We start from the raw sequence: 72,089 nt of genomic DNA, 5'->3' as shown, positions 1-72,089 counted from the left end.
TTAATGAAACCATGAAAAGCATTTTGCATTTGCATATGCATTTTTGAACTTAGAGATGTTAAGTTCCGATCACTATTTTAAAAGTGTCACGATCCCATCAAAGTGTTTAAATTAGGGGTCTCCAACGTGGTGCCAATGCACATATTCTGAAAGTATCGCACCAGTGCTGTGTCATTGTGATTTTCTAGTTAAATTACTATTTTGTGGATAACACAGTCTATTTAACCCTAATTCCAACAATCAACCTGCTAATAACATAGTAGCAACATACTAATAACATTATAACTTGTCATTTTATGAATGCATATCAAACTGGGTGCCATATATGCTCGTCCTGGCAAAAAAAAACTCACAAGAATTGACTGAATTGTTTCATTTATTTTGCCTTAAGAAGTAAGAGAAAATATTTTTATACCTTATTGAATATGAAGGGCCCCTTGATATCTTTTGTAAGACAAGGCTGTATAAACAGATACAAAAAAGAACAGTGATGGGTGGATGATTAAAACAGAAAAGTCAGCGAGAGAGAAGCTCAGCCCGACCCGAACATAATGATTGACATTTTAGTCCCAACCCAGCCTACTTCTAGGCTGAAAATGGCGGACAAAACATTTTCCCACTCATGAAAAGGCTTGCTTACTTATTAGTTGTCCGACCTTTCGATATTAATCAACATTACATGATATTTCCTTGTGCATCTTGGTCTCTGCATGTTTATTAGCTGTTGGCAAGATCGCTCTCGTGGATTATCACCCCCCTAGCCAATCAGAGTTTGTGAAACCGGAGACCGTAACTAACCCTAGCTAGCAGGCGCTCTGAGGCCAACTTAAAATCTGATTGGCTAACCCAGGAGTCGGGAAGCTTTTTGACTCAAAGAGCCATAAAAGCAAAATAATTCAATGTTTTAGAGAAAGCCACACCATATATTTTGAGACAAAATTCAACAAAACCGCCAGACAAAAACATATTCTTCAGCGCATTTCATTTCGCCGTATGAAATTTGACGGTTTGATATATGAAATAACAATAATGATGCCAGAGCCTGTTTCCCATATAAAAACACCACTTAAGAGTGTTAAGGCTCATTTTGACCGTCATCTTTGTCATAAATAATGGTTTTAAGGTGCGAGCAAAGTTATTTTGTAAAAATGTCACAAAATTATGCAAAAAAAAGATCTTTTACCTTGGGTGCAGATAGCGCAGTGCAAGAGACAGGAGGAAGTGATTGTGCTCTTTGCATAGCTCCTACCATCCTTACTGCTAAGGAACAATTGCTCTAGGTGCATTGCCTTAGGGTAATTAATAATAGCTATGTGGCCTTTCATCAAAAAGTGTTTCAATGATCAACCTAGAATGTTTAATGAGATTCCAAATAAAGGATTCTTTCGCGATGTACAGCCATAATCATTTTTTTCTGGTGTGGCACCTTGACTGTAAACTGTAGTTAAGAAGGTGTCCTACATAAACTGGACAGTACCGCACTTCGACCCAGCGTTGTTTTGGTTTGACCTCTGCACTCTAATTCCCTTACACGAGTGTGGAACGTCATGGAGCAAATTTGCATGGAATCAATTTTGTCTCCAAGCCATAAATACTCATATAGCTTGCAAGAGACAAGAATCCCTGGGCTAAACCAACAGCTCTCTCAAGAACTGATATTACGGGTAACAGCCTTGTGAGGGCCTCTGCGTAGATTTCTGAGCCTAGCAACAACTAATGGGTGAAACGTGATAGGTTAGATGCTTGAAAATGAAAGCAATGAAGGGAAGCTGACAATTTGGAGTTATTGATGGACAAGTCAAGTCGTGTTTATTTGTACAGCCCTTTATCACAAGGAGTCTCAAAGGGCTGTACAGAACACAAATTATTGCAAACTACAGAATATTATGACACCATCCCCTGATCTAAAACCCACATGAGGTCAAAGAAAAACTCAAAACCTCAACATGAGGTGTATGAAGATAACCTTGAAAAGGGACCGCACATGAGCTAATGCCTCTTCCAGGATGACAAAATAAAATAAACGTCGAAAATGTTTTAGCCAAGCAGAGAAGGCCTATCAAGCCCTGATCACTGCATCTAATTACAATAAGAAGTTGTTGCACAGTATTTCCAGATATTTGGTATTATTATGTGGTGCTAATATACAGTATGTGTTTGAATATATGTGACGATAAGCACCTTTTGAGACAAAATTGTCATCAAGAAGAGACTAAGCCTAGGTTCACACTGCTGGGAATTTCGATTTTCTTGCATGGAGCTGTTAAAGTCACAAATCGGACCCAGGCCACCTCGATATGTGAACCTAAATCCGATACATATCCGATCTTTTGGAAATCGTCGAGTGTGCAAACAGTTGAGACGCATTCATGCAAACTGCACGTCATCAATAGTCTGTAAACACCACTACTCTGCCTTCAACCAGGCGGAAGAAAGCGATAAATCAACAACCACGGCGGAATTAAAATCACACATTCATGGAAGATGACCACTTTTTTACTCCGTAACTCACGAAAATGCAAGTCAAGTCATGTTTATTTGTATAGCCCTTCATCACAAGGAGTCTTAAAGGACTGCACAGACCTCAGATTAAGCCAACATTGCATCGCATACAACTGGATTATATACATGTTGCTCGACGTCACTGCTGGTAACAACAATGGCACTCATTGATAAGCGATAGTGTCTTCTAGTGGTAGTTCACATTATTCACATTCAAATCACACCACAAAGATAGCATCAATTGGGGGAAAGTGAGGTTTCAATTCAATCAATATTTGGGGGGACTTTGCTGTTAACATCCATGACTACTTCTGCAAACATGAGCGCTTTGTCCTCTTCTGGGCATAAGGACCAGTAGTGGCGTTCACACAGGAAATGAAAAGGCATAAAATTCGTATTCAGTTGGAAATATGAATAATCTCACATTAAATCAGAATTGAGCATTGACCTCTGAAGTGCGAATTTAGCCTATGTCATGTCCTGCACGGTTGTCATGGCGCCCAGCTGGCCCCGCCCTCCTGACACCGGCTGACCTGCGTTTCCTGATTACTCCTATGGGTACTTAAACCGCCTTTTGGAACTGCCCTTGGCCAGATCGTTGTTTACACTTGTTGAAAACCTGTTCATGCCTGTTTGATACCCGTTTATTCTTGTTGCGCTTGTTGGACTTTGTTGCACTTCGGTGTAACATTCTGAGAGATTCCTGCAAGTTCTGTTTAACCCCGTTAAATGCCTAGTCTGTAGTTTTGCCTGCATTTGAGCCTGCTTTGTTTTGTTTTTGGTCCGTTTGTGTGTCGGCCAACTTGTCTTTCTCAATTAAAGTGACAGATCGTCTACGGAAATGAGTTCCACCTTCCTGCTTCCCGACCCGTTTCATGACAGTCCCGTTCCGCTTCGTGACAGCCTAAAAGAGATTCTTTGTGAAAATGTAGTTTGGGTATTGGAGTTTAAACAAAAAGGTTAATTTTAGGGGGTAGTTTAATTGATAGATAGTTCGGAGAGGGACCATTTGCACCGGATGGACACAGAGTTGCAAGACATTTGGAAAGTTCACAATGTTGTTTTCAAATCAGGTTTAGTTTGTGTATTGTGTATTAGCTTTTGAGCGTCCCGCGGTGAGGAAAAAAAAAATAACGTCGCTGTCAGCGCAGTGTGTCACCTGGACAAAAGCGTCTGTTTTGATTTCATTTAATGGGATAAAAACCTGACGAAATGGAACAGTCGTGTTGAGCGTGCACAAAAGGACAGCGAGTGCGAGGGGAGAAAGACAAGAACGATTTTGCTGTTTTCCATTCAGGGAGCGGGATGAGCGTGGGACTCGTGCTGCGATGAAAGGAGGGAAAGCAGACATCAAACTATGCTGTCCACCTGATGTCTTTCCTCCCATTCATCATGACATGAACCTGTCAAACGGGCTTAGCGCCGATCGCATCGTACCATTCCAAACTTCAGACAAAAAAATGGCAATCCGCTTCTTGCCCTGTGAGGGAGATCTGCCCAGCGAATCTGAACACTCAGGGTGTGACGCTGCTATGCATGGAAGTGACCAATATGAGTGTGCATCAGTGTATGCCCTGATTTACCTGAGGCGGTCGAAGACAGTGATGTCTGTACAGTAAAACTGGCTGATACGGTGTTCCCTTTAAGCTGCGCGCGTGCGCAATTGCGCACTGCTTGCGGGAGACGTGATGGCCGTCAGACGGCAGCAGCGGCGCCGGGGAGAACACTTCGGAACGAGTCCGGAATCGAAGTGCGGAAATCAGGCAGGTCGTGTTTACCGGGGCTGGAGAGGAGATCGAAGTGTGGGACAGAAACAGGTCGGATGGGAGGCAGGCAGAAACGGGTGAGCAGAGTTCTTAAATAAACGGGATGTCAGGAGAAACACACAGAGTTACCAAATGTACACTCTGACACTGAACTCTGGGCACAGCGCGCTTAAGAAAGAAGTGCCAGCCAATCAGAAGGCGCCCACATGATTGCTCCAGGTGATCAGAGTTAGTAATCATGACAGGAACAATGTTTTATATTTCAGCGATGTAGCAGCCATCTTTGAGTCCGTGCTTAATTAGGAGTTTGATCGCCTCCTTTATTTTCGCACTCCTTTTTGGGAGAGTTTTAGGACTGACATTCACTTCAGTTTGTTCCTTGTAATACTGTATACAATTTTTGTGTCCTTTTTTTTTCATCAGTTCCGTGTTACGCTTTCTATCAGGCACAAAGTCTCAAGTCAAAGCTGCGGGTAAACTGAAAATTGAAATTAATTGTAGTGGCGTGCTCTTGTTAACTGGCGGCTCGGTGGCCAGCGCACAGGAGTAGTTTGCATGTTCTCCCCCTGCCTGCGTAGGTTTCGTCCAGGAACTCCTTTTCCTCCCACATTCCAAAAACATTCGTGTCATGTTAATTGGCTGGTCCAAATTGTCCCTAGGTGTGAATGAGCGAGCGAGTTGTATGTCTGTATGCCCTGCGATGGATAGCAGCCATTTTAGGGTGTCCCATGCCCGCTGCCCGAAGATAACCTGGATGGGCTCTTGGACCCCACGACTCTAGTGAGGATAAGCGGCGCAGAAAATGGATGGATGGATTGATTGCTCCTGTTAACTGAAAGTGGTTGGAATGTACCCTATTTTCCTGACTAAGGCACACAAAAGAACCTCAAAGTAGCTAAATCTATTGGCCCCTTCTCAAAGTTTCTTTTTTTCTTCGTGCTAAGGTTTTCAGTTTTTCCATGCCCGCATGTTGTTTTAAGATCAGGGATTTGTGTCATTGTAACCTGTAATCCTTTGAGACATTTTGTGATTAAGGGCTATACCAATATATGTGACTGGACTTGACTTGAAATTGGCCCGAATATTGAAAGTGTGAGTCACAACCCGGCACCTCCCTGGATAAAATTGGAATTGCAGAGTTACATTCAAAACATATGGCATACAGTACCTGTTCTGCCATTGAGAAACATATAGAGTGCCCTCTTGTGGTTAACACAGCAGTCAGCAAGCCAAAATTCTGAAAGAGCCAGAACGGACCCAAAAAACAAAAACAAATATCATTGGAGCCGCAAAAAAAATAAAAGCCGGAGTCTTTAGACATTTATTGCTTTAAATCTTTATAAGAATCCTTAGGATCAAGCACACAAACGTCCCCCAGAGGGCGCTAAAAGGCAGACAAACTGGAGGACCCCACAAACTATGCTGCATTCTGTATACACAGAGCTTTCAGTACAGTTTTTTTTTAATCATTCTAACCCTGCTCACTAGTACCACCTGGTGGTTGTTTGGGTCACTGGTCAAATCTAAATAAAAGAAACAAGGTCTCTGACAAAAAAAAGAACAATAGCAGAGACAGACAGATGCGTACTTACGTAGAAGGGATTTAAGTAACAGGTTCATTGTAGCCTAATTTAGCGGGGTTCAACTTCATTTTCACAAACCTACACAAGTAAAAGTAAAATTTATAGTGACTTAAGAATACTCATAGAAGTCCAGAATGTCCGAAAACATACTCAAGTAAATGTAACGGAGTAACTATAACTCTGTACTATCCCACTGTGCTATCAACCAAACAATATTGTTTTTTAATTAATTAACGCAAAACACATAATATTTTCCTGTGATTCAACATTTTAATAACGTACTTTGTCTATGCGAGACATTATGAATTCTTATCTTCTTCTCCAATTGATCACACCGACCACGAGTAGCCTTGAAAGTTTCCTGTTCAGATGATGGATCGGATTTCTTTTCGCCGTGGGTCGACTTTTCACAAATTAACATTTCATTGATTTAAACCTTCGCTAGCTGCTTTTAATTCACCCAGATCAGTAGTGGCTTCTCAAAATCATCCAGTAATGTTGCGCCAAGGTTCTGGCTCCCCGACAAGACCTCCGTCCTTGTTGAATTCATCTTTCCTCTGAGTGGCTCAGGAGAAGATGTGTGACCATATTCAGATGCAAGTGTGACGACCCTTCAATCATGCGCGACACAAAGTTTCACAGTCACTCTGTTTATTGCCTGCATTCAGTAGACAAAACAATACAAAAGTCAGGGCATCTGTTCACGACTGCAATTATCTTCAGCGCGATACAAATTAGCTTAAGCTACGGCAAGCAGACAACATGCAAGCACATTAATAGTGAAACTTCAATAATAACAATGAACAGAACTTTCCCACGTACCTGCATTCAGTAAACAAAACAATACAAAAGTCAGGGCATCTGTTCACGACTGCAATTATCTAAAACATTAAAGATACAAAAAACGGGTCATCACTCAACAGGCCGCACCTCGTGGCGTGTTTGCATCAAAACACGTTGCATCATCGTTTCAAGCTGTATTGCTTTACTTCTTATTTAGTGCTTTTTTAATACACATCATTTAGCACAACTTATATATCTTTATATAAAAAAATAATTTGTGAAAGCAGCTCATATATGTAGCAAAATATGCATTTTCTATCCAACTGATATTGGGCACATCTTACCTTCAGCGCGATACAAATTAGCTGAAGCTACGGCAAGCACTGAAGCCCATAAAGTGCCAAACGAAAAAGACAGTCGCAGGCGCCCATGACTTAACAATTGAATGAGGTACCGGAATATTAACAGTAATACAACAAAAACACAGATTTTGTGAGAATTAAATTTGTGAGAACATTAAAAACAATCAAATTTCAACTCTGTTACACAAGGGCTGGTGCCACATTAATACACTGTAACTCAGGGTCTCCAACTCATCTTAGTTGGGGCCTGCTAAGCAAGGGTCTGGTTGAGGTTAGGCCAAATTGAGTTTCACATAATAAAAAAAGCTCTGTTAGAATATTGCACTGTTCTCAAATCCATCCATCCATCCATTATCTGCACTGCTTATCCTCAGTAGGGTCACAGGGGTGCCGGAGCCCATCCTAGCTGTCTTCGGGCAGTGGGCAGGGGACACAATGAACTGGTTGCCAGCTAGTTACAGGGCACACAGAGACGGACAATTCACTCGCTCATTCACACCTGTATGACAATTTGGACCGGCCAATTACCCTCACATGCATGTTCTTGGAATGAGGGAGGAAACCCACACAGCACTGGGAGATCATGCAAACTCAGCACAGGAAGGCTGGAAGTTGGATTTGATCCAATGACCTCAGAACTGTGCCGTGGACGCGCTAACCACTCATCCGCCATGCCGCCCTGTTCTCAAATATCATTTTTGAAATGCTACACATAATAAGATGTTGAAAATGTATAAATCAGTAATAAATTAATCTTTATTATGTGTGGGCTGCATTTACATGAATGGGCAGGGTGTATTATTTGACCACTAGATGTTGCTGCATTGTGCAACTAAAAACAAGTGCTGGAAAGCATAAGGAAGAGTAAAAACTACCAAAAAGCTACATTTTATTCTCTCTTTTTTTTTTTTGAAGGGCTTTTGGCAAATAAAAAAGGAGGAAACAACAGGGAAAAGAGAAAAAGATTGAAAAGAATACATTAAATGGAAAATGGAAAATGAAAGGAAGAAGAAACAAGTAAAAAAAAAGCAAGAGAAATTTAATTGAATTAAATTGAATTGAATTGAGGTTCTGGGTACAAGTCCAGCTACCACAGCCACCCCATGTGGAGTTTGCATGTTCTCCCCGTGCCTGTGTGGGGTTTCATCCAGGCACTCCCATTTCCTCCCACATTCCAAAAACATGGTCGGTCCAAATTGTCCCTAGGTGTGAATGAGCGAGTGAGTTGTCTGTCTTTGTGTGCCCTGCGACTGACTGGCAACCAGTTCAGGGTGTCCCCTGCCCACTGCCTGAAAACAGCTGGGATGGGCTCCAGCACCCCCCGTGACCCTACTGAGAATAAGCGGTGCAGATCATGGACGGATGGATGAATTTAATTCAATTGTCTTTATTGTCATTGATATCAACAGTGTGAGATATTGTACACAACGACATTAGACATAGCATTAAAGAGTAAACATCCATAAAGACTTTATAACTGCCAGCTGTGTTTTAATTCCTGTCTTTTCTGTGCCTCTAAGGGACCAACATTTGGCATCACAAACAGGATCCAAACCTGTCTCGGGGAATCCGCCATTTCATGTATCTGGTCCTTGGCAGAGGTCCGCATGCAAGAACAAAAGCTGTTTCTCCTAAGACGAAGAAATCCTCCTACCTTAAAAGTCTGTAAGTATGTTTTTAAGCGACCAATAGTATCCATCCATTATCTGCACGGCTTATCCTCAGTAGGGTCGCGGGGGAACTGGATCCCATCCCAGCTATCTTCGGGCAGTGGGCAGGGGACACCCTGCCAGCCAGTCGCAGGGCGCGACCAATAGTATAAACCGAAAAACATACTGGGAATACTGTACATATTTTATGACCATTTCCAGTCCAGTGAACTTGGACTTTGAACAGTAGTTGGATCCTTTCTTTCTCTATACTTTGGCCTTTCCATCACTTAAGTATCAGTTAATTTTGGTCTGATTATCAGTCCTTTAAACTTTCTTCCAAACGTATGTGGTTTATATCTGTACTTCTTTTGTCTGACCTGTTGATCCTTTACTGATGAGTGGACTGTATATTTTATCTCTTAAAGTCTCCTAGGGGTTGTGGGTTATGTTTTTTTTCTTAAGCTCTCACAGTATATCTATCCTTCCTTTCTGTAGATACCCTTGGATGACCTCTTGGATGGCTGTTGCTTTGTAGAATGAAAAATTGCTAACTTTTTCAAGACTTTTCAAATTGTATCCGCTCGTCGGATTGATTTTTCCTCTTCTCTTGTCTTCGAGAAGGTTGCTTTTATCCTGTTAGACAGCCCTCTGATCTTGATGTTTCTTTAGTGGAAAACAGTTTTTGATTGGTGAGATCCAAAGCCAAAAACTAGAATCGATTACTTTTGAAACATTAACTGTAGCAAATTGAGGGGTTACAAACTTTGTTCTTGGCTTGTGTTAATTGAAGAGCACTAATATATTGGACAGCTAATGTATCGGTTCTTTAAGGTGGGGGGATAGGAAAACCAGCGGATCACTTTGAAATAAACCAATCCTCTCCAATCTAAAATTCCTTATTTGACTGAGAAGGTAAGACACAGTTTTAATTCACATGGAAAAAATCAATCGTTTGATTGCTTCACATATGTTCGACCACAAATACATTAATCATTTCGGGCGGCAGGAGCTCAGGAGGTAGAGCCTTCTTCTTGGAATCTAGAGGTCGCAAGGTTGATTTCCTACTCCTGGGGATGTCGAAGTGTTCTTAGGCAAGACACTGAACCCCTAATGCCCTCGATAAGCAGGTAATTTCCTTGCATGACTGACGCTGCTATTGGTGTGTGAGTGTATGTGTAAATGGGAAAGTGTGAAGCATTTTGTAAAGCGCTTTGGAGAGTCTTCATGGACTTGAAAAGTGCTGTATAAATGCAGACCATTTACCATCTACCATCCATTTGATTATGTGTAACCAGGTGGTTAAGTTGTGGGGGCAGAAGGCTACGCCTCTCCCTCTCCCCAGCTACTTCGTCCATCTCCTTTGAGAGGATCTTGAGGAGTCCCCGGACCAGCCTAGAAACGTAGTCTCTCCAGCATGTCCTGGGTTGTCTCCTTTAAGAACATGCCAGGAACCTGGAACACGTAATGAGGAAAGGGTTCAGGAGGCATTCTTACCAATTCCGGACTACAGAGCGCACCTGATTAAAAGCCGCATGCGCAAGTCTAAGCAAGAAATACAATTTTGTTTTCGTACAAGCTGCAGCGGAATTTAAGCCGCAGGCTTAAACAGCCTTGAAAATGAACTAATTCAGGTCCTTTTTATAAATGTTTTAAAAAACAGTGGGGAAATGTCTAGTACAGAAAAGTAACATATTGTTCAGCAATTAACACACTGTTTGTGGACTCTGTCCACAGCTGCCGATTTTAATCAAATAGCGCGGCAGTAAATATCTCGAAACTCAATGTACTGTATTGACTAAAATTCAAAAGCCCGTACAATCACAACAGCCTGAAAACTGGCTGAGCGATGCGACTGTTCTTAAGCTCCCCCATCCTTTGTGCTCAAGATAAAGTGATAGAGAAGCGACTAAGTATTGCTACTACTTCATAAAACAAAATCATAATGCATAAATATTTGGACTCTTTCTAACAAGTTTGATTGAATATATCAGCATGGTGAAGCTCTATACTATTTTATACACTGTTTTATCATACGTAAAGTCAAATATACTTGTTCTAAAATCTGACTTCAGTGTTTGAGGGCAAACTCTGAGAGAAGGGTGTTGTAAACCACCTTTGCTTTGGAATGTGTCTTTGGTTTCAGTCTTTGCAGATAACAATGACTTATCACCTCGCCTGGGGTGTTGGGGGTGTCTGCCTGCCACGTCCTATCACCCCTCCTCCCATTCTTTAAATCATGGTTAGGTAATTTGCATCAACGACCGCGGACCAATCAGCCAGAGGCTTGGTCATGGGGCGTGAACATTTCATCGGCATGGGTGATAAGATGAGGAGACCTCGGTACCTCGTTGTCTTTCTCCACACAATTGTAGTTGGCAAGGAAGAAAGACCTGATTTGTTCAACTCTTTGATTTGGCTCAATAAATTAATATGTGGACTACATTAGTCGTTCGGCTAGATTAAATTTCTCCGACTTCTGGACATGCTCCACCTTTGAGGGATTACACAAGACACGGGAAGTGTCTTCGGAGTCAGATTTCAGTATAATAAATGTTAAAACCGTACAATGGCAGCAGGTGATTAGTTATCGGGTGTATTTTTCCTATCGGGACAAAAATGTTGATGTCATATTGGGCTTCTATCAGTCAGCCTGTTCTTATATACCTCTCCTTAGTTAGTAACTAGTGTTAAAAATGTATATATTAGTAGCAATATTTGGTCTACTCTAATACGTTTTCATGTGTACAAGGGATGAGAGAGCTTAAGATATCCAAAATATGGTAGAAGGAGGATGGTGCACTCGCATGTGTATTTTGATGCATCTCATTGGCTAGGATACACTGAAAAACGATTTTTTTCTTACCAGCCCTAATAGAAGAAAAGTGCACACCTCCCTGTTTAAATGCATTAAGAAGTGAATTTAATTTCAGAACCAGATGTACTCATTAAAGGAGCCACCCCTCTCATACTTTCCTGACCCCTTCACTAGTGCGTTGATTCCATTATACCGCTAAAAATAATACTTTTGAAGTACAAAATTTCCCTGAGCAATCATCAGGATAACTCTTGTTTTGAACATGACCGCTTTTTGCAATCATGTGGTTGGTGCTATAAACTCATTTGGACTAGTTTACCTTCTGGCAACGCTCGACGTAAAAGATGTCTGTCAGCATGTGGAGGCAGCAAACCGAGCTGAGCATATTTTCATTTCATTTTTGAGCTCGTTCACGCCATCGATTTTGATGAATGTCGATGACATCAGAGAGCCAAGCATCTGCTGCTCTCTCAGTCCAAACACTTAAGGACAGTAAGGCTGGGCGGATCGATCCAAATATCGATATTATAAATACTGAGCGAGTACTTGGATGAGATCGATATTATTATCTGAAGATCCATACTGTCTTACCATTTTAACTAGCACTATAATAAAGTTGTTAGTGTGTTGTAAGATTATACACACCTTATCATTTTCAATTTCGGTCCAATTGTGGTTACAGTTTCTTTATTCTATTTTGAAATTGTGCAATTAAAGGTACCGGACTGTACGGTGCACCTGATTATAAGACGCACCCTAAATATAACGTCTTGTGAGAGATGTTCTTTCCTATATAAGGCACATCGAACTATAAGGCGCATAAGATTAAAACTGAAGATAAACAACGGATTTCATAGAATATAGACATAAAGAGTTCTGGTTCTGTCATTTATGTCCGGACATCCTCCAGCTCTTTTTTGTTTCCATCAGTTTGTTCAGCATTTTCTCCATTTTTCTCAGCATTTCTCTCAATTTTGTAATCCATCATGTCAAAACGATCTTGGCTCTTTTCAAATCCCTCTGTTATAGCTAATTTGATCGAGTCCATGTCGTCTGATTTCCTTGTTTTGGACATTTTTTTTATATTTGCAGGATATAACTCCATGAGAAAGAGAAGAAAACAGCAGCAGCAGAAAAACACAAAATGAATCCAAAGCTATAAGAGAGAGTCAAGTCGTGTTTATTTGTAGAGCCCTTAATCACAAAGAGTCTCAAAGGGCTGTACAGACCATAGATTATTGCAAATCACAGACTATTATTACACCATCCCCTGATCTAAAACCAACATGAGGGCAAGGAAAAACTTAAAAACCTCAACATGAGGAAAATTAAGAAACCTTGAGACGGGACGCACATGAGATAATCCCCCTTCCAGGATGACCACTACATTTGTATTCATTTTTTATACTGTTTGAGTTTGCATTGTAGTTATCTAGGAAAAATTGTCATTTTTTAGTCAGACCTTATCGTAATTGAACATTAACTCAAGGGATTAGGGTTTCAATTATTCAATAAGTATTCTAAGCAAACAGTATCGTATGTTTGACTGATTAATTTCACCTGTGCCCGCTTGTTTGGCGCCAGCCGCTGCTAGTTTCCTGATTGGTTCTCCGTCCTACTCAAGCTCAGTCCTTTCACTCGCCTGTTGTCAGTCCGTCAGCAAACCTCTGTTTTCACAAGGGAGCATTTTTTACTCCCGTCGGTCCCGTTTTTTACCTGTTTTCCACCCGTCCATTCCTGATTTCTCTGTTTGCCACGTTTTGATCTCCCGTCCCGGCTAACAACTCGTTTTTTTACCCCAACCACGTTCGGCTCGCCCGTCCCGGCTAACGACCTGTTTTTCCGTCTACTACACGGCCTTTCCTCTATATCTCAATAAACTTGTGATTAACGTTACGCATCTGGGTCCTACCGTTCTGGTCGTAACATTGTATCTCTATCGATCAACAGTACTGCTCAGCCCTAATGGACAGCAATTTGCTTTCCGAAATTCGTTTTGGTGATTTCGTCATGTTTTTTCTTCTTCTGGGGCGAAAACATAAAACTACTGAATGAATGATTTCGAGTGCGCTTGATGTTATTTCCTCTTTGAAGCCGTGTGAGAATCCTTGCATCATCTAGCAACATTCTTGCAGAGATAGTTTGGTCAAAACAATACTTAATTAGGCTTATTTGTTGTGATTGCGCTGCTTGTTTCTCTGGTCTGACCTCTTTCAGCATATTTTTCGGGGTACTGATTTGCTTACTAATGATGCAACAGACTCATGGAGAGGGGACTTGAAAGGAAAATGAATGTGCTATGCCTTTGAAGATTAAAACCAATTCATCTTTATTGAATTGATCCGTTTCCTATGAATACAATGCCTTTTTTTCCATGTTTCTCTTCACAATACTTTATAACGTGTCATGTTCATTCTTCCGGAAGCCTGATAAATGCGTTTCTTTCCCGCCTTTATTCACAGTTTCTTTGCACTGAAGTCAGGCTTGGCTTTTCGCTCTAAGCGGTGAAATTGTTGACGCCGCTATTCAGCCAAAAGTCTCTTGGAAGCTTTATGAATACCGAGCGGTAACGGAATGATCGAATGCCAGTAACAATGTGTTTTTTTGTGCAGCCAGAGGTGGGTAGAGTAGACAAAAATTGTACTCAAGGGTGGCCTGGGGAGGGATGGGCGCCAACAGGCTGTACTTGCCCAAGACAAACCACAAAAAATGGTGCACCTACGACCCGAGTGGTTAAGGGATCCCGACTCACCAAACAACCATAGGTACTGTTACTTTGGAGTGTTATATATATACATACATATATATGTATATATATATATATGTAACCGCGGTGTACCTGTCCCACCAAAGATCCGCATTCACGCTGGACTGGATGATGAGGTTTTTATTACATTTTCTGCAGATGAAATGAGTTACAACATTAGCTTCTCTGCTGGCTTTGATCTCTTCGATCTCTATAAGGGGAATTAACATTTTAGCACAACAAAAACAAAACGGAAATAAATCCAAACAACTTGACAACATCAATCACATCACTGTGCATGTTGAGAGATTTGTCCGCTGTGGTTATAATGTTTAAAATTAACTTTTTTGGTGGCGCACAAAAAGATGTGTCTTACCGTTGGCAGCTCGGTCTGTAGACTACCAACAAAACCCCGCCTTCTAGTCACATGTCAAAAGCTAGAACAAACCCTACCCCATACCAGCAGGTGGCACTGTTGGATGTATCATTGCAGGACACTTACTAAAAACTATACACATATTTAAAATAAATCATAAAATAAGAACAAATAATTTGGTCCATTGGCAGATAATTTTGATAATTACAAGTATTCATTGCTATTAGTGTATAAATTGTACTCAATATTTCATTCTTAAATCTATAATCAATAGGCCTAAATGATGAAACGAGAAAAAAAAAAATCAAATATCAAATTATGTTGAATATTTCAATGTAATAAATTATAGATGTCATAAAGTATATATGCAAAGCCATACCATCATATTTAGGTTTCTCATTATTTTTATTTTACCAAAATCTCTAATGAGAAAATGAGAAAAACAAGAATATATAACATCAAATTATTTAAACTATTTTAATGTAATAGATGTCAAACAATAACATCATATCTAAAAATAAAATAAATATATTAATTCAATTCTATTATATATTTAAAATGAGCAAAAATTCACTAAAAATATTCACTAAAAATAAAAAAATATATAATAAATTAATTTAATTTAATATTTAAAATTTGCAAAAATTAGATAAAAAATCATATGTAACATCAAATTATTTAAAATATTCAAACTTAATAGATGTAAAACAATAACATATTTAAAAATATAATACATTTATCTAATTTAATATTTAAAACGAGCAAAAATTAACTAAAAAGTTATATGTAACATCAAATTATTCAAAATATTCTAATGTAATAGATGTAAAACAATAACATAATATTTAAAAAATAAAATGAATATAGTAATTCTATTTAACTGAATATTTAAAAGGAGCAAAAAATCCATCAAAAATCATATATAACATAAAATTATTTCAAATATTGTAATACAATAGATGTGATACAATAACATAATATTTAAAAATAAAATAAATATAATAATTTAATTTCATTCAATATTTAAAATGAGCAAAAATTAGCTCAAAAATCATATGTAACATCAAATTATTTAAAATATTTTAATGCAACAGATGTAAAACAATAATATAATCTTTAAAAACAGGATAAATATATAAATTATATTTTAATATATATTTAAAAGGAGCAAAAGTTCACCCAAAAATCATATGTTATGCCAAATTATCAAAATATAAAATGTAATAGATGTAAAACAACAACATAATATTTAAAAAAATGAAATGAAAACTGTATAATAATGCAATTTTATAAAATATTTAAAATGGGCAAAAAATTATGTTTAAAAAATAAAAATAATATAGTAATTCAATTTAATTAAATATTTATGAGCAAAAATTGTTGGCATATTGGAATATTTGGCTGATTTTATTTTAGATTTTTGTTTCATAATATCAAATTTATTCTCCTTTCATCTGAAACATATTTTAAAATAAAAACAAGAAAAAAGGAACCCTTTCCTTTAAACAGCTTTGACACTTTCCACAGATGCAACATAATGTATCAAGAAGTGAAGTGCATAGCCAGTAAAATGAGCCAACCCCAAATTTAAGTTTCCAGTCGTGGAAAATATCTTAAACAAAGGAAACGTCCCTCACCTGTCCCTGTGCACAACCCTTGTTTATTTATGCCCATCGGCTTTGTTTTTGGCAAATGAGGCTTACGACCTTGACTTTCTGCACAGTCAAGCGCTTGCATCATTTCCTCAGATTTGAGAGGCCGACAGACTGGCACTCAGATGGAAAGGCCACTCAACAGAAGCTTTAGTAATTACACACTGGAAACCAAATCAGACTGAGCAGCGCTTCTTAATTAGCCAGGAGAAAAAAAAGAAGAAAACAATAGCGAATGGATTGAAGGACCTTAGAGGTCACATTCTCCCCTCAGGTGTCCCACCAAGGTGCACTTGAAAAGACTCAGTCCTCTTTTACTCAGTTTTCACGGATGGATCTTGGAAGGCTTCACAAGCTAACTTGACGCTGAGGCAGAGTTGTGTGTCCTGTGTTCTTCTTCTCTACTATTGTGTTCGGTGTGTTACAAAAAACAGTACCGTATTTTAAGGACCATAAGACGCTCGGAAAAGGCTCAGATTTTCTTCAAGTTGTGTGGTGCGCCCTATCCTGAGGTGCGCCCTGTGTGTTATGTAAAGCTGAGACCGGTTCGCTGGCCTAAAGGTTGGTCGCCCGCAGGTTTGAGTTAAGACTTACAACATTTTGGGGTGAAATCCGATGTTTTGGGGAGATTGTTCACATTTCTAACTAAATGCAATCTCGTGTGACTTACTGCACAAAAGAGGACACGTGACGTCACACACAATGCATTGCTGGCGGAAGCACTCATGGATGGTAATGATGTAGCATATCTAACAATATGAAAGTTATTGTTATCGTCTTGGTGCTTTCGTTGATTGAAACTGTGTCATTTTTCCACCCAGACCAGGATTACTGTGGGGCAGAAACTTCAAGCGAAATAATAGGGAAAGAAAGGATTGTCGACGGTAGGGCTGACGTGTATGCTGGGGCAGTTGCTTGAGGTTTCTGTTGGTGAATATGAACGTGACTCTGAAATGGAAACCTCTAATGGAGATATAGCAAAGCTGTTCTTGTCAGAAACAGAGGACAAGGATTTTGACGGTTATGTTTGATAGGCTCTTTTTTTTTTTTTTGTATCTGTGTGTTTTACTTTGTATTCAATACTTATATAAACAACAACAAAACTCAGTTTTGCTTCCGTTGTATTTTCAAATATGCACACTTGTATGCTTGTCTATGTTGTTGTAAGGTGCCCACAGCAGAGGGCAACCAAGCCCAACCAGGGTTGGGTAGGGTTACTTTAACTTGATTACTTTCAATTACTTTTGGATTACTCCAATGCCAAATATGCTAATAAAAGACAAAATAAACTGAATATGAATAAAATTATGACTCTCAACACGTGGTAAGCTTTCTCTCCTGGCTTTGATCTCTTTGATCTCTGGCAAAACTAACAAAATGCGACAGAAACAAAATGAAAATCAATCCAAACAGCTTGCCAACATCATTTTTGCCGTTCCATGTGTTCCGTTACTCCCCAAGCCTGCACAAAATTTAGTAATTTTATTCATATTTAGGCTCTTTTGTCTTTCATTAGCATATTTGGTATTGGAGTAATCCAAAAGTCATTGAAAGTAATAAAGTTAAAGTAACCCTACCCAACCCTGAGCCCAACAATCTCGTATGTAGTGTAATAAGATGAAATACGAAACAATTTTAACCTTTTTATGCTCAAAAAATTCAAATTCAAGAGCACGGAATCTCTGAGAAAAAAAAGCCTTTTGACCAACTACAAGAGAAAAATAGCGTCTCGAAGGGAACTGGCTACCACTTCTAAGAGACGGTCACAGGGCCGTTTTGTTCGGGAACAACACAAGTCGGTTGCCGCAATCACTAACTCGCCTTTTCTTTCGGCGCATTAGTAAATACTATATTCGTAGTCGCTATCCAACAATATGGTAGTCACTTTTATGAATGGTGACATGATCCCAAAAGACGTGCCTTCAACGAACTTTGAGAAGAGCGAAAAAAACGCGCAAATGAAAACAGCGTGAGGTGTGCAGGGACACACCACCATTGCCGTTCTGCAGCCAAAATAACGCACTCCTTTTGACCATCAGTGACGATAACGGTGTTGTAACAGCATAAAAGTCATACGTTACATTACCTCATCCATCCATCTATTCATTACCTGTGCCGCTTATCCTCAGTAAGGTCGCGGGGGTGCTGGAGCCCAACCGTAGACTGGTTCAAAGCCAGTTGCAGGGCACACATCGGGACAAATAAGTCACTCGCTCATTTACACCTAGGGACAATTTGGACCTGGCATGCATGTTTTTGGAATATGGGAGGAAACCGGAGAGCCTGGAGGAAACCCACGCAAGCACGGGGAGAACATGCAAACTCCGCACAGGAAGGCTGGTAGCTGTTTTCAATCCCATGATGTCAGAACTATGCCGCGGATGCGCTAACCACTCATCCGCCGTTTCGCCTTCGTTTCAAGATTACCCCATTAGTGAAAAAAATAACGTTATGTAACGTTATTCATAACAGTGTTATTACAAACACTGGTCCCGACAGTGTCTGGAAGATAAATCAGATGAGCATTTAAGGCTCTCTCTCTTTATGGATGGCCAGAGGGGCGGATAGAGGTCAACCAATCCATTCTAATCAAGTCTGGAGCAGCAACATGCACGGTCTTCATTAGTAAACAAGAGAAAGAGCTGTTCTACTACAACAACTTGACAATAATTAGTATGGAGATGGTATTTTCGTGGACAAAGCCTTTAATAGAGGTCACGATAAACAAACTTCTCCGTGGTAGGGTGCTGACTCTTTCTGACCGGTAATTCCGAACTGCAAGAGTGCACCTGATTGAAATCTGCATGCTCAAATTTAAGAATGAAACTCAATTTTGTATTTGTTTAGGTCCCATCGGATTTTAACTCTAGCACACCTCGCTCCAACTGCGTGGGTAATTTGGCGTTGATGCCTTTGGCTGCAGAACACCAATGGACTCTGATTGGCTCCCTGTCACTATTTAAACCCACTCCTTTCTGTCACCTGTTGTCAGTCCGTGTGCGAACCTCAGTTTACTCTAGGCAAGCTTTTTCGACCCTGACTCCAACCTGTTTTTGCTCCTGTATGTCCCCCGGCTTCGTCCCGTTTTTGATCCAGATCACGTCTACTCTCCCGTCCCGGCTTTCGACCTTTTTTTGTCCTCGACCACGTCTACTCTCCTTTTCTGGCTTACGACTCGCTTACGACCCCGACTGTTTTTGCTCTCCTGTCCCGGCTACTTATTTGTTTTTTTCTGTTCCCGACACGCCATCGCTCGCCACGGAAGTCCCACTTACGCGTTCAGAGCGACCTGCTTCCCGCGCCCAGCGATCACCGGATCGTGGGGGCAACCCTTTCCTTTCTTCCAATAAAACTGAGAGAAACGTAACGCAAGTGGGTCCTGTCTCCGTTCTGGCCTTATTTTATTCATATAGGTTTAGACAAGACGATGACTCCGATGATAATTACAAAATGATCAACCACATCGGATTATGTAGATTAGTGCACGCACTACAGTATTAACCTCACGCAAATAATGAACCATTATAATACCAATAAAACATATCGTAATGAAAAAAACGTGACATTTGGATTCAAAATTTCCCCAATATCCCCAGTGCGGTCCCTTCTCAAGGTTTCTTCATTTTCCTCATGTTGAGGTTTTTGATTTTTTTTCTTGCCTTCATGTTGTTTCCAGATCAGGGGATAGTGTAATAATAGTCTGAAATAATAGTCTGTGCAATAACCTGTGCAGCCCGTTGAGACTCTTTGTGATTAAGGGCTCTACAAATAAAAATGACTTGACTTGAAAATGACAGTGTGACAGGATAATGTTTTTCCTGGTATTGCAAAAAAATGTATCTCAAATTTTGGCCTTTTCTCTTTTTGCACGTTTGCACTTTTTGCATTGTAAAAACTGAAAAATGACAAATGGAGAATTTTTTTTTAGAATTGCAGCAAAGCTTTCTCATTGGAAAACGAATAGCCTTCTTAATACAGCATTCATTTTATGCACAGTACACTACGCATATGTTCCGAAATCAATGACATTTGTTTACTAATTTGTGACTGATACTAGTATCTGTATTCTTCACCAACTAACTTGGAGCTGACATGGATTTCGGCACGTTTTCACATTGATCATTTTCTTTGCCTGCAGAGTGAAGATATATCCTATATTGAAAGTTCAACACAAACATTCACTTGGGTTTGTTGTTTATTATTCTTTCTCGGTACTGATGGTGCCAACACAGAGAATTCAGCAAGTTTCTAAAACGCCAGTTGTTGAAGTGCAGATATTTTCAGCTCTATTTGCAGCGTTTGCAATTGAAAAAATGTGCTTTCACTCTTGATTGCAGTCATGATTGCAAGTCATAGGCGCCTCTCACCCCGCTGTGCTTATTCAATGTATCGCGTCGCTATGCAGGCAACTCTTGTGGCTTGTTTTATTCCCAAGCAATAAAAGCCACAACCGTCGTTTTTCATTTGTGTCTTTGGAAGTGAATTTAACTGAATTGATCTAGGCTCCCCAGATAAACAAAATGAGAAGTTTCGAAAGAACTTTGTGTGTATGCGCGAAAGAAAAAAACACTGAAAAGGCCAACGCTGATAGCCTTTTTCTTTCTGCCTTCTGCAACTAGTATTTTTTTTTTCTTCTTTTTTTGTTCGAATGTGTGTCAGCAGCAAGAATAGGAAATGAGATGTTGTGTTCCATCTTCAGAATACAGTTAACCGACGTGGATTTGATAATATGTTGCACTACTGGTCGGAATCAAAGTACAAGCATACCTCATCGCACTGTTCAACAATGATCAAGATAGAGCAACCCTGGCTTTATGATCAAAAGTTCAAGAATCGAAATAAAAAAGTTTCCCTTCTCAAGGTTTCTTTATTTTCTTCATGTTGAGGTTTTTTAGTTTTCCCTTGCCCTCATGTAGGTTTTAGATCAGGAGATGGTGTAATAATAGTCTAAGTTTACAATAGTCTGTGGCCTTTGTTGCCCTTTGAGACTCCTTTTAAGGGCTATACAGATAAACATGACTTGGCCTGACAATGGAAAGTGTTCAATCATGATCAAGATAGAACAACAAGTCAAGTCAAGTCATGTTTATTTGTACAGCTCTTTATCACAAGGAGTCTCAAAGAGTTGGGCAGACCACCGATTATTTGCTAACTATAGACTACACTTTGCAGCACGGCAGCGCAGTTCTTAGGACAAGCGATCAAACCTTCCTGGGTGGAGTTTGCATGTTCTCCCCGTGTTTGTGTGGGTTTCCTCCGGGCACTGCAGTATCCTACCACATTCCTAAAAACATGCATGTCAGGTTAATTGGCCGGTCTAAATTGTCCACAGGTATGAATGAGCGCGTGAGTTGTCTGTCTTTGTGTGCCTTGCGACTGGCTGGCAACTAGTTCAGGGTGTCCCCCTGCCCACTGGCCGAAGACAGCTGGGATGGGCTCCAGCACTCCCGCGACCCTACTGAGGATAAGTGTTGCAAATAATGGATGGATGGATGGATGGAGACGACACCATGTCCTGATCTAAAACCTACATCAGGGCAAGGAAAAACTTAAAAACCTCAACTTGAGTAAAATGTAGAAACCTTGAGACGTAATCCCCCTTCCAGGATGACCAGGCTGCAACGGATGTTGCAATAACAAATAATACACAGGTATTGTCAACATGAAATAAAGGTCATTCTTAAGCTATAAAATCGAAGTGTGTTTTAAGCGTTCTTTATTGGAAGTGATCAATAATGATCAAAATAGAACAACCCAAATTTTAAAAGCATTCTTCCTTGCACTACTTTTCATTACACTATTGTTCTGAGGCACCGTTCTTAATTGCACTATTCTTACAACTTACAGCAGGCCAGTCTGCTTGTAAACACATTTGCCTATTTATCTTCAATGATTCTGTTGTTTGGTTATTATTAACTTTATTATTATCATTACCATTTATATCTCTTTTATTACTGTCATTTTATTATTCTATTCTATTCTATTATTGTTATTCTATTGCTGTTGTCATTTCCTGCACGGTTGTCATGGCGCTGAGCTGGCCCTGCCCCTTGACCCCGGATGACCTGCATTTCCTGATTACTCCTATGGGTACTAAAACGCTCCTTTTGGAACTGCCCTTTGCCAGATCGTTGTTTATCCTTGTTGAAAACTTGTTGATACCTGTTTATTCTTGTTTTGCTTGTTGGACTTTGTTGCACTCCGGTGTAACATTCTGAGAGATTCCTGCAAGTTCTTTTTAATCCCGTCAAATGCCTAGTCTGTAGTTTTGCCTGCATTTGAGCCTGCTTTGTTTTGTTTTTGGTCCGTTTGTGTGTTGGACAACTTTTCTTTCTCAATTAAAGTGACAGATCGTCTACGCAAATGAGTTCCTTCTTCCTGACCCGTTTCAAGACAGTCCCGTTCCGCTTTGCAACAGCTGTCACCATTATGTTATTCAAATTAAGTCCATCCTAGATCTATATTATAAACAAAACAACAAGGTCAATCAATATGATAGTGAAAACTGAACAAAAACTAAACAAATGGGGACTCATTCACATAGAGATAACTTTAAATAAGAACCCAAAACAAACATTTACTAGACGGCTCACAGTTAGGGCAGACAAAGAGGTCGGGCTCAAGCTCCCGTGTCTTGTCTTTTTAAAGAACAGATCACGGACACTTAGAAATATGTGATCCTGCTGCCCTGAGGAGGCCTCCCCTCTACCAGAGGTTCAAGGATACCTTGTTTGATGGTCAACACAAACAACAAAACTGTGAGTTGTTACCAAAAGCACTAAAGACAGTTATTATTATTATAGATATTCTATTAATAAATTTTGTAAGCAATGATGATGACAGTGGGAAAAAAGAAAAGATAATGATGATGATGATGTGACTGCATCCACTAATTATGTAAGACTGAATAGGAGGTGGGACCAAATAAGCATAACTGCTACCCTCTCCCCTCTCGTGCTATTTTTTCTTAGTTCCCTTCCTTTATGTGATTATTATTATTTATTTTTATTTTTTGTCTACTTTATGGGTTATACATTTATTACTCTTATTATTATTATTATCTTCCAAGTGTCTTGTACAAGGAACCTATGTGACAATGTATAGACGTGTCTGTAATATGTATTTACATAGTAGAGCTCATTTGAGTAACAAGTATTAAGGAAGTCGAAGGTGTAGGAGTAAACGAGTTAATGCTTAATCCTACTCCTTTTCGGACATGCTACATTAACATAGTTTGTTGGGTTTTTTTTTCTTTTTTTTACCTGACGTATGTTCGAAACAAACATTTCATTCATGCGTTCAATCTCTTCTATCTTTTCTTGTTCTTCTAAGCTTTAATTATGTGTCTATCCTGTAGTGCCATGTCCAACCTCATTTTGAACAAAACTGTATGGATGGATTTCAATTTGGGAATGATAAGATGATCATTTTTGTCATGATTTGCCCATTACTCCCACCTGCGCTCTCTCGTTTAGCCCCAGCTGTCCCTCGTTTATTATTTCTACTCCTATTTAAACACTTCATTTTCATTCACTCCTGGTCAGTCCGTCAGTGAACCTCCGCACATGCAAGGCAAGCATTTTTCCACTCTGGCTCCCGTCTGTCCCGTCCTGTCCCTTTTTCTGCTCGTCTGTCCCTGGCTTCCCGATTGTCTCCAACCACGCTCTGTTCTCCCGTACCGGCTGCCCGACATGCTTCCATCCTCTGACCACGTTCCGTTCTCCCGTCCCGGCTGCCTGATTTGCTTCTGTCCTCCGACCACGTTCCGTTCTCCCGTCCCGGCTGCCCGACTTGCTTCCGATCTCCGACCACGCTTCGTTCGCGAGGGCTTCCTGCTCCTCCTGCCCAGCGAGCCCCGGATCGCTGTTGTTTCCCCGCGCCTGACTTCCTCGATCCTCCAATAAAGTTTTTTGTTAAACGTTACGCGTTTGGGTCTATTGCTTGTTCTGGTCGTGACACATTTTAGATTTGTAATATGTTTGTCAAAATCAGTGTTCTCATTTTGCCTGTAATGAAAAATGCTTGTATGCCAGGGTTGTTCTATGAACGCTTGCAATGAAGAATGATAATGATGCCAGGGTTGTTCTATTTTGATCATTATTGAATGCTTGCGATTTTGTCAGTATCGACATAATGGGAACCCCTGTGAGAACTGTTATCTCATGTTGAGCCTTAGTAAAAGAAAAATAGAAAAGGGGAAGGTAGAATATTGAATATATATTTCAACCCGACTAATTTGTGGTATATGACAACTCAAGGCACCTCATTGTTTTATTTATACGCACTCTCTCACCTGCTAAAATAACTGAACAAAATGCCGAGTTGCGTTAATCAGGGAGAATCAGCCTCTGGCAGAAAGCAGCGGAAATCATCAAGTTTAAGAAATGGTACCACTTGCGATATGAAACTGCATTTTTAATCCACTTTTCATAGGATTATACGTTTAGAAATCGCCTAAAGGGTTGGGAATACATTTCCTGGAACATATACTAGCCTGAATCTGCCATTTCCATAAAATGATGTCTTCTTCATCCAAAAATGTTTTCTATTTGAATCATTACTTTTATTAGAGGTTGGAAAAGCACCTGATAACAACGCCCTAACCCAAACCCTAACCCTATCCCTAACCCTAAACCTAACCCTAACCCTAACCCTAACCCTAACCCTAACCCTAGCCCTAGCCCTAGCCCTAATCCTGCAGGTTGTATTTTAGTGTGTTTTTCACTCTTGTGAAAAAAAAAAACCTTGGCATTAGTCTATGACAAATATGTATTGAGGAAGGATGGGTACCACCAGGCTATATTGCCCAAGACACACAGTCGTTTTGTACGTTTTAAAAAAATAATTACATGAGTTGTGATGATTTACATTTAAAAAATCATTTAAAAAAAAGGATTGAACGTACAAAGCGAAAATCAACATCAGGGGTGCTCATTACGTTGATCAAGATCTACCGGTTGAACAGTAGTATTGGTCACTCACAGCAATATGTATTCAGTGCTTTGTATTTGTTGGAAAACGCTGTCATCTTGTGGCCAAACGCAGCATGTCAATGGTTGTCATGCAGAGCAGTAATAAATTGGAGACTTACACATTTTGTAAATGAAAGGTATAATTTATTATAATTATATATTTTTTTTAAATGTTTTTCCCATGTACCACATAATGAGTATTTGATGATTAAGAGTTAAAAAGAAATGTAATATAAACAGTTACATTCATATTTTAAAATGTGTGGCATTAATGTTTATCCTTATGCTTGGAAATGCAAAAATAAGAAAAAATGTTATATTACTATTCAAGTCTTCAATCATGTTACTTAGCACAAATGTCTGTATTTACAGAATTTAAGTACTAGGCATTTTATCCCTGTCTGTTCATTGAATAACAATACAGTGTTTCTGATTATGTCTTTGTAATAGAATCTTTGGCCTAAAACAGGGGTGTTCAAACTTTTCAGAAAGCGGGCCTGATTTGGTAGAATGAAAATGTGTGAGGGCTAACAATTTAGCCTGACATTCTTTGAACAGTCTTTATTAAATTCACCCTCTGTGAAACATTTGCAGTGCATAGTGATCAGTGTCACTGCCACCACCTCATAGCCCATCTTTGTAGCATTTTCACTTGACTCGCAGGGTCTCTTGAAAACACGCTGCTGTGCTGTTAAAACAGCTTCCAGTTGCTTCACCTTTCAACAGGGTTCTTTTCCAGGTGTTTTTTGTAATCAGCATGTTTTGTCTGGCAGAGTCTCTTGTATTTATTTTCTTTGAAAACAGCCACAGTGTCATGGAAAATTAAGCAGAGGCAGTTGTTTCGGATGTTTTGTGGAAAAAAATACTCGGATTTCCACTTGTCCTGGAAGCGGCGGCCCTCACAGTCAACTTTCCCTTTTTTATTTACAGTCGCCAAGTCGGGAACGGGGTGGGCTAAAATTCTTACAGAAAGCCAAGGGCAAGGTAGCCAAAGGGCCACTGCCATCATCTGGTGAAATTGTTATTTATTTCTGTACAAAATTATTTTATAGTGCGGTAAACATTACTGGTGGGCCACGTGTTAAAAATGTCATGGCAGAGGCTGCGGGCCAGTAAAAATTTGATCACAGGCCGTAAGTGGGCTAAAATTTTGGTCATGAAAAAAAATGTAACTGAGTCATTGCTTCTACAGTTGACAATTCGACTGTCGCATTATGTAGTCCTATTTTGATTAAACATATTTGATTAATTCAGGCTTGCATTGAGAATTATTGTCAGCGTTAAATAACACAAATTTAGAAGTTTTTTAAACGGGACGAAATTTAGGGGCTTCTATCAGTCTAAAAATGTGCAAAAGAATAGAATTTTAAAAAAGTATGTGATATACAGAGATCCCTTGCTTTTCGCAGTGAATGGGAACCAGAACCACATATACAAAGTGACAATACGAAGTAGAGTTTTTTTTCCTGTGGCCTTGCAGAGAGAGAGAGAGAGAGAGAGAGAGAGAGAGAGAGAGAGAGAGAGAGAGAGAGAGAGAGAGAGAGAGAGAGAGAGAGAGAGAGAGAGAGAGAGAGAGAGAGAGAGAGAGAGAGAGAGAGAGAGAGAGAGAGAGAGAGAGAGAGAGAGAGAGAGAGAGATGCATCGTTTAAACGGCCTGACAAAAGGAGCAGGACACAAACTTTTCTAAGCGAGATGTAGGGAAATGCAGAGCATGTGTCCGGTCATAATACAGTATAAAAGATGCAATGATCTGACTTCACCAATTGGCATCAAAGATCTTAAGTCAAAAGGTGATGCCCAATTGGCGTGAATTTTGGCTTTTCAATAATAATCCGCATGGTGTGGAAACCATTATTTTTATTATGTTGTTATTGTTTTTTTGCTACCTGAATTATTCCTCAGTGGTGCGAGAAGCATTTGTTGTGTTTTTAATACGATATTTTTTTTTGATTGAATATTTTGTTCCGGCAAATGAGTTAACCAGCGATAACTGAAGCGCGAAGCAACAAGGGGTCTCTGTATAATAAATGTGTGCACATAACAAGGACATTTGTATTATGCTCGTAAATAAGTTCAGGGTGGTAATATCTCTTAGAAAGAAGCTGTTCCACATTCTGTTTGTTTTTTGCTCTGGTGCACCTGAAACGCCTTCCAGAGCACAGCTCGGAGTACATGTCCATCAGGGAGGGAAAAGGGCAGGAAATGCACTGTGCTGCTTTCACTGTTCTCTGCAACCTTCCTCTGTCCATCTCAATGCAACTTCAATAACAGGTGGACACAAAATGGCTCTGCTCTGGTGCACCTGTAAAGCCTTCCAGAGCACAGCGCTGAGTGGAGTACATGTCCATCAGGGAGGGGAAAGGGCAGGAAATCCACTGTGCTGCTTTCACTGTCCTCTGCAACTTCAATAACAGGTGGACACGAAATAGCTCAGCAGGCTCTCGTAGATGTATTACTAAACTGCCTTATATTACTCCATGCAAATAACTTTTTCAACATCTAGTAATATCCGTGTCAACATACTCAAACTACTGAAACAACTTGTTACAGAAATGGTAACACATTGAGAAAAAATGAGACAAAACAATGCAGGAACCAATTAAAAGGACCTTGTACTCTGCAGGTTGGCATGGCGATAATTAGACACAACGCTTCCCTGAGGAAGAGAAGGCAGCGCACATCCCCCTCTTTGCTTGGGCATATTGAGTGCCAAGTCGATATTTCATTTTGGGCTCTGTGACATTAGGAACAGAGGTGTGGGGGACAACCATTAGCGCCGGAGAAGACAACGAGGAAGAAAGCAGAAGTAACACACGACAAGATGTGGGAAAGACGCCGAGGGTTAAAAATCGGTGTTTCCGTCATTATCACAGCTCCCTGCGGTTTTCCAAATGCCTCCTTTCATATAGAAGAAGGAACGGATTAAATGTGATGGCAGAATTTTTTATCCAGACTCCCAGTGGCTCCATTTAACTCCTGTACGGACACAAAAACGAGCAGACGGAAGAATAGAAACTATACAACAATTGCTACTTGAACCTAAAAGTATAAATTAGATGAGCTAACATGAAAGCAGTGATATTTTCAATACCTATAAAAAGAAACCTTGAGGTGCCATTTTCCATGGTTTTCAGTATTATATCAGCTTGACACAACCTTAATAGTATTTGATATTGCCAACAAAGGACCTGAGGAGAGCGGTGTATAAGCTAGAGAAGGCGATGTGACAATATTATCGTGAAGGGCTTAAAAGTTGTGTGCCTCATTTGAGGTGTCCTTAAGAAGTTGAAAGTTAATTATTTTTACTATCAAGTATTTTTAACAATGCCCAACTGAGTTTAAAGAGCCTTTAAGGTCTATTTTCTACTGCACCTATCTGCTTTTATCATACCTTTAGCAGAGCTATTCGGGAAAGAACACATGAGGTTCAAGGAATGAGGGATGTAAGAGACGTCATGACTATCTACGAAAGTTTTTTTAATTTTTAATTCCATTGTAGCATGAAAATGTTGAAAGTAAGAAAAGGGCTGCTTCAAGTAGAGTCCAAACACCAACCCAAACCCCAAGAAAGAAGAAAAATAAGAGTTTACTCGAGCGCATCTAAGAAATGCACTTACGTGCACGCACATTATGAATGAGCTGACTGAGGCTGCAATGGTGATACAAGCAGGGCAGGATGGCAGCAGAGTAATAAAGTTCCAAATTCCGTACAGCTCCTTTAAAGAAGATCTAAAAAATATTGTAAGATCATTAGATCGTCTCTTGGGCCTATTTACTTTTGTTCAGGCAGTCCCTGGTCTGAATTAAGTGCATATTTTTATAAAAATCAGCTGCATTATTACTATTGATTTGATGACTAGGTTTCTTTGGTATTTAGCATCACTTTAGCAGTAAATGAAAATAATGTTAGCAGCTAATACTAGTGTCAAAAATCCTATCTACTAATGCTAGCATTGTGGACACAGCCGCTAATGGTAAATGTCTTTACATTATTGTTAAATGTTTTAATCCTGCAAAAATTGCACTGTTAAAATAAAAATCAGTTCAGAAAGCAGGTAGAGGCTATTCCTAAAATTTTAGATGTTTAATTCCAGTAAAAGCTAAAAGGAAACGCTCAATTGGTCGCAAACATTATTCAAAGATCGGGATAGAATTAAGATTGTGATTTTATAAAAAAAATTAAATCCCCCCCAAAAAAACATCAATATATAATTTTACCGGCATATTGTCCATCCCTGGTTACAGCAACAGAATATTAACGTTAGCTTCACCTTTCCTAACAATTATGCGTGCTCTTTAGGAGAGAAGACCAGGAAACCAGTCAGCCGGATCACCCGAGATTTTATTCCTAACAGCAAAAAAACAATTCTGTATCGGGGGCTCGGGTCCCTCTCAATACAATCTGTGCTTCCCTGTGGCTTTCAGGGAGAGACACGTTTCCCGAGGATCCCCGAAGAGTTATACAGAGGAACCTCGGTTCTCGACCATAATCCGTTTCAGAACCCTGTTCGAAAACCGATTTGTTCGATCACCGAAATCATTTTTTCCCATTTAAAATAATGTAAACCGTTTTAATCCGTTCCAACACCCTGAATGTTTACCTTGAATGTTTAACGTAAAGCTAACCCAGGCTAATCGTACGTTCGCATTATCGTAATCTTCCGTACGAAAGATTGCGCTAACATGAACGTGTAAAAATAAAAAAAAAAGAATAAAGAAAATAATTATGAATAGGATTTCTTACCTTTGTGGTGGTCAGCAGAAGGCCCAGGTGGACGGTGGGGAGAGGGAAATCATCAGAAGTTTTTCAACCTCTTCCAAAACTTTTTCACAGCCTCCTTATTCTTTAGTACTGATCGTAGATTTAGCCATGCTGTATTCCCTAGCAAGCTCAGACACTCGCACACCTCCTTCATATTTTGCTATTATTTCTTTCTTAAATGCAATAGTTGTACGCACTACTTTTCTTTTTTCACCTGTAGCAACTTTGCTGCTTGCACTGACTTCTTTCGGAGGCATAATAAGGGGCTAAAAACCCGTACGCCGCTCATCATCGCACCCTAGCCTACGCAGTCACGCATTACCGGCGTTCGAACTCCGATTTTTTTGACCGAACAGCGAAGCATGAATTTCTCGTAATTTTTGGTCGGACTCCGATTTATTCGGACTGAGAGGCGTTCGAAAACCGAGGTTCCACTGTATACACAATATTTAAATCAAGACAGAAAAAACACTACCCACTCCCATTTTATTGGTTACATAAGATCTGCAATCTGTTTCTTAACATGCTTATTGGCTCTCTTCTCTCGCTTTTTCAGATGATGCCCTTTCTTGCGTAGGTGCACTTCCGGGAAACTCCACACCATCTGGATTCCCAGGAGCAGGGATTCTTCGCTCGAGGTTGGGCCCTACCTCGTCAGTTCTTGTTTTGTCTGTCTGGCGACTAAGCCTCAGAAACAACTTTAAAACAGCAGTTTTCAACTTATTTGCAATACACCTTTGAATTGTTAAAAAAAAAAAAGTTAGCATAGCACGATATGTCTGCACAAAATAATGAAATTCTTTAGTAAAAAGCAAACAAATCAGTCAGTCATAAGCAAAGCATATTTTTTATATCTGTTTTGGTGCCAAGTGTCAAGATACTACCTCTTGTCTGTGCTTGTCGCATTCCCCCCTGCACTAACCTCCTTCTTGTCACTCAGCCGCGAGAAAAGTAATTTCATTCGGAGGTGAAAGTACTTTCAGTGTTCTCACATGACTTGGGCCGAGATCACCGTCTATTGAATTTGTTCGTCTGAACTCTTCTTGTAGATTCTGGATGACCTATGAAGGATAAAAACAGCTTACAGTGCAGTACAGATTAACCCGTTCTGAGGTTGGAATTGCAAAAGTGAAATTGTTGTATGCAGGTTAAATTGGCTAGTGCGGTCCCAACCCCTGGCATCAAAGATAAACACATCGAAATATCAAGTACTACTTATATGATATGTATGTTCAAATGATGAAATAACATTATGATTGAACATACGTATTAAGGAAAGATAAAATTATATCTACCTTTTGTGTGACGTGACTAGGGCTGGTCGAGTGGAGTTGCAGGTGGATGCAGAAGGGGAGGTGGCGACACAGGATTAAGAACCTCCACTTGAGAGGATTGTCATACCTTTCGAATATTTCCCTGCCCCCTTAGTTTTTTTAGGATTGTCTTGATTGTTGATTGGTAACTGCCTGTAACGATTTGTGACACCTTCTTCGAATATCTTGATCACCTCAAGTTCCATGGTTAGCCTAATTTAGCCTCTTCCTTTAGCCTCATTGCAAGCCTTGTGATAAATAGCAAATAGAGTACAAAAAGACATTATCAGATTGCAGACACCTGAAGTCTTTAGGAAGCACAAAAGATTATGAACTAAATAAAGTGAGAGAAATGTCATGTCCAGCATGGTCGCCGTGGCGACCGGCTGGCCCCGCCCCCTGGGCACAGGCTGTAGCAGATCATCTAATTTGCGTGTGTGCTTCTTAAGGGCGGGTTGTGGGTATTGCCGGGCTGGTTCACTGCGTTTTCTGTTCTGCATTAATCTGTTCTGTCTGACTTGAGGAAACCTGTGTTAGCACGTACTAAGTAAAAGCCTGTTTTGTGAGTATTCCTAGTCTGAGTTCCTGTTTGCCTGTAAGCCTGTTTTTGTTTTGTTTTGTCCCTGAGTGTTGGACAACTTTTATTTTGCCAAATAAAAGTAACTAGTCGTTACGCGATTGAGTTCATCCTTCCTGCCTCCTGCCTCCGATCTGGTCCGGTCTCGTGACAGAATGAACCAGCCCGGCAATACCCACAACCCGCCCTTAAGAAGCACACACGCAAATTAGATGATCTGCTACAGCCGGCGCCCAGGGGGCGGGGCCAGCCGGTCGCCACGGCGACCATGCTGGACATTACAAAAAAGGCATTGTGGGTGGGAGTTAAGCCAATAGCATATGGGTATACTTATCATGCCTTGACGCAAATCAATAGCAGACTAGCATCTTATGATGACGATGACCAATAGCAAAAAGGCATCTGAAAGACTATATATACAAGAACACTGCAAAGTTTGAATTTTATACACAAACCAATGTGTTGTCGATATCGAATATTGGGGTGAATGCACTAAAGAGGGCCCAAAAAAATGTTATTCCACATTTTAAAGAAAAAATATGTAACACCTTATCCCGGGGTTCTACTGTATACTTAACTTATTTTGCTAAAGGCCGTCAGAATACCGTAATTTCCAGACTATAAGATGTGGGTTTTGTCACACAGTTTCAACACAGGCTCATGCTAAGATGCAGCTAAACTTATGCATTTTTTAATGGACGCCAGGGGTCTCAAGCAGAAGAGGTAAGAATGAGACAGGTGGTGTTGATGAAAACGAAAGTTACAAGCTCAAATAAAAAAAAGAAGAAGAATACATTTAACTTATGGTAACATGCTTTGTACATTAATTAAATCAGTATAATCAGAACCCTTCCATCCATCCATTTTCTGCGTCGCTTATTCTCACTAGGGTCGTGAAGGTCCCGGCTATCTCTGGGCCACAGGTGTCAAACAGGCGGCCCGCGGGCCGGATCAGGCCCGCTAGGGGGTTGGATCCGGCCCGCGAGACAACGCTTAGAGAAGCGCAAGAGAAAGAGAGCTCTAGGTTGAAATACAAAACAAACGCTGCACTTGTATTTCTCTCTCTCTAATCTCTCTTTCTCTCTCTCTCTCTCTTCCTCCATTTTTCTCTCACACTCTCTATATCTCTCTTTCACTCTCTCTGTCTCTTTTTCTCTTTCTTTGTTCCTTTTTGTCTCTTTCTCTATGTCTTTTTACCTTCTTTTGCTCTCTTCATTTTTTTCCTTTACTCTCTCTCTCTCTCTCTCTCTCTTGCTTTCCCTTTTCTCTCTTTCTCACCTTCTCTCTTCTCTCCTCTTTTTCTCTCTTTCTATTTCTCTTTGGATTTCATTCTTTCTCTTTCTTTCCCCCTCTCTCACTGTTTCTGTTTTTTATCTCTTGTTTCTCACGCTCTCTCTCTCTCCCTTTCTCTCCCTCTCTGTCTCTCTTTCTCTCTTTTGTCCCACCGTCTCTACCTTTCTCTCCCTATCTTTCTCTTATTTCTCTCTCTTTTTTTTTCTTTCTCTCTAATCTACTAAACCGGCCCCGGAGAGAATGTTTGTTCTATCGTGTGGCCCCCGAGCCTAAATTAGTTTGACACCTCTGCTCTGGGCAGTGGGCATGGGACACCCTGAACTGGTTGTTAACTAGTCACAGGGCACACAAAAACAGACGACTCAGTGTCTTATTCACACCTAGGGAAAATTTGGACTGGCCAATCAACTTGACACGCATGTTTTTCGAATGTGGGAGAAAACCCACGCAGGCTTGGGGAGAACATGCAAACTCTACACGTGGAGGCTGGTATAGTTGGAATGGAACCCAAGACCTCCGCACTTTGCGGCTAACCACCCAGCCGCTATGTAAAATGCAAAAAGAAAAGCAGATGCTGCAGCTTTCAAGTGAAAGCAATCGAGCTGGCCAATAAAGAAGAAAACAGAGCTGCTCTCCATGAACGTTGCTGAGATGAATCGATGGTGAGACACTGAAACTTGAGCAATGGAAAAGTTAAAAAAAAACTGTCAGGGGTAAGAAAAACAGGAGGTAGAGCGCTCGTCTTGGGCTCAAGGGATCCCAGTTCGAATCCCGGCTCGTCCGTGTTACAGGTCGAAGTGTCCTTGGGTAGGACACTGAACCCCCAATACCCCCAATAAGCAGGTTAGCGCCTTACATGGCTGCAAGGCCGCTATTGGGAAATGTGGAGCACATTGTAAAGCGCTTTGGGAAGTCACTGACTTGAAAAGCGCTATATAAATGAGGTGTTTTCACATACGACTCATAGTAAGGTGCGGCTTTTGTATGTACAATATGCCTTTAAAAGAGTATTAGGTTTGCCTTATAGTCAGACATGACTTATAGTCCAGTAATTACAGTATATTGTCAGGCAGAACAGAACATTGACCAATTTCCCTCGTTGTTTTTTCCTACACGTATAAAACAACTGCTCGGAGCGATCGTGGCTCAGGGGGTAGGACCGATCATCCGGTTACCTTAAGGTCGAAAGTGAGTCATGTGTCCTGGATTCCTTGGGGAAGACGTTTCGACCACTGTGCCTCCAATGTCATTCACACTGCTTTATAGCTGATGCAGTTTTTCAGTTGTGGTCGCAGGGGCCAAAGTGGCACAGCTGCCCTTAGGCTTCTTCTCAAAAGAGTACTCCATAAATATTAAAGCTAAGTCTTATTGTACTAGCTTCCACCATTTTTGTTTTCCTTCTACCAATACAGTGCCATTTTGTGGCATGGAATTACTGTAGATTGGTTTTGATTTTTTTATCTAACACTATTTGGGGGTTTATCTAGAATAGAATATACCTTTATTGTCATTGTTACAAAATGGGTTAACATATTGTGACAACGAAATTGGGCATGACACTCCAGTTTTACACATTCACCGTGAGGTATGAGCCAGAAGATAAAGGAACAGAGAAGATAAGGTTATAAAAGAAGGGGATAAGGCTATAGTTATAATTTACATGGTATTTACACAAGAAATGTCGGCATGTGGGATGTTACATACAGTTGTTATCGTGATACCGTTGGTATCGTAAGGGTTGTGCAATATAGGGCAAGGGTCTCAGCTTTTTTAAGGATGAGAGCTACTTTTTGTTACTAATTAGCACAAAAGGCACCCGGTTTGATGTATTTTTCTTAAAAAAACAACGTATCATGTTAATACTAAGTTGTTACTATGTTATTCACTGTTCACAGATCCAATAACCGCCAGGGTTGTAGGGGCTTCACTACCCGTGGTTTGTTTGGCAAGTACAGGTTGACGGGGCCCATCCCGGGACGTTTATTTGGGTAGGGTTTGCAGATGACTCAGATACAGCATCTTCATCTTCTGGTCACTTCAGTTTTTTGGTGTAAAGCGCAACTTGCTCTTCAGAGATGAGCTGAAGAGAACTATTTTTTTCCAAAATATAAAATATCACACCTCATGAGAATGTTTTTTTTTAATATTGCTAGTCAAGCTCTAATTGTTGGGTAAAAAAATAAAAGAACATATTCAAACAATATAAAATTAACTGTGATTGTGGCAGTTTTTAAAAAAATTCCAAATATCAACCTTTTAAATACAAAAGTGTCACGGCCAGAACGGAATCAAGACCCGGATGCGTAACGAAAAAAACGAGTCGTAGCCGGAGACAAATGGGGAAATCAGGAACAGACGGGTGGAAAAACGGGTGCAAAAAGCGGGACAGACGGGAGTCAGTCAGAGTGCTTGCCTTGTAGAAACAGAGGTTTGCTGACGGACTGACAACAGGGGAGTGAAAGTACTGAGCTTAAAACGGACGGAGAATCAGGTAGCCCGCAGCGGCTGAGGCCAAACGAGCGGGCCCAGGTTGATACTAATCAGTCATCATGACAAAAAGCCTTCGAAAAAGATGCCAACAAATGAGACAAAAGTACGCCAACAAGGAAAATGGGTTATTGGATATTTCATTACTAGGTTAATAATCGAATCAGTTTTAAATAGATTCAGTAAACTACTAAAAAGAATCATGGAAAATCACAATGACCAGCACTGGTAAGCTATTTTTAGAACATGTCTGCGGGCTCCTCAGCTGTCCTTGAGGAAGAGCGGCGGGGGTGTCACCACGTCGAGACCCCTGATCTAGGGAGCGTTACAGTCCTGCACTCGTGGTTCCCTCTCTAACAGTTTCTCTTTCGCTGCTCTTACCTATTTCAATCGACCGTGCCTAATTTGTTCACTCACTTCCAGGTTTATTTCCTTTTTACAGCGGCAGTCACTTGTCTTGATTTTCCTCCTATCACAACTCTCCCTTATCACTATAAAACACTCTGTGTCCTTGGTTATGTGCTAGTTCATTCCAAGTCACGTCCCAAGCATTATTGTCTCAGCTTCTTGTTATTCCAGTGTTCGGAACCCTTATCTGCCCTTTTGGATCCCGAGTACTGCCTGACAAACTCTTTGACTGTCACCCTTGCTGTTTGGACTTACTGGAACACTGACCCCTCGCCTGCATCTGGGAAAACAACTGTTGCCTCGCTACCTTACTTCCAGTTTACTGAACCCTGCCGAAATAAACGACCACCGTTTGCTATACTAATTAGTGTGACTGCACTTTGCTTCTGCACCACCCTGATGAAGATGCAAGGTCTTTGCTCAAGTAAGGGGTACATTTGAGGGATAGGAGGGTAATGAGTTTGATCCCAAGTCCCTCAGCTGGACTGGGAATGCCTCGGATTCTGGATGTGAGATAGAGATGTAATTTTTTTTAATTATTTTCAAAATCTTCAAAAAAGCAGGTTTCAAATGTAGTAAAACACAAAATTACAAAACAAATTTGTTACCATCATTATTTAACCACTGTACTTCCTTTACATTACTGACTTAAACTACATTATATGGTAAAATGGACTGCATTTATATAGCGCTTTATTTTTCTCATTTGCTTTTATGAATAACTATTCATGCAAACATCTACTTGTACATTTCATATTTGTTTACAAATTGATTACAGACGCTGCCCTACTTACAAACGAGACGATTGTTTGTAAATTGAATTTGTTCGTAAGTTGCTTCAGTGCTATATTTTGTATGTTTAAGGTTTATATAAGTATGTTTAAGGTTTGTATCAGTAACCTGTATTGTATGAAATAAACATTTCATAAAATAATATGCTCTATAAAGATAAATAAAGTTAAGTTCAACCTACTTTTGGAAGATGAGCTTCAAGAGTTAAGCGTGGTAGAAAGTGGCTGAAAAAAAGCGATCTAACCATTTTTTCTACCGCATCAAGCTTCCTTATTTTCATTTCAAAAGAGACGGACTGCCTCTCCTTTACACTTTACACCAACCATATTGAATGGATGCACGAGATATCAAACAATAAAAATTTCTTAGCGCGCTGGAGAGACAATATAAAATGTTTACACACAAACTAGGAAGAGGATGGGGATTTCTTCTTCCAAGTGAGTGTGTTGTGACCCCCTGACCCGAGTGACACGGCCGCTTTCTTGTGTCCCGTTTCATCCGGAGGGACGAAAGCATGACCAACTTGGGTGCTGAGGTGCTTAACTTGTTTGGGTGTTTGGGCATTTGGGTGGGCCATGGTCCAAAAATGTTTGTGTGTGTTTTTCTGCTGTTTTTTCCCTTTTTTTTTTTTTTTTAAATTGTATTTTCTTTGTTATTTTATGTGTTTGTCTTGCTGTTGGTCACCCCTCTTGAGGGTAGGTAGGTAGGTAGGTAGGTAGGTAGGTAGGTAGGTAGGTAGGTAGGTAGGTAGGTAGGTAGGTAGATAGATAGATAGATAGATAGATAGATAGATAGATAGATAGATAGATAGATAGATAGATAGATAGATAGATAGATAGATAGATAGATAGATAGATAGATAGATAGATAGATAGATAGATAGATAGATAGATAGATAGATAGATAGATAGATAGATAGATGGATAGATGGATAGATGGATAGATAGATAGATAGATAGATAGATAGATAGAATATATTTTCGTTATATTTTTAAGATTATGTTTAAAAACCCAGACAGGCCACATGCCATTGTTTGCCCACTCCTGATTTAAACGTAAGAAAATAAAATGGAGGTGAGAGCTTATTATCTGGAAATGGTGGTGTGCTTTAAGATATTTTTATTGAAAAAATGTGCCTCGGCTCACAAATTGTTGCAAAAATACTGCTATAAACTACGGCTAGCGAGAAATGTAGCATAGAAAACAAAAACATGTCCTGTCCTTATTTCTCCCTAAATATTGTTAAGTGGACACTCCTGTCTTGAAACCTCTTATCTACTTCCTCCATTTTCGTGTTCTTCTCAACCTTGACCTCAGCCTCACCCATCTCATCCATCTCTGCCCAAGCCCAGTTGGGCCTCAAGAGGCTCTCCGGCATCACTTCTTTGCCTCCCCCTTTGGCCTCCCACTTGCACTTTGCAAAACGAGGCTCACAATGAAGGACAAGGTGCTAATGATTGTCATACAGTTTAAGCACAGGCTTGGGAATAGATTTCCCGGAGAACTCCGAACACATCAACAAGTTAACCTCCACTTAAGTGCCGAGAGTCTGAGGTGAGGCCTGCCTGGGCACCGTTATCCCTTCACTAATCCATTCTACCATCTTGGTATATAACATCACTTGGGGATTACGCGGGAATCCGACACAATTTGGGTGAATTCCAAGTGTGAATAAAATCAATCTTGAAGGAAATAATGGTTACATTCCGGACGATAGTTCGTAAGTTTTAGTTAGTTTATAAGTTGCTTCAGTGCTATATTTTGTATGTTTAATGTTTGTATAAGTAACCTGTATTGTTTTTTTTACTAAAAGAAAATAAACTTTCATAAAATAATATGCCCTATAAAGATAAATAAAGTCAAGTTTAACTTACTTTTGGGAAATGAGCTTCAACAGTTAGCTGACTCCTCCTCCGTGGTAAAAAGTGGGACAAAACAAAGCGATACCACCATTTTATCAACCGCATCAAGCTTTCTTATTCCACTTTTGTCAGAACCAGAACAGAAGGAGGACGTAAAATTTTCACACAAGCTTTATTTTACGGGAATGGGGCAGTCATGCATGTGAACACAGACGCCAGTGATTCGGCGATCGCTGGGCGGAAGAAGTAAGACAGAAGACCGGCGTGGAAAAACAGGAAGCCAGAGATCGATACCAGATACATGAGCAGATACCAGACAGACTGGGTCGATACCGGACAGGACGGGAAAGCCAGGATCGATACCAGATGCACGACCAGATACCGGACAGGACGGGGTTGTTACCGGACAGGACGGGATAGACAGGATCAATACCAGATACATGACCAGATACCGGAAAGACGGGGTCGATACCAGACAGGATAGTCAGGATTGATACCAGATACATGACCAGATACCGGTAAGACGGGGTTGATACCGGACTGGACGGTACAGACAGGATTGATACCAGATACACGTCAGGACGAGATAGACGGGATCGATACTGGACAGGATTCACAAGCAGGATACTGGACAGAGTCAAAACACACGTCTTGCGGGTACAGAGGTTTTGCTGGTCAGTTTGTTTTTTGGGGGGAGGAAAAGGGGTAAATATTCTACTATCTTTGCTTTAAACTGCACAAACCTTTCATTTGAGAAGTATTTTTCTTCTTTGATTTGGGTCGCATCTTGTTATTAGAGTGGAATGGTGGGTCCTGAAGTCAGGCCACTTGAGAACCAATATGCTACTGCATATCACAATCGCGGTTAAACTCGACATAAGAATATTTCATCCCGATAATTTTGAAGTCTCACCCCAAACCTTCCCTTTTTTCTCCGCCTTCACACCTTCGCTTTCTCATCAAAGCGGCATCAAAAGGAGCTATCGCACCAATGTGAAGTGTAAGTGTGGCACTAGTTAGCATTCAGGTGCTAAAAAAAATCGCCTTGATTATGCCGTTTATTTATATGTCCTGTTTGTTTGGTTTTTTTCTTTGTTGAAAAAAAAAAACAACTTGGGAGAAGCAGAAATAAACATATCCAAGGAGGAGAAAGCTCAGACTGAGACGATGGTGGATTTCCAATCCAATTATATTAATCAAGCGTAGAAAATCCATACGGAAAGTTGATGAAGCAGCCTTGGCGGCAAATTTCAGGGATTGGGCGATCGTAATTAAACTTGGTTGTGGTTGTCACTATGTGTCAAAGGAAATAATATTGTCGAAATAACCTTTTAACCGCCATTGTGGACGGCTGATTTATCAGACTCTTTGATTTTTTTTTTGCTTTCTTTCTGACTGAAAGCTCAGAATTGAGTGTCAGTCAAATAAGACAAAGGCATCGTAATGGACAAAATGATAACGTCGAAAGTCTTTTTATAGTATGTGTGTGTATTAAAGTTATTAAGGTTTTAAACTATTTAAATGGAGGGGAAAAAACAAATCGGTTTGACTCGAATTTTTATCACATTCAGTGCCATTGACGAAATTTTGACTGCAAAAAACGGTTAATTTCCATTCAATTGATTACTAGCGATATCTAAGGTTGATTTTAACTGCGGTGCTGTCAGAGCCAGAACAGATGGTAGACCCAAAAGCATAACGTTTCACAACAAACTTTATTGCGGAAGCTGAGAAGTCAGGTATGGTAAATAAAGCCCCAGTTGAGTAGCCGGGACGGGCAATCGGAGCGTGGTCAATGGGCTGAAGCAAGTCGAGTAGCCGGGACGGGGGATCAGAGCGTGGTCGGTAGGCAAACACGGGTCGAGTAGCTGAGGCGGGAGATCGGAGCGCGGTCGAAGGAAGGAAAAAGTCTGGGAGCCGGAGACGATTGGGAAGACAGGGGCAGATGAGCAGGATACAGGTAAGGACGGGACAGACAGGAGAGTCAAATAATGCTTGCCTAGCATGTGCGGAGGTTTGCTGATGGACTGAATGAAATAGGAGGTGAACCAATCAGTCAACGAGCAGCAGCTGGCGCCAAACAAGTGGGCAGGTGAGGGGAATGCGCAATCATGACAAGTGCCATACAATATAAACATCAAAGCTGAATTCATTTAAGTACTATTGATGACTGTAGAAGTCAAAGCTCGATTTTATGTCTGTGCAATTGACATTTATCCGCAGCAAATGTTGAATTATGTCACTGCTATTAATGACTAGAAGTCAAAGCTTGATTTATATTGCTCATGCCATTGAAGACTATGAATGTCAGATGTTGACTTTTATGTCATTGCCATTGACAACTATCAAATCATAAAAGTAGATTTATTTTAGTGTCATTGAAGACAATCGGCAGTGATACTGATTTGATTTCAGTACCATTGATAACTATAGATATCTAAGTTTGTTTTGAGTGTCATTGATGACTATTGATGCCCAGAGGTTGATTTTGATTTCAGTGCCGTTAAGGATTAGAGACGTCAAAGATTTATTTTTATTTCAGTGCCATTGATGACTATAAAAGTCAAAGGTTGATTTTTAATCGAATTGCCATTGAAAACTATCAACAGCAAAAATTGATTAATTTCAGTGCTATTGATGACTATAGAAATCAAAGGTAGCTTTTTATATCTGTGCCATTGATGACTATAAACATCAAAGTTGAACTTGACTGCCATTGACGACTATCGACAGCAAAAGTAGAATAATCTCAATGCCATCAAAGACAATCAAAAGTAAAGCTTTGATCATTTCAGTGCCATTGATGACTACATATGTCAAAAATGCATTTTAATTGAGGTCTCTTTGAGAACTATAGAATCAAAAGTTGATTTTAATTTAAGTGCCATTGACGACTATTGATGTCAGAGGTTAGTTTTAATCTTAGTGCTATTGAGGACTATAGACATTTGATTGCTTTTAGCGTCATTGAAGGATAAAGATGTCTAAGATTTATTTTTTTATTTATTTGGAATTGACAACTGTATAGAAGTAACTGGAAGCTGTTTCAACAGCACAGCACCTATTTTTCGCGAGACCCTGACAGTCAAATGAAAATGCTACAAAGGCGAGCTACGAGGTCGTGACACTGATCACCAAGCACTAAAAAATGTCCACAGAGGATAAATCTATTAAAGACTGTTCAAAGAATGCCAAGCTGAATAATCGGCCCCCACTCAATTTCAAATTACCAAATCTGGTCGCCTTTCTTAAAAGTTCGGACACCCCTAATGCCTCAGATATGCTATCGGTGTGTGAGAGTGTGTGCGAAGAGGTAAAGCGTGAAGTGTACTCTAAAGCACTATATGCAGTCCATTTACCATTTAATTTCACTGCCATTGACGACTATTGACTTCAAATATTTCGTTTATTTCAGTAGCATTGACGACTATGCACAGCGAAGCTTGATTTATATCAGTTGACCTTGACTATGGATGGGAAAGTTGTTTTTTCTTTTTTTACCTTTGGCAGCATTGACACTTATAGACACCAAAGGTTGATTTTAATTTCAGTGCCACTGAAGAGAATTGATGTCAAAGATTTCTTTTAACTGTGCTGGCAGTGAATGAGTTCAGAGTCCTTTGTTTTGCACGTTCATTTCACAAGGTCACAGATGTCAATTGGGGGAATTGTCGACAAAGAAGAAAAACAGAGTGCTGCTGCTCCCTACTGACTGCTGTGAATTGAGTGAGGTGGGAAAACATTCCTAGATTATCAACGGTTGCTTTGGCATGGATCTTTTGGGATTGAATCCCGAGGAGAAGTGATTTGAGCCCTGTTATGATCAAAACATTTTCGACTCTCAGTTGATTCCTAACCGTTGAACCCAATTGAAGGTTTTAGAATGCCGGGTTGTTGTCTGGGACATAAAGTTACAATTTTTCACGGAAAGTAGTGCACAGCTGTGTTTTTAAAGCATCAATATGTCCCTTTTTCTTAAAAAAAAACCTATGTGAATGCAGCTTGTTGTGAAGAGGCTGCAGGGAATTTGGGCGGCAATGGTGCTGCGCTGTTGCCATCTAGTGGTGGTTGCAGTCAAAGCAACAGTCACGGTGATTTGAGTTAAACATTTATGATAACTTTTAGAATCAAATGTTAAAAAACGTTTTTCAATAGATACATTTTCCTTAATTCTAGATTTAGAATGTATAGGTAGAAAAGAGGTGGTCAGGTTTAGGTTTTTTACACTTAGTTGCAGACTCAAAATTTATGAAATTGTGTTGGATAAAATCAGTAAATATGACTCAATATATTGATCAAAATCTAATTTTATGTGAAATTTGGCGATTTGACAATTTCAAAACCTTTTATGGACATTTGAAATGCCTGTCAACCTCAGCCAATTGCTATCCGGTGGCAATTTGCCTTCCATCCATCCATTCATTATCTGTGCCGCTTATCCTCAGTAAGGTCGCGGTGGTGCTGGAGCCTATCCCAGCTATCTTTGGGCAGTGGGCAGGGGACACCCTGAACTGGTTGCCAGCCAATCGCAGGGCACACAGGGACAGACAACTCACTCGCTCATTCACACCTAGGGAGAATCTGGACTGGCCAATTCACCTAAAATGCATGTTTTTGGAATGTGGGAGGTAACCGGAGTGCCCGGAGGAAACCCACGCAACCACGGGGAGAACATGCAAACTCCACACAGGAGATTTGATCTGATGACCTCAGAACTGTGCCGCACACGCGCTAACCACTGCGCCGTCGTGCTGCCCGGCAATTTACCTTATTAATCTATAATAAATCTTACAAACACAATGCTTCACCTATTTACTCATAACCAAGACAGACTATGTAGAATACAGCGACAATATCAACAATCTACGATGACGTATTCGTCTGTTACCAGTGACCGAGACGATCCAGATTAGAGGCAAATTACTGTAGGCAAGACGATAACGGTCTATCAAAAAATATATATATATTTTATATTTTCATTTAAAAATGTATTACAAGACGTACACAATTTGAAACAATCAGTGCACGTTTAAAATACGGGGAAGAAATGTATATTTTGACAGATATGAGATTTTCTGATTACCGTAGAAGGTAACTTTGTCAACTGCCTCGGAGTCTGATTGGCTCCCAGTCCCTATTTAAACCCACTTCTGTAAATCCCCAGTTGTCAGTCCGTCTGCGAACCTCAGTTTACTTACACAAGGCAAGCCATTCTCGATCCTGACTCCCACCTGTTTTTTGCTCCCGTCTGTCCCCTGGCTTCGACCCGTTTTTGATCCTGACCATGTCTACTCTCCCGTCTCGGCTTTCGACCTCTTTTTGTCCCCGACCATGTCGACTCTCCATTCCTGGCTTACAACCACGTTTTTGCTCTCCTGTCCCTGCTACCGACACGTTTTTCCGTTCCCGACACCGCCATCGCTCGCCACGGAAGATCCACTTCCGCGTTCAGAGCGACCTGCTTCCCGCATCCAGCAATCACCGGATCGTGGGCACAACCCTTTCTCTTTCTTCCAATAAAACTTGTGGGAAACGCAACGCAAGTGGGTCCTGTTTCATGGGGGGGAGTAAATCCCTATTCCAAAAATGTGTAGGGATGGGTACCACCAGTCTGTACTCTCCCAAGACACACCACGGGAAGTGGTGCATCTATGACCCTCGTGGTTAAGGGATCTGTGATAGACGTTTTAGGGTAGGGTTATTCATTTAAATTGTATAGTCATTTAATACTCAATAGGGAAAACAATAACATTTTTGTTTGGATAAAAATCCATTTTTTTTCTTAAGCTTGATCCGTACATATTTTAGTCACTCATGGTTGACAGGTTTTTAACCACTTTCCTACAGAAGCCTGAAAGTTATTTTCTGACAGTCACCGTTATTTCAAACAATTCCTTAATGTTTCTTTCTCTCAGGCACCCGTTGCAGCTGAAAAATTGCAGCCCCGAAGCATGATGCTGTCACCACCATGCTTCACTTTAGACATGGAGTTTTGTTTGTACTTTGGCTTTTTTTAGTTGTTAAAAGTAAACATGAACTGTTAGCCCAAAAGCGTAAGTAAATGTAAAATCTTTGCTACTCCAAAGGATTACACAGCGTGTTTTGCAATGATGTGCGGTGAGGTAAGGCAATCAGATTGACAAATAAATGAAGCGACATCTTGTTTACCATTTGATTGGCAGAACAAGAAAGTGATACATAAACAGTAGTATAGAAAAAAAACTGTTAATGTATCACCTTATTACATTATAAATTAAGTCTCTAGGCTGCCCCTTTAGAATAAAAGCATCTATAGATGGGCGATCCAGTTAAGTAATGAGGTGGGATGGACGCATGGGGTGGAGGCAGAAACTGGAAACAAGGGGTGCTCAAAACAAGTAATTGCAATCAATAACAAAATAAGGACCAAAGTAAAAACTGAACAAGGAGGCACAAATAAATAGCATGTCCAATAGGGTGGTCCTTAATGGGGGTCGAAATTTTTTTTTTTTAAATATTGGGCTCTGACCCCCCGCATATGTTCTTATATCGATAAAAACACACTGTGTGCAATTTTGAACAATTTGGATAATATTTAGAGGTAGCTCAACGACTTTGAAATTTCCCAAAATGGTAACATTTTGGCAATTTTCGAGAAAAAACGGAAATCTTAACCCTATGTTTACGGCGTTTTAGAACATCCAATTTCAGTCCATTGCTTATAATTGTAACACAAGAAAAGTTACAAGTAACTTTGTACACTAGGTCTGATATAATGTGCGAAAAATCCTTATTTTTCATACCAAAATTTCAGAGGCCTTGAGCGACCTCTAAATATCCTTTGATTTTGATGAAACTTTGCCTAATTACGTTTTGTATATATTGGAACATATTCAAGGGGTCAGAGCATGAAATTTTAAAAGTCGAAAAATAAGGACCACCCTAATGTCCAAGGAAAATACCACCTGATTAAATCCAAACAGGAAGGAAACAAAGACCAAAACTGGAAATGGAAACTGCAATGGTCAGAGTAACAAACAAAACCAGTATTAGGGGTTCAGTGTCTTACCCAAGGACACTTCGACATGTAACACAGACAAGCCGAGATTCGAACTGGGATCCCTTGATCCCAAGACGAGCGCTCTACCTCCTGGGCTATTGCCACCCGAATTACCTGACAGAGTTAGAGGGTTCAAGATAATTTGGTACAGGTGGGTGATAATTGGTTACACCTGTAACGGAATGCAAATCCATGTTTTTCTTTTTGTATCCTGATTACGTAACGCCATTACGTAGAACCGATATATCCATAGTACCTTCGTTCACGTTGAGTTGGTGCTGCGTTCGACTCAAAACGTTATGCAAAGACACTTGTCTCGATTAGACTTGGATCAATTTCACACAGCCTCTCAGGATACCTCGTATCAGATTTGCATGTAGCCCATGCACAATGTTTGACCATTTTAAAGTCTAAAATGTAAGAAAAAAACTCACAAGAACGAACAAACCCTAACAGACTGTAATGTGATTGAATAGACAAGCCAGCAGAGGTTGTCCGGGTGTATGGAGTCAAGTCAAGTCATGTTTATTTGTGACGGCCTTTATCAGAAGGAGTCTCAAAGGGCTGCACAGACCACTATTGAAAATTCGAGACTATTATTACACCCTCCCCTGATCTATAACCAACATGAGGGCAAGGAAAACCTCAACACGAGGAAAATGAAGAAACCAGAGAATTCTGCTATGGACACTGTGATTGGTTCATCGCGCTTGAAGGCGTCGCTTAGCTTTAGGTCAATATCCCGTTATACTTATGTCATGGTTGCCATGGCGCCCAATTGGCCGCGCCCGTGTGTGTCACGGTTGCCATGGGGCCCGATTGGCCTCGTTCGTGTGGCGCCAGCTGCGGCCTGTTGAGAGATTGGCTTTCTGTCTATATTAAGCTCAGCGCTCTCTTGCTTCCTTTGTCAGCCCATCAAACGAACTTCTGCCCCGGTCCCATTTTCCTGTTGGGATTTCCAGTCCGGTATTGTTCCCGTTTATTTTCTGTTTATGTCCTGTTTAATTTCGGGTTCCAGTTTTTTTTCCGTCCGTTTTTGTCCAGTTTGTTATTTTCTACTGTTTTTGTTTCCGTCTAGTTTCTCCTGTGTATTTTTGATATCCTGATTCGTTATCTATCTTGTCTGTTCCGTCCTGTCCGGTATCAACTCAAGCAATTGGAATCGGTCTCTGGTTTCCTGTCTTTCCACGCCTGACCGACTGCCTAATGTGCATGACTCCCCATTTCCCGTAAAACAAAGGCCTGTGTGAGAACGTCACGCGATTGGGTCCTGATCCTGTTCTGGTTCCTGACAACTTGGGGACCACCCTGTTGCTATAAACCAATATAAATTTCTTCAGCCATTGTTTTGTAGCTCTTTTGTGCTTGGAATATTCTGCAATAAAATCCTCCAAGGAACAACTCATCGCTCCAGCTTTCGTTTTGACCAACCTATCGTCTAACAACCCAGATATAACCAAAAACCAACAAAAAAAAACAATCACACAAAGGCTAATAAATGAATTTGCATACAGCACTCTCATTGGATTCGGCAGTTTCCTCAACCCCCATATTGAAAAACCCCTCAACTTGTTTGCATATGCCTCTGGTGTAGCATTTCCTCCATTTTGCATGAAACCTGCTCACTGCTCATTAGGGCCGTAATCCTTCAAAACGCTTAATTAACGTCACACATGACAGGCTGTACACGTTGGACTTGGTGCCTTCCTTGAGCTAGCGTGCCATATGGCAGATAGGGGAGCGCCGAGTCGGCTCTGAGGACGCGGTCCATCAAAAGAAGAAGAAAGGCTGCAGACACTTAAGCAGCGAGCAACCACGCTGAGCGCTGTCACTGCCGGATTAGTATTTATTGAACAATGCGTAATGGATGCTCGAGCTATTGTTCGTGCGCCGATTCTTATGTGGGAACTAAAAATACACACAACACGCTCTTTACATACAAGGGAACCGTAAGTCGACATAAACACGGGACTATAGCTATGACAGCCAGAACTGAAATACAGCTTCCGTTTTATATTGTCCTTTTAAACACATGTGAAGAAAATTACTAGAACCGCTTTCTTCCATCTTCGCAACATTGCTAAAATTCGTCCTATGCTGTCTCAGTCGGATGCGGAGATTATAATTCACGCGTTTGTTACCTCCCGTCTCGATTACTGTAATGCACTACTCTCCGGTCTCCCGAAGTCCAGAATCAAGAGTCTTCAGCTGGCACAAAATGCTGCAGCGAGGCTATTAACTAGGACAAAAAAGTCCGATCACATCACGCCGTTTTTGGCTAACCTGCATTGGCTCCCTGTTAGCCTAAGATGTGATTTCAAGGTTCTCTTAGTATTATACAAAATCATACACGGACTTGGTCCCTCATATCTTTCAGATCTGATTTCCCCCTATGTCCCGGTCCGAAGCCTTCGTTCTGAGAGCGCCGGTCTTCTGGTGATCCCAAGAGCCAAGAAGTGTTCTGCTGGTTCGAGAGCGTTCTCCATCCGGGCACCGGTGCTGTGGAATGCTCTTCCCCCTGAGATCCGATCTGCAACCTCAGTGGAAATGTTTAACTCTAAGCTTAAAACACACTTCTACTCTATAGCATATGAATAACCTATACTTTTTGTGGACAATATCTCTGTATTATTTGTGATTGCAACATCCTTTGCTGTCTGGTAATCCTGAAAGGGGGATGCCACATGTGCGGTCCTTTCTCAAGGTTTCTTCATTTTCCTCATGTTGGGGTTTTTGAGTTTTTCCTTGCCCTCATGTTGGTTCCGGATTAGGGGATGGTGTAATAATAGTCTGAAAAAATAGTCTGTGTAATAACCTGTGAAGCCCTTTGAGACTCTTCGTGATTAAGGGCTATACAAATAAAAATGACTTGACTTGACTTGACTTTACTGGAATGCTTGCTTTATAGCTGTCATCACCAACATGTACAGTTCCGTTAAGAATACCTTGAATCGGAAATTGGATTTCTTGTTTGCATAACAAATCTTTAAATACATGGTAAATTCAACCAAAAACCTTAAAATCAGCCTATAATTTGCAAGCAGTGCCTGGTCGATATAAGATTGGATTCGGCTGCTTGGAGTGGTCGGTGGACAGGAGCTGCGGTACCCAATGTGGCCACTGGAGGGCGTTAGAAGCCCCACGGAAATATATGTTTATCGATTTTGTTGGTATTTTTTGGGGGATGCCTTGACACGAAACCTAGCTAAAGACACTCACGCAGGCCTTAAGTAGAACTGTGAAATTTAAAAAAAAAATAAGTTGAGCAAATGCCCTGTGACTGGCTTGCAAACAGTTCAGGGAGTCCCCTGCCCACTGCCCTAAGATAGCTGGGATGGGCTCCAGCACCCCCGTGACCCTACTGAGGATAAGCGGTGCAGATTATGGAAAAAACAGTTCAGCCATTTCGAAGCCTTTAGGTCTCATACAAACTCACACACACACGCACGCCTGCACAAATTGTGATTAAGAATTGTATTTTAGATATACTTTATGTAGATCACTTATACAAGGCACATATTTAAGTGGTTGACTAAGTGTATTTAAAGCGATTCTAGTGATTACAACTTGGTAATAACATCACAGCAACAAAGTGATAACATAGTAATAACATACTAGTAACATAGTAATAACATAGTAATAACATAAGCTGTTATTTAAGAAATGCATAAGCAACCCGTAGCCCTTAGTAGTAATCAGTAACAAAAATGTAGATCTCAGCGACAAATAGGTTGGTGACCCGCATTTGGAGCGCTTAGAAGATTTCTTTTATTTGTTTCATTTATCTATTTTGTAAAATCAGACCCAACACACTTTTTGTAACTGTTTTTCACAATCCTGCATCCTTATTTTGTATTTTTCCTGATTTTGATTTAATTGTGACAATATTGTTCATTCCACAATACAAGGCTCTAAAGTAAATATTTGGGTCAAAAAATGAATAACCCTAACCTCTCCAACCCTGATTAGAACTCTTAACCCTACCCTAACCCTAAACGTATATCTGAACCCTAAACTCAACCCCTAAACCATAACCCTAACCTCTAAACCCTAACCCTAGAGTTAGGGACAAGTGTTTTGCACATGACAGTGACGACAAATTTGTACGTTAAGTAAAGGGAAGAATGGAATCTTTAACATTAATCCATCTGTGTTATGCTAATTTTTGTAACATGCAACACAACAACATTTTTCCCATGACCCGATTTCTTTTGGGCGTTATGTGTGTTTGCGGGGCGACGGCCCTGCTTTACTGATGTGGCCCGCATCAGAATAGAGAGTCTAGATCCGGTCCCAGAGCTAAACTGAGTTTAACTTTTCTGTTTTAGGTTACTGTAAATTCGCCTAAAATAATTACCGTATTTTCCGCACTATAAGGCGCACCGGGTTATAGGGCGCACCCCGAAAAAATAGTTTTTGGTCCTATTTTTGACATACATAAGACGCACCGGATTATAAAGCGCTACAATGGGAACGTGGACAAAACAGTCAGATAGTTCAGTCAAACTTATTACCCCCTTAACATTCCCAAAGCTTGCAAAGACGCAAATACGTGTCGAGAACACGTGCGGATGCGGTGTCCGTAAGATGTCACTCAAATGCATCGTTCCATCATTCGGAAGGTTAAAGTCTTGGGATTCAAGAAATGCTAACCATTCCTTAGTATCTATTTTCTTTTTCGCTCGCAACTTAACTGTGCATATGACAATAAACACTTGGAATTGAGTTTAATTTAAAAATAGACACTCTATTCCATCCATTATCTGCACCGCTTATCACCGAAACATCGAGTTCAGTCTGAAACAAGATACAAGGACAATATGAAACCCGGAGTAGCTCACCGAAGTCGTTGTTTTCATAATAATGTGCAGCCAATGTCCTCTTATATCCGTGAGGGTAGTAAATCCAGGAGAATACAATATTTACAAATACAGAATAGAAAAAAATGCTTTCTCTATGCCGTCAGCCACATGCTATACGCATTCATCTTTTTCGGCCAATTGCAGGCTTTGTTTCGCCGTTTAAGCCAATGCCAGCCTGTAAATGATAAAAAGGAACCGCCCCTTGACCTCCGAATAACTTTAGCCAATAGTGATCGATTCAAATGATGATTGACACATTGGTTAGCCAATGAAACGCCGGTAAATAAATCCCAGCATACACCGCGTACTACTTGGCGTTCGGGGGAAAATCTAGTCGGCGGCTGCAAGTTAGTTGGAAAACTTTGCAATTTTATAATTGATCTATAAATAAGGCGCACTGTATTATAAGGCGCATGGTCAACTTTTGAAAAAAATAAAGGCTTTTAGGTGCGCCTTATAGTGCGGAAAATACGGTATATATACTTTAAGTAAGTCTATTGTTGCTGCTCCCTGATTATAAAACCCTGAAAATAAATTCGTAGTACCATTTATTTAAGATGACCTTGTTTCTAAAGCTAAATGCTAACAATGCCACAACCTCCACACAACAGATAAACCATAAAAATGCTCTCTACATTGAAACAAACAGAGGATTCCATAGACTAGATAATAAATTTCGTTTTTTACTCCGTCGATTAGCTCGACGGACCTAATGAGGCCTAACCACGCCTATAATATAACTTCCCTTGAACCGTATTAATGAGGCCGCTAATTGTGCTAATTTGCGTGCGGAATGATTCCTTGCATTATAATGTGTAATGTATGTGCCGGGGAAGGAAAAAAACGTAGCACCCCCGTTGCCTTCAGGGGGTTGCATGTGTGTGCGTGAAGCTAATTACCCACAACACGGTTGACCTCTCGCTGGTTCGTCCGCCATTGGAAGAAAATAGAGAAGTCGCCGATTTGGTCGCGCCTGCTTGATGGTTTTACTTTGTCATTGCTTCGGTTTTTCGCTATTAAGTTTTGTTCTTTGAAAATGTATATGAACAGTGATGAAATGTGTAATTTATCAAGTAATACTTACACATTGGTACAATAAATTAAGCTGGAAAACACACATCAGACACGTACAAACTAAAGTATCTTTACAGGAAGGAAGCAATATGTGAAAATGGGAGAGTTGTCATCTGAATACTTGGACATCTGGTGTGGAGTACCACAGGGTTCTATCCTGGGTCCAAAGTAATTTAACTTATATATTATTGATATTTTTAATGTTTCAAAACGATTAAAATTAGTAATATTTGCAGACGACACTAACATTTTCTATTCAAATGATAACTATATTGATTTGGTGACCTGCATTAATTGTGAATTAATTAACCTAAAAGTATGGATGGATAAGAATAAATTATCTTTAAATTTAAATAAAACCTAAGTAATATTAAAAAAAAAAGTACGTAATATTATAAAATGGATGGTGCTGCAATAGACATTGTAGGATATTGGGATCATACTAATATTTTATTAATGCGGTCCAAATTATTAAAATTGGATGATTTAATAAAAAAATATATATTTAAGGTCAACAAAAACATAGTGCCAGAAAACATCCATAAATCATTCATTCAGAAAGAGGGAAATTATAATTTAAGGGGCTGTAGTAAATTCATAATCCCAAAGGTGACAACCACCAGGAAAGGTATGTGTGTGTCTGTGTGTGGAGTCAAACTTTGGAACAATTTACAAGACGAGATCAAACAATGTCCAACTATTCACGTGTTCAAATTTAAATACAAAAAAACATTACCGGCAGAATACAGAGATGAAGAAAATGGGGTATGAGTGATACGAGAGATTGCGAATAGTGCGTCTAGAACTATGGTTTGTTGTTATTGTTGCTATTGTTGTATAATAACTGTTATTATTAATATTATTACTATGGTTGTTATATAATTGGTGTATTTAACAGGGAAGATGAAGGGCTAGGGACAATAAGCATCTGCTACTTACTACCCCTTTTCGAACATATTATGTAACATTATTTTGTTGTTGAGTTATTGTTTTTGTTCTGTTTTTATTTTAATGTTCGAAATAAAGTTTTCATTCATCATATTTGTATATGTATTTATTTATACAGTGCTGTTCAAAATAATAGCAGTGCAATGTCATTAACCAGAATATCTCAGGTTTTAGTATACAGTGGAACCTCGGTTTTCGAACGCCTCTCAGTTCGGACAAATCGGTGTTCGACCAAAAATTTCGAGAAATTCTTGCTTCGCTGTTCGGTCAAAAAATCGGAGTTCGAACGCCGGTACGCTAGGGTGCGATGCTGAGCGGCGTACGGGTGTTTTAGCCCCTAATCGTGCCTCCGAAGAAGGTCGGTGCAAGCAGGACAGGTGAAGAAAGACAAGTTGTTCGTCCAACTATTGCCTTTAAGAAAGACATAATAGCTAAATATGAAAGAGGTGTACAAATTTCCGATGTTGCTAGTGAATACAGCATGGCTAAATCTACTATCAGTACGATAGTAAAGAATAAGGAGGCTGTGAAATCGAGTGATGCGGCTAAGGAAGTTAGCGCTATAAGCAAGCAACTGACGCAAGTTTTGGAAGAGGTTGAAAAACTTTTGATGATTCTTCTCTCCCCACCGTCCACCACAAAGGTAAGAAATCCTATTCATAATCCTTTTTATTATTTTTACACGTTCATGTTAGCGTAATCTTTCGTAGATTACGCTAACGCGAACGTACGATTAGCCTGGGTTACCTTCATGTTTACGTTCTTGGTAAACATTCAGGGTGTTGGAACGGATTAAAACGATTTTACATTACTTTTAATGAGAAAAACGATTTTCGGTGATCGACCAAATCGGTTTTCGAACAGGGTTCTGGAACGGATTATGGTCGAGAACCGAGGTTCCACTGTATGTTTTATTGTTACATGCCAGTAGGTGCATTAGAATGTCAGAAAACAAACAAAACCCAGCATTCATAATAGGCACGCTCCGAAGACTGCAATTTGGCGAATAGTTCAAAGGGTTGTGTTCGAAAAATAGTTGTGTCTGCTGTTGACTGTACAAACTCAAAACTATTTTGTATTTCCCCAAAAAGGTAGGATTTAGCAATCCTAATATTTATTTGCATGACCATGTTTTTTTTATTTATAACTGCTTTACATCTGTGTGGCATAGAGTCAACCAACTTGACTCCATGATTATTTAACAACGTTCCACAATTTATGTACTTTTCTTGGTTTTCCTTCACAAACAGCATTTTTATATCAGCCAGCTCGATTGGATTGAGATCTGGGGATTGGGCTGGCCACTCCATAACATTAATTGTATTGGTTTGAAAACAAAACTGGTGTGTTTGAGGTCATTGTCTAGTTGAAACACCCATTTCAAGGGCATGACCATAACATACACAAACAAATCTATGATCCCTGGTATGCGATAAATGGGTCCAACACCAGAGGAGGAGAAACATGCCCAGAACACGATACTTGCACCACCATGCTTCACTGTCTTCAATGTGTACTGAGGTTTAAATTCAGAGTTTGGGGGTCGTTTTACACAAATGTCCTATTTGCCCAATTGCACAGTCTTCTGAGCGTGTCTATTGTGAATGCTGGGTCGTTTGTTTTCTCAGAATCTACTGCACCAACTGGTAACTTGTTGTAACTTGCATGTAACAATAAAAAATATACTAAAATCTGAGATATTCTGGTTACCGTAAATTCCGGACTATAGAGTACACCTGATTATAAGCCGCACCCACCCCATTTCAGGAGGAAAACCGATTTTGTACATACACAAGCCGCACCTGTATATTAGCCGCATGTGCCCACATTGAAAACCCGCAATACAAACACGAAATTAACCCATACCCGATACAGTCCTAAAAAACACAGCCGGCAAAATGAACAGAAAATGGTACCGGTACTTAAGATTCAATGCAGACCTGCAGAGTCCGGGTGCCCGTTGAAAGTATTCCAAGGAAAAAAGTGTATATTTCCAAAGGTAAGGGTGGGAAAAATATATATCCACTATTGTCGGCCGTGTCCACAAACACGTCTCACTTTTACTCCACTTCCCGTCAGCCCGCGTTTGCCCCGCCCATTCTTTCTCATTTGCTTGTGCAAAACATATCAGAATAAGTTTCTAAAATAAATACATTACAAAAATATACAGTTGCAAATACATATTACAGTATACATGGTTACACATATTTACAAAGAAAGAGTTTTCAAAGCTTTAATAATAATATTATAACTTTCATCCCAAACCGTGCCTGTGAAGGGTAGCAAAACGCTACTAGCAACATGCTCGCTACTCAGTAAACAGCTCTGTTAAAAAAACATACCGTACTTGAAGTAAGCACGATAAACCGTCCTCGTCTTCCTCCTTATAACTGACGTCATCAAAGTCGTCTTCCTTCAGGATGGGAAAGAGACTTTGTCATATAGGCGTCATTCCACACTCCCTTATTCAAAGACACACTAGCATCACGCTCGCAAAGTCTACGTGCGATAGCTCTGTCTCCTTCAATATCGGACTGCTCGATTGCGTTTAGCTTGAAAGTTGCGTCATGTGCCTTTCTTTTTGCAATATGCATGATGAGGATATGTCTACGTTAATTTGATTTGTGCACAGGCTAAGAAGTTGCAGTCTTCCTCGGCACATATATTCCACCGGTCTAAATCTTACCTTTTGTACTCGAGCGCCACTGGCGGCCGTTAGAAAAATTACATAAATTGGCCGCATTACTGAATAAGCCGCAGGGTTGAAAGTTTGGGAAAAAAGTAGCGGCTTATAGTCCGGAATTTACGGTAGTCACATTGCACTGCTATTATTTTGAACAACACTGTATATACTGGATATACATATGGATTTTATTTGGCCCAATTTTACCTCTACCTTAGCTTGTCCTCCCACAAATTTCCTTGGGAAACACGACTTTAGCGCAACAAGCTACTGTACATAACCAGCGTAACTTCTCTTTGTAACCTTCGGAACGGCTGACTCGGAGAGGGCATAGCCTCCCTTTCGCCGGGGATCCATTATCGCTCGTAATCGTGCGATCTCTCTTCATTAAAAGCTGCTAAGCTGAGAGATGAGCTGTCAAAACGAAAGCACGGTTGTGGTAAAAAACACGGCTCGTTTGGCCCCCGTCCATTCGCTAACTCGCTAAAACTGCACACAATAAACGTCAGGTGAACAAACGCCAAGATCGGAAGAAACTGTCGGGGGAGTTGACGGAAGCATTTGTCTTTCTATTCCGAATATTTCACTTTAAATTATTCATTCGGGATACGGTGTCCCCTGCTTATGAAGTTTTCGCTTTAGGGTGTGGAATTAGCTGTTTTTTCGGCCCATCTTTAGAGCCTTTTTGCAACTGTACTATCAATTTTTGATGTCAATTATTATGCGTGCGGAAAAATTCCACAAATCCTTGAGGTGTTGACGATTTATGTCTCTTAGATGCTATTGGTCAATGTCGTAAAGATTCCTGGTCTTATTTCAATATGCGATCTGCTGAACTACCTCCCACAATGCCAGTTTCTCTCTTCGTTCAGATAAATTATTTCTTTCTTTTCTTCTTTCTTTTAATGTCTCTCTTTCCCTCTTTCTTTGTTTGTTTGTCTCTTTTTCTTTCTTGTTGTCAGTTAGGTTTCTTTTCTTCCACTGTTCCTCTTTTTCTTTCTCTCTCCCTGCCTACTCTCCTTCTTAGTTTTTTTGCTTGGTTTCTTCCTTTCTATGTTTCTTTCTTTCTTTCTTTCATTATCCTTTCTTTTTATCTCCCCATCATCCTTTGTTGATTTCTAACTTACTTTTTTTCTTTCTTTCTTTCTTTTTTCCTCCTTGTTAGTTTGCTGTCTTTCATTCATTTTCTTTCTTTCTTTGTTCTGCTCTTCCCTCCCCCTCCTCCACCTTTCTTACTCATTTCTTTTTTCTTTCTTTTCTCTTGTTAGATAGCTTCCTTTCTTCCTTTTTTCTTTCTTTCTTTCTTCTTCTCATCTTTACCTCCCCTTCTTACACCTTTCTTCTACATTTCTTTCTTTCTGTATTTCTTTTTTTATCTTTTTCTTTCTTGTCCTCAGTTAGCTTTTTTTCTTTTTTCTGTTCCTCTGTTCCTTTTTTCCTCTTTTCCTCTCTCCTTGACTCATTACCTCATTAATAACTTTCCTTCTTTGTTCTTTTGCTTGGTTTCTTCCTTTCTATGTCTTTTTCTTTCTTTCCATCATCCTTTTATTCTCTTTACATCATCCTTTCTTTCTTTCTCTCTTTCTTTCTTTCTTTTCTTTTTTTCTTTCTTCTTGTCAGTTAGTTTTCTGTCTTTTGTTTTCTTTCTGTTCCTCTTTACCTTCCTTTCTTTCACCTTTCTTCCACATTTCTTTCTTTCTGTCTTTTTTCCCATTAGCTTTCTTACTTTTTCTTTCTTTCTTCTGCTCCTCTTTACCTCCCCAATCCTCCTATCCACCTTTCTTCCAGATGTTCTTCCACATATCTTTTTTTACTTTCTTTTCTTTTCTTTTCTTTCTTTCTTTCTTTCTTTCTTTCTCTCTTTCTTTTTTTCTTTATTTCATATGTAAATAATTCTGACTTTCAAAATGGAACCAAAAGTGTTCCTGAGACTATTTCACAGGGAAAGAGTAAACTAACATTCAATATGGGTATGTTAAATCATCTTTGTCTCTTAAAGTGACACACATTTAACCTGAAAATCGAACTCTTGTAACCTGTTTCCATGGTTGGGTAGGGTTACTTTAACTGGATTACTTTCAATGACTTTTGGATTACTCCAAAACCAAATATGCTAATAAAAGACAAAATAAACTAAAAATTAATAAAATGACTAAATTTTGTGCAGGCTTGGGGGAGTAACGAAAATGATGTTGGCAAGCTGTTTGGATTTATTTTCATTTTGTTTCTGTCGCATTTTATGTTAGTTTTGCCGGAGATCAAAGAGATCAAAGCCAGGAGAGAAAGCTTACCACGTGTTGTGAGTCTTCATTTTATTCATATTTAGTTTCTTTTGCCTTTTATTAGCATATTTGGTATTGGAGTAATCCAAAAGTAATTGAAAGTAATCCAGTTAAAGTAACCCTACCCAACCCTGCCTGTTTCCAGTCAAGGCGGAGGTCTGCACTCCATTCCGCTGTCCCACTACCCAAACTTGAGTGCCGCATGGCCGCCCATCATCTGCTGCACGTCCCATTGACGCAAAACCAGTCTCCACGTCTCCCATATGCCGCTCCCCTTTCACGCCGACGCGTCCGACTCCTGACACCGGAGCAAAAAAAAACAAAAAACGTCTCGTGAGGTCATCAATTACAAGAGAAGGGAAACCACCACTCCGCCCCCCGCGCACGCGCACTTCAGCAAAAGAAGCGCCTCTCCTCTCTCATCTGCTGTCTGTGCGACTGGCATGACCGGGCACCAGTAACCAAAAAAAAACTTAAAAGAAGAAAAGAAATCACCGTGAGCTGCCCGGCTGCCAGCAGCGTAATGAGGCTTGCTTTCGACTTGAATAAATTGGCACACTCCGTCCCGGGGAGTCCATTCAATCGGGGGGCCAAATGAATATTTCATTCTTCGGGCCCCGCCGGCGGAGCAACAGCCTGCAGACCTGCGCCAGAAACTGCTCGCACTTCCCATCTGCTGCGGGGAGGTCGAGCGACATTTTCAAGGTCAACGCCTTCTGACCTCCTGCAGGGGGAGACACTCACGCCTCACAGCAGGGAGGGGGCCCCGACAGGGAAGGGGGGGACGCGGAGCCACGCTGTCCGAAAATGTCACCTCAGCGGGATGGAGCTGTTAAAAGGTTTTGAAACGGTGCCTTTAACGGACTTTTTCGAGGTATCCGTACGCACACTGACGGCTGATACCGAAATGGGCCACCCGAAATCGGAAACCTGGACTTGAAAGAATGCTAAATGGTAATTGAACAAATGTAATATTAAGTGCAGGGGCCTCACAAGAAATTTACTTAATTATTTGAACACAAAATAAGATCTAATCATAAAATAATACCCATGTTATTATCTTTTAAATAAATACACCAGAAATAAGTAAATAACAATCCAATTAGTAAGAAGTTTCTTTCTCTGTTTTTCTTAGACTATTTCTCTCTCTGTATTATGACCGGACACCTGCTCTGCATTTCTCTGCATCCCGCTTAGAAGAGTTTGTGTCTTGCTCCTTTTGTCAAGCCACTTAAACGATGCTCTCTCTCTCTCTCTCTCTCTCTCTCTCTCTCTCTCTCTCTCTCTCTCTCTCTCTCTCTCTCTCTCTCTCTCTCTCTCTCTCTCTCTCTTCTCTCTCTCTCTCTCTCTCTCTTCTCTCTCTCTCTCTCTCTCTCTCTCTCTCTCTCTCTCTGTATTTGTACACTGACTTTCAAATACCACATTTAAAACCCTAGTTGGGGAATGAAACCCTAGCTTGAAACCTTAGCTGGGGACTGTAGAAGCGCTTTAAAGCCCTTGTTGGTCGGAAAAAAACTTAACTGAAACCCCTAGGGGCGCTTTAAAACCATACTTGAAAACTGTAGAGCCCTTTAAAATCCTAGTTGGGGGGAGGGGGCAAAAACCCTTGATAAAAACCCGAGAAATGGTTTCAAACTCTAGTAGGGGGCGGAAACCCTAGCTTGAAATCCTAGCTGGAAAACCTAGAAGCGCTTTGAAACCCTAGTTCAGGACCTACACCCAATAAGGACTTTAAAACCCTAATAGCACGTTAAAACTGAAATCCCTGGGGGCGCTTTAAAACTATACTTGAAAACTGTAGAAGCCCCTTAAAATCCTAGTTGGGGGCAGGGGGGCCGAAATCCTAGGTAAAAAAAAACCCTAGAAGTGCTTTAAAACCCTAGTAGGGGGCAGAAACCCTAGCTTGAAATCCTAGCTGGAAAACCTAGAAGCGCTTTGAAACCCTAGTTCGGGACCTACACCCAAGAGCTTTAAAATGCTAGCAGCACTTTAAAACCTTAGTGTGGGCCCAAAAACCTAGCTGGAAACCCTGGAAGCCCTTTAAAACCTTGGTCGGGGACTGGAACTTTAGCCGGAAACCCTAAAAGTGCATCACAACCCTCGTCGTGGGCTGAAACCCTAGCTTAAAACCCGAGCTGTAAACCTTAAGAGCACTTTAAAATCAAAGTTGGGACCCAAAACCACAGTTTGAAATCCTAGCTGGACAACCTAGAAAGGCTTCGAAGCCCTAGTTGGGGACTTACACCCAAGAAGAGCTTTAAAACCTTAGCAGCACTTTAAAACCAATGTGTGGGCTTTAAACCCCTAGTTGTGGGGGCAAAACCCTAGATAAAAACCCTAGAAGCGCTTTAAAACCATAGAAAGGGAAGAAACCTTAGCTTGAAATCCTAGCTGGAAAAATTAGAGGCGCGTCGAATCCCTAGTTGGGGACTTACCCCCAAGAAGAGCTTTAAAACCTTAGTGCAGGCTTTAAACCCCTAGTTGTGGGGGCAGAACCCTAGATAAAAACCCTAGAAGCGCTTTAAAACCCTAGTAGGGGGCAGAAACCCTAGCTTGAAATCCTAGCTGGAAAACCTAGAGGCGCTTTTAAACCCTAGTGGGGGACCTACACCCAAGAAAAGATTTAAAACCCTAGCAGCACTTTAAGACCTTAGTGTGGGCCCAAAACCCTAGCTGGAAACCCTGGAAGCCCTTTAAAACCTTAGTTGGGGACTGAAACTTTAGCTGGAAACCCTAAAGGTGCATTACAACCCTTGTCGTGGGCTGAAACCCTAGCTTGAAACCCTAGCTGTAAACCCTAAGAGCACTTTAAAACTAGTTGGGGCCCAAAACCCCAGCTTGAAACCCTAGCAGGGAACACTGAAGGAATTTTTAAACCCTGGTTGGGAGCCAAAACCCTAGCTTTAAACCCAAGCTTGGAACACTAAAAGAGCTTAAACCCTAGCTTGAAACCTTAACTGGGAAACCTAGAAGAGGTTTTAAACCCTAGTTGGGGGGCAAAACTTGAAACCCTAGAAGTTTTTTCTTTTCTCCCCTTCCTCTTTTTCCCCCTCAGTCCTTTCTTAAATGTATTTATTCTTTTTTGTCTTCCCATTCGTTAGCTTTCTTTTTCCCTTCCTCTTTTCCTCACTTCCGCCTGGCCTTACCCTTACGTTTGGTTGCTTTCTTTCTTTCGTCTCTCTCTCCCTGCCTCATTTCCTCTTTAATTCTCTTCCTTCTTAGTTTTCTTTGCTTTGTTTCTTACTTTCTATGTCTCTATCTTTCTTTCCATCATTCCTTCTATCCTCTTTCCTTGCTATCCTCTTTTCTTTCTGTCTGTCTTTCTTTCTTTCTTTGTTTTCTTTCTTTCTTTCTCTCTATTTCTTTCTTTTTCTCTATCTTTCTTTCTTTTTCTTTCTTTCTTTTTCTCTATCTTTCTTTCTTTCTTTCTCTCTTTCTTTTTCTCTATCTTTGTTTCTTTTTCTCTATCTTTCTTTCTATCTTTCTTTTTTATTTCTTTATTTCTTTATTTCTTTATTTCTTTATTTCTTTATTTCTTTATTTCTTTATTTCTTTATTTTTTCTTTCTTTCTTTCTTTATGTCTTTCTTTCTCTCTTTCTTTTTCTCTTTCTTTTTCTCTATCTTTCTTTCTTTTTCTTTATCTATCTATCTATCTATCTATCTATCTTTCTTTCTTTCTTTCTCTCTTTCTTTTTCTCTATCTTTGTTTCTTTTTCTCTATATTTCTTTCTTTTTCTCTATCTTTGTTTCTTTTTCTCTATCTTTCTTTCTATCTTTATTTCTTTATTTCTTTATTTCTTTATTTCTTTATTTCTTTATTTCTTTATTTCTTTATTTCTTTATTTTTTCTTTCTTTCTTTCTCTCTTTCTTTCTTTCTTTCTTTCTTTCTTTATCTCTTTCTTTCTCTCTTTCCTTTTCTCTTTCTTTTTCTCTATCTTTCTTTCTTTTTCTTTATCTATCTATCTTTCTTTCTTTCTCTCTTTCTTTTTCTCTATCTTTGTTTCTTTTTCTCTATATTTCTTTCTTTTTCTCTATCTTTGTTTCTTTTTCTCTATCTTTCTTTCTATCTTTCTTTTTTTATTTCATATTTCTTTATTTCTTTATTTCTTTATTTCTTTATTTCTTTATTTTTTCTTTCTTTCTTTCTCTCTTTCTTTCTTTCTTTCTTTATCTCTTTCTTTCTTTCTTTCTTTCTTTCTCTCTTTCTTTTTCTCTATCTTTCTTTCTTTTTCTCTATCTATCTATCTATCTATCTATCTATCTATCTATCTTTCTTTCTTTCTTTCTTTCTTTCTTTTTCTCTATCTTTCTTTCTTTTTCTCTATCTTTCTTTCTATCTTTCTTTCTTTCTCTCTTTCTTTCTCTCTTTCTGTTTCTCTATCTTTCTTTCTTTTTCTCTATTATTCTTTCTTTTTCTCTATCTATCTATCTTTCTTTCTCTTTCTTTTTCTCTATCTTTCTTTCTTTTTTTCTTTCTTTCTTTTTTTCTTTCTTTCTTTCTTTCTGTCTTTCTTTCGTTGTTTCTTTCTTTCTTTCTTTCTGTTTCCACCCTTCGTCCTTTCCTCCCTATTTGAATCTACCTGACAGCTTGCATCTAACGTTACCCAAAGTCCACGCAAAAGGCTCAGCAAAAAAATGCGAGGAATAATCGTGTAGTTTAGTCACTTTGAGTCTCCATAGTTTGTGTTCTTCTTCGGTTGCACGACACAATAAAATGAATAACCAGCGACCTCTAGTGGTCGAATAATACACACTGTCCCTGTAAATCCGTACAGTATGCCGCGGGTACGTCTGATATATATAATGGTCCATAAAAGGCTTTACTTATCAGCGTTCTTGGCTCTTCCACAGACAGGTGTTCCGGGTGTCTTTGCCTTCCACCTGCTCCTTTTTATTATTCTTCTGCAAATAGTCTTTACAATTTGTTTGAGAAGTAACCCGCCTTGAGGGCCAATTAACAAGCATGAGAAATGAATCCAAATCCATTTTCCACAAAGTGCCGTGACAGGCGCTTGGCAATTTTAACTAAAAAAAACGTCTTTTCCTTTCCAGCTTTTACTTGTTGGATCACCACTTTGGAATGAGATGACTGGGGGAGGAAAAAAAGCATTTTTTTCTTACTCAGTTCATCCAAAATCTCACAAAACATAATACCGTAAATTCCGGACTATAAGCCGCTACTTTTTTCCCTAACTTTCAACCCTGCGGCTTATTCAGTGATGCGGCCAATTTATGTAATTTTTCTAGCGCACGCTAGCGGCGCTCGAGTGTTGCTACCATTAACTGCCCTGTCAAAGCTATATTATTATTATTAAAGCTTTGAAAACTCTCTCGGTGTACCGTCTTTTTTCGTAAATATGTGTAACCCATGTATAATATGTATTTGCAACTGTATATTCTTGTAATGTATTTATTTGTATTTATTTTAGACACTTATTCTGATACGGGTGAACAAAAAATGAGGGGCGGAACAAACGCGGGGTACCGAGTTTAAGTGGGGACCGCTAAAGGTGAGGGACAGACAAGGAAAGAAGAGGAGGTAAAAAGTTGGTTAAAAAAAAAAGGAGTTGCGTGAGTAAATGTGTTCATCTGATATATTTTTCCCACCCTTACTTTTGGAAATACACACTTTTTTCCTTGGATTACTTTCAACGGGACCTGGACTCTGCAGGTCTGCATCAAACCTTAACTACAGGTATCATTTTCCGTTCATTTTGCCGGCTGTGATTGTTGGACTGTGGACTTCAATGAAGGACATTTAGCCTTTTGGTGACTTTGATGTGCTAGGTCCTTAGCTTGGCCCTTTTGTGTACTTTCTATGAAGTCACCATCTTTGATTTTTGCATTTCGGAGATGGAATATGAGCTTGCTCTGTCCACTCCACGCATCGGCCCGGTATTGCAGTACCTCCGGGAACGGTGCATTCGCAATGATCGCAGCATGGCTTTAGGACTAGGACCTTAGCTTGGCCTTTTGGCTGAGAGTAAGTGTCCCGGCTCCTAGGCTTTGTAGCGTATTATGAACTGACCGATAACGGATAATGGATAATGAATAACGAAGATAGATCAATAACCCTTAAAAACCCCAAAACCCCATTTAGTTTCAATCGCGGGACTTGAAGTCGGGTTTGGGTTCATTTTTTTCTGTGTTTCATGTTTAAATGTGGGCGCATGCGGCTTATATACAGGTGCGGCTTGTGTATGTACAAAATCTGTTTTCCTCTTAAAATGTGGTGGGTGCGGCTTATAATCAGGTGCGCTCTATAGTCCGGAATTTACAGTAAGTCAATTACAGAATGAAATATTTTCTGATGTACATATATTTCAGGACGGTCTACAAAAACACAATCTTGTGATTATATATATTTTACGACACCAAACTGTATGTAACATCCTGCATGCTGACATTTCTTGTGTAAATATTGTGTAAATTATTACTATAACCTCATCCTCCTTGTTTTATAACCTTATCTTCTCTGTTCTTTTATCTTCTTGTTTTTTTTACCTCACTGTAAATGTGTGAAACTGGAGTGTCATGCCCAATTTTGTTGTCACAATAGGTTAACCCATTTTGTAACAATGACAATAAAGGTATATTCTATTCTATTCTATTCTATATAATATATATTGCTGTCACCATCAAATTACACAAATTCATTCCAATCTAGATCTATATTTATAAACAAATCAATAGGGTGAAAAAATATGTTGGTGATGATGGTGAATATTAAACACAAACTAAATAGAGATATAATCAAAAGGTGATAACTTTTGATAAAAACACAAAATAGACATAACTGCACAACTCATAGTTAGGGCAGACAAGTGGGAGTTTTTATGCTGGAGGTATCAGGCTCAAGCTCCTGTACCTTGTCTTTTTAATGCAAAGATCAGGACACTCATGGTGGTCCTGCTGCCTGGGGGCTGACCCCCTAAGTCAGCAGGTTCAAAGATAGATTTTCATAGGATGGAAAAAATACACCGCAGAACAGTCAGTTGTCAGTTGATTTTTAGTGATAAAAAACAATTATTAAGGAAGAGGGGTAGAATCAAATACGTATATGCTTCTTCCTATTCCTTTTCAGACAAGTTACGTTCACATTGGGTTTTTTTTAACGTTTTTTTTTTGTTTTCTCATGTTCAAAATAAAATCCTAATTCGTTCTTTTATTATAGCCTATCTATCCAATTTTTAATATGATTCCATCGTATTTACATGTTTATCCTGGAGGGCTACTTCTTGTTGTAAATGATGTATACTACATTGTAATTAATGACAATAATAAAGAGTATTTTATTCCAAATGAGCCCTAACATTTACAAGTGAGTTTAATTAATCATTTCTTAAAAATACACTTATTTTTTAATTCTTAGTTGCAGTATGTGTTTCGTTAACAAAATATAAGTATTATCATTCACAGTGTTTTTCATAAATTTTTAGGAAGAAATAAGATATTATTATTTTCGATTTTGGGGGTAATTTATTGAATATATTTTTATTAGTTTTCTGGTTATTTAAGTTTGTTTTTAGAGCTTTTTTAACGTTTTTTTCCCTTTTTCATGGGGTTATAGTTTGGTTTTGTAATATTGTGCCCTGTGTTTCTAAAAAGAATGTTAACAAATTATTCAGGAAAAAAATGTCCTAATCTAGATTAAAGAAACAAAAAATGGAGGGGTAATTGACATTAAAAAATACAAAAAACAGTTGCCCCCCCCCCCTTAATAGAATAAACAAATTAATGAATGAATATATAATGTGAAAGGTGGGGAAAAAATAAAAAAAAATAATATGAAAACGTTAATTATTCAGGAAAGCATGCAAAAGACACCACCCTTAAAAATATAAAAGGTGCAAAAGAAATCTAAAGAAAATAAATACACAAATAAAAAATTAGAAACAAATCACTTATTCAGGAATAGAAAAGAATCTTAAACAAAATAAAGTGTGGAAAAATTTATTTGAAAAAAATAAAGGTTGAAAGTGAAAGCAAATTCTTTAAAAACTATAGATTGAAAATATCGAGAAAAAAAGAAATAGGATTAGAATATGAAATAAAAAACGTGAAAAAATTTAAGGGAAAATACCTTAGAAACTCAGCAAATTAAATGTTTACATAGACTTGCCCTCTCTTAGCTCTCTGATTTGATTTCCCCCTATGTTCCTGCACGGAGCCTCCGCTCGAAAAATGCTGTTCTACTTGTGACTCCAAGAGCCAAGAAGAAATCTCCAGGCTCGAGAGTGTTCTCCATCCGGGCCCCGTGCTGTGGAATGCTCTGCCTCCGGAGATAAGATCTGCAACCTCAGTGGAAGTTTTTAAATCTAGATTTAAGACCCACTTCTATTCAATAGCTTATGATTGATGCCCACCTCATATTTTTATTTTCCTGTCTTTTTCCGACTGCCTGGCTGAGAAGGACCATTTGAGATGACTCAGCAGACCAGCGTCTGGACCTGGAGCATGTTTTACATATTGTTAGTGTTTTTTATTGATTTTCACTATGTTTGTGTACTGTTACCCAATGCTAAATCTATTGCACCCTGGTCATCCTGGTATGAGGGGATTACCACTTGTGAGGCCCCTTCTCAAGATTTCTCATTTTCCTCGTGCTGAGGTTTTGAGTTTTTCCTTGCCCACATGTCGGTTTCAGATCAGGGGACGGTGTAATTAGGGGCCTTTTGAGATACTTAAGGGGTATACAAATAAATGTCACCTCACTTTAATTAAAAAAGGCAGACGACAAAAATTATTTATCTTGAAGAGACAGTGTGTAATATTTAGTGGCTCCTAGTGGTACAAGAAAACCTTCATTCAGTAAAAAAACCATTTATGAAACAGTTAGGTTCCGGACGATCGTTCGTAAGTTTAATGTGTTCGTAAGTTGCTTCAGTGCTATATTTTGTATGTTCAAGGTTTATATAAGTATGTTTAAGGCTTGTATAAGTAACCTGTATTGTTTTGTGCTAACATAATAAACATTTCATAAAATAATATGCTCTATAAAGATAAATAAAGTTGAGTTTAACTTTTTTACCACCAGGTGGCTTACACATACACACTGTCCCTTTAAACTTTCATATCAAAGCAGGGGCCTCAAATAGTCCTCCCGCAGGAAGCAATTGGCCCCCGGGCCTCGATTTATTTCTTCGACGTGGGGCACACTTTTAAATGATTCATACAATTGTCTACCTTCTGTGCAGTGTAAATAATAAGCTGGCGATTGAGTTCCAATGCACAGTAGGTCATCCATACCCGTCAACCTCCAGAGCTCTATGCCCTTACAAACTGTTGTATTTTCCCTTACAAAATACTAAATAATCTTACACCATATGTTTTTTTTCAAACGTGTTTATTTATGTAGTTTAACATGTTATATTCTACATGTGTTTCGTGATATTATATATATAGTTCATTAACATTTTGTTGTGAGATACTGAGTTGCTCGACATGAATGAGGTTTATTATAAAAAAGGTTCAAAAATGAAGTCGCTTGGACGTTCACTATAGAAAGAAAAAATACATGCAAATATAATTAAGTAGAATAATACATTTTCTTATTCAAATTATTAATTCATTTTCTGCATTAAATTATTGTTGGCAATATACTGATTAAAGGGATAACCACAAACCTGTCTTTTTTAATTTTTTCCTTTTATACTTCCTTTTTTTCTTAACTTCTTATACAACATCATTATTCGTAATATAATGCATCAAATCGATAGAGCCGTTTGAGAGCCGGCTCTCTTTAATGAGTTGAGCTGAAAAAGCTGGCTCTCTAAAAAGAGACGGACTTCCTTTCACTACACAACTACCACGGAATGATGCATGATGGGAAATACCCAGGCGGCAGATGCATGCGCACAGTAACATCAAACCGCTCGCTTCGTTTGCAACGAAAAAAACGAAACCGAGATATAGGCTACCGCGGCGAAATGGTTTGTCTTGATTGATTTGCCGTTTCGTGATAGTCGGTGTATACCGGATGGTACCCATAATTGACAAATTTGCGTTTTTCCGTACAGATTTCCTTGTACGACGTACACGTCTTAAAATGCATAATAAACGTACTTTGTACGGCAAAAACGTACAGGTTGACAGGTATGCGGTTTATTTCTTCGACGTGGGGCACACTATTAAATGATTCATACAATTGTCTACCTTCTGTGCAGTGTAAATGATAAGCTGGCTATTGAGTTCCAATGCACAATAGATCCCACCCAAAAAGGACTTTGTGTGATTGCTTTGTCAGGCTCATTGAATGAATGAATGAAAACTTTATTTGAACATTAAAATAAAAACAGAACAAAAACAATAACTCAACAACCAAACAAAAACAATAACTCAACAACAAAATAACGTTGCATTATATGTTCGGAAAGGCAGCACGGCGGCGGCGCATGTGCGGCACAGTTCATGTCTTGGGAACCTCCTGTGTGGGTTCAAATCCAGCTACCAGCCTACCTGTGCGGAGTTTGTATATTCTCCCCGTGCTTGCGTGGGTTTCCTCCGGGCACTCCGGTTTCCTCCCACATTCCAAAGACATGCATTTCAGGTGGATTGGCCGGTCCAAATTGTCCCTAGGTGTGAATGAGCGAGTGAGTTGTCTGTCCCTGTGTGCCCTGCGATTGGCTGGCAACCAGTTCAGGGTGTCCCCTGCCCACTGCCCGATGATTGCTGGGATGGGCTCCAGCACCCCCGCGACCCTACTGAGGATAAGCGGTGCAGCTAATGAGATGAGATAACAATCGTTTACCTTCTGTGCAGTGTAAATAATAAGCTGGCTATTGAGTTCCAATGCACAATAGATCACACCCAAAAAAGGACTTTGTGAGATTGCTTTGTCAGGCTCATTGGAGGTAGGGGGGATGGGGGGCGTTCTGTCAAAAGTCAGTGACATTAAAAGAAGGGCGGACGGTGGTGGGGTGGGGTGGGGTTAACTCCTATAAATAGTTGCACACTTGGCACAGAATCGCAAAACAACTTGACAACTTTCCAGCATGAGCACCAAAACCGAGCTGCCAATCTGGTTCCAACACGCAGAGGAGCCTAAAAACTGGATGTGCACCGACTCCCTGCGCGCATTACTCCCGACGCCGGAGACGCCGAGTTGCGCACACGAGGAGCCTCCACCTCCTTCTTCTCCTTCGCACTTTGGCCCTCAGCGGCACCGGCGCGTGGCGGCGAACGCACGCGAGAGGAGGAGGATGCACGGCCTCAATAAAGCCTTCGACGAGCTCCGGAGCGTCATCCCTTCGCTGGAAAACGAGAAGAAACTATCCAAGTACGACACTTTGCAAATGGCGCAGATTTACATCACGGAGCTTTCGGAGCTTCTGGCCGGTGTTGTGCAAAACCAGGATAAGAACTGCAGGAGGACTGAGCAAGAACCCAAGCGCATAACACTCGGGAGCAAAAGTGGGCGAGGTGGAAGCAACTCTTGCCACTGCAGTGATGGAGAATCGAGTCACCTGAGTGACGTGGAGGAGACTCAAACCGGGGGACGTTTGAAAACCCCGCCCAGTGAACGATAACTGGAGATAATGGAGCAGAAACTGGATTCTATACTTTTCTATACGAGCCTATGAAATCAATGGAATGTCGTTTGATAATTTAAAATATATATATATACGTTACATTTTAGATAATAGAGTACTTTTTTTCTATCTCATCTGTGGAGCAATTTTTTGTGTTGGAGTTCTACAAATAATTCGTGAAATGTTCCTTTGAAAACAGAGTTGGTTAAAGGGACAGTGTGTATTATTTAGGGCCCTATTTGTATAAGCCTTTTCGACTCGTGAATTTTCATTTGTGCCCAGAATATTCTGTAATATGCTGATCTCTCTGCTTTCAATTCCCTTTTCTATGATAGTTCATATGTGTTTGCCAGTTTTTAGAAGTCTGGGGCCATATTTACATACTACAGCCCCTTTTCATCCTCCAAAAACGTGCAATTAGAACCATACACAGGGTAGGATATTGAGATCATACTAATATTTTATTCCTGCAGTCCAAATTATTAAAATTGCTCAACTGCTACTTAAGGTCAACAAAAACATAGTGCCGATGGGCCAAAAACTCCATGAAAAGCATTGATTTAAGAATGAATGAATGAAAACTTTATTCGAACAATAAAATAAAATAAAAACTGAACAAAAACAATAACTCAACAACAAAATAATGTTACATAATATGTTCGAAAAGGGGTAGTAAGAAGCAGATTTTCCCTACCCCTTCATCTTCCCTATTAAATACACTAATTATATAACCGCAATAGTAATAATATTAATAATAACAGTTATGATATAACAATAGCAACAAACCATAGTTGTCTATTCCCAATCTCTCGTATCACTCATACCCCATTTTCTTCATCTCTGTATTCTGCCGGTAATGTTTTTTTGTATTTAAATTGAAAAGAGTGAATAGTTGGACATTGTTTGATCTCGTCTTGTAAATTGTTCCAAAGTTTGACTCCACACACAGACACACACATACTATTCCTGGTGGTTCTCACCTTTGGGATTATGAATTCACTTCAGCCCCTTAGATTATAATTTCCCTCTTTCCGAATGAATAATTTATGGATGTTTTCTGACACTATGTTTTTGTTGACCTTAAATAGCAGTTGAGCAGTGAAAGATTTTACTAAATCATCCAATTTTAATAATTGGGACAGCAGGAATAAAATATTTGTATGATCTCGATATCTTACCCTGTGTATGGTTCTAATTGCACGTTTTTGGAGGATAAAAAGGGGCTGTAGTGAACTTTTGTCATTATTGCCCTAGACTTCTAAAAACTGGCAAACACATATGAACTATCATACAAATGGGAATTAAATGCAGAGAGAGCAGCATATTACAGAATATTCTGGGCACAAATGAAATTCACAAGTCGAAAAGGCTTATACAAATAGGGTCGTCCATAAACGTAAGAGACTTTGTGTATTATTGAACGCCTCTTAGTAGGGGGCAGGGTTTGGGTAGGGTTACTTTAACTGGATTGTTTTCAATTACTTTTGGATTACTCCAATACCAAATATGCTAATAAAAGACAAAAGAAACTAAGTATGAATAAAATTACTAAATTTTGTGCAGGCTTGGGGAGTAACAGAACACATGGAACGGCAACAATGATGTTGGCAAGCTGTTTGGATTTATTTTCATTTTGTTTCTGTGCATTTTATCTTAGTTTTGCCGGAGATCAAAGAGATCAAAGCCAGGAGAGAAAGCTTACCACGTGTTGTGAGTCATCATTTTATTTATATTTAGTTTCTTTTGTCTTTTATTAGCATATTTGGTATTGGAGTAATCCAAAAGTAATTGAAAGTAATCAAGTTAAAATAACACTACCCAACCCTGGTAGGGGGGCTGTACATCGGAAGTATTTTGTTAATAAAAATATATCAATTTAAATCGTAAACAAATAATCTTGAACATTCGATTTTCAAAATACCTATCATTTGTGAAATTTTATTCTTATTTGACTCAACATGAGGCTCACCTAGAGAAAGCTGACCTAATTGCCCGCCATCTTGCTGCTACGAGTACTCCAAAAAAACCTCACAAAACGATGGCCAATGTTTTAAAGTAAAACAATGCTTTTTGGTCACTATCAGACCCCGTAGCTTCCCGGTGCTTTCAAACACTCATTTAAAGTTGCATTACACAATACAGCGACGTTTCGTGTTTAAATAATGCATACTGTCCCCTTTAAGAGTTGAGCACACAACAATATAGTGACGAAAAAAAAACTTGGAATGCAGTACTTCATTGTGTTCTTCATTCTGATTGGCTAAACAGTCTCAATTCCAGTTCACATTGTTAATTACATTTATTATTTGACGGCACAGTCGTTATTTGTAAAAGGAATAATAGAGTACTCTTATTTGTTTAAAAATGATCGAGCCTGTAGAAAATATTTGATATTTTGTTTTAAAGTATAATAGAGTATTTAATTTTATAAGAGTTTATAGGCGTCTACTTCACAGATTTTCCCTAGAACTGGTTTTGGAGATGAACAATTCTGGAATGTTTTAGTCAGAGTAACCGCTCAGGGGCCTTTTTATTTTTGCACTTTATTATCTTATGATCGGTCTCTCCATATTGTTTTTTGTACAATAAAAAGAAACATGGAGTTGTAATGTGTGTAAGTCTGGTTTGGATATGTACAAATTGTATTTCGGTCATGTTTAACCCGTTTTTAGCCCGCTCGCGAGATTTCAGCAGTACAGAGTATACTGGTATTTAAAATTGTTCCTAAAAAATACTGGTTACATCCAATTATAGAGCGTTATCGGTTCCAAACAACCGGTTGAAAATCCATTACATTGGCGCCATCTGCTGCCGAGACGGTATGTAATTACTGTGGTGTGCCGGCTGCCAAAATTGTCCTACTCTCTCCCGGACTGCTACCTGCTCCAATGCCAGACATTGAATTATACTAAAAATAGCATTTACTGGAAAAATGGGCATCCGCTAGAAAAAATGAGTACCTGCT

At 39.7% G+C, this 72,089-nt stretch overlaps 1 protein-coding gene and 1 pseudogene across 1 annotated transcript; both read left to right on the top strand.

Annotated features, from left to right (window-relative positions):
- The first annotated feature begins 63,384 nt into the window (after positions 1–63,384).
- Positions 63,385–63,522, top strand: LOC148359994 (U2 spliceosomal RNA; annotated as a pseudogene).
- A 5,047-nt stretch (positions 63,523–68,569) lies between these two features.
- atoh1b (atonal bHLH transcription factor 1b) lies at positions 68,570–69,121 on the top strand. The gene has a single exon (XM_088343849.1). The coding sequence runs from the start codon at positions 68,588–68,590 to the stop codon at positions 69,119–69,121; it is 534 nt and encodes a 177-aa protein (XP_088199975.1). The 5' UTR covers positions 68,570–68,587.
- The last annotated feature ends 2,968 nt before the right edge of the window (positions 69,122–72,089 follow it).

Source organism: Urocampus carinirostris, chromosome 9, assembly GCF_059441175.1.
Source record: "Urocampus carinirostris isolate Australia breed hairy pipefish chromosome 9, RoL_Ucar_1.0, whole genome shotgun sequence".
NCBI classification, from domain to species: domain Eukaryota; kingdom Metazoa; phylum Chordata; class Actinopteri; order Syngnathiformes; family Syngnathidae; genus Urocampus; species Urocampus carinirostris.
The sequence above is the reverse complement of the archived record's forward strand: the minus strand, read 5'-3'. Positions and strand labels throughout refer to the sequence as shown.

Coding starts and splice junctions, on each gene's coding strand:
- atoh1b (XM_088343849.1), top strand. CDS start 68,588: ATGAGCACCAAAACCGAGCTGCCAATCTGGTTCCAACACGCAGAGGAG.